This window comes from Rhinoderma darwinii, unplaced genomic scaffold (assembly GCF_050947455.1).
Source record: "Rhinoderma darwinii isolate aRhiDar2 unplaced genomic scaffold, aRhiDar2.hap1 Scaffold_875, whole genome shotgun sequence".
Taxonomy (NCBI): Eukaryota; Metazoa; Chordata; class Amphibia; order Anura; family Rhinodermatidae; genus Rhinoderma; species Rhinoderma darwinii.
Genome location: NW_027464445.1, coordinates 1 through 69,296, shown reverse-complemented (window position 1 = coordinate 69,296; position 69,296 = coordinate 1). Strand labels below are relative to the sequence as shown.

The 69,296-nt window shown below is 49.0% G+C and overlaps 24 non-coding genes and 4 pseudogenes across 24 annotated transcripts; all 28 read right to left on the bottom strand.

The window, feature by feature from the left end:
• Nucleotides 1-822: 822 nt before the first annotated feature.
• On the bottom strand, nucleotides 823-933 carry LOC142731864 (U2 spliceosomal RNA; annotated as a pseudogene).
• Nucleotides 934-2,277: 1,344 nt separating this feature from the next.
• LOC142731882 (U2 spliceosomal RNA) lies at nucleotides 2,278-2,468 on the bottom strand. The gene has a single exon (XR_012879262.1). It is a non-coding gene; the product is annotated as a U2 spliceosomal RNA (small nuclear RNA).
• A 1,344-nt stretch (nucleotides 2,469-3,812) lies between these two features.
• Nucleotides 3,813-4,003, bottom strand: LOC142731881 (U2 spliceosomal RNA). Its single transcript, XR_012879261.1, has one exon. It is a non-coding gene; the product is annotated as a U2 spliceosomal RNA (small nuclear RNA).
• Nucleotides 4,004-5,325: 1,322 nt separating this feature from the next.
• On the bottom strand, nucleotides 5,326-5,517 carry LOC142731912 (U2 spliceosomal RNA). Its single transcript, XR_012879288.1, has one exon. It is a non-coding gene; the product is annotated as a U2 spliceosomal RNA (small nuclear RNA).
• A 6,895-nt stretch (nucleotides 5,518-12,412) lies between these two features.
• LOC142731880 (U2 spliceosomal RNA) lies at nucleotides 12,413-12,603 on the bottom strand. The gene has a single exon (XR_012879260.1). It is a non-coding gene; the product is annotated as a U2 spliceosomal RNA (small nuclear RNA).
• Nucleotides 12,604-13,953: 1,350 nt separating this feature from the next.
• On the bottom strand, nucleotides 13,954-14,141 carry LOC142731910 (U2 spliceosomal RNA). The gene has a single exon (XR_012879286.1). It is a non-coding gene; the product is annotated as a U2 spliceosomal RNA (small nuclear RNA).
• A 5,536-nt stretch (nucleotides 14,142-19,677) lies between these two features.
• On the bottom strand, nucleotides 19,678-19,779 carry LOC142731920 (U2 spliceosomal RNA; annotated as a pseudogene).
• A 1,342-nt stretch (nucleotides 19,780-21,121) lies between these two features.
• On the bottom strand, nucleotides 21,122-21,312 carry LOC142731879 (U2 spliceosomal RNA). The gene has a single exon (XR_012879259.1). It is a non-coding gene; the product is annotated as a U2 spliceosomal RNA (small nuclear RNA).
• A 1,344-nt stretch (nucleotides 21,313-22,656) lies between these two features.
• On the bottom strand, nucleotides 22,657-22,848 carry LOC142731911 (U2 spliceosomal RNA). Its single transcript, XR_012879287.1, has one exon. It is a non-coding gene; the product is annotated as a U2 spliceosomal RNA (small nuclear RNA).
• A 6,896-nt stretch (nucleotides 22,849-29,744) lies between these two features.
• Nucleotides 29,745-29,935, bottom strand: LOC142731878 (U2 spliceosomal RNA). Its single transcript, XR_012879258.1, has one exon. It is a non-coding gene; the product is annotated as a U2 spliceosomal RNA (small nuclear RNA).
• A 1,342-nt stretch (nucleotides 29,936-31,277) lies between these two features.
• LOC142731876 (U2 spliceosomal RNA) lies at nucleotides 31,278-31,468 on the bottom strand. The gene has a single exon (XR_012879256.1). It is a non-coding gene; the product is annotated as a U2 spliceosomal RNA (small nuclear RNA).
• A 1,342-nt stretch (nucleotides 31,469-32,810) lies between these two features.
• Nucleotides 32,811-33,001, bottom strand: LOC142731875 (U2 spliceosomal RNA). The gene has a single exon (XR_012879255.1). It is a non-coding gene; the product is annotated as a U2 spliceosomal RNA (small nuclear RNA).
• A 1,324-nt stretch (nucleotides 33,002-34,325) lies between these two features.
• On the bottom strand, nucleotides 34,326-34,516 carry LOC142731873 (U2 spliceosomal RNA). Its single transcript, XR_012879254.1, has one exon. It is a non-coding gene; the product is annotated as a U2 spliceosomal RNA (small nuclear RNA).
• A 1,344-nt stretch (nucleotides 34,517-35,860) lies between these two features.
• LOC142731872 (U2 spliceosomal RNA) lies at nucleotides 35,861-36,051 on the bottom strand. Its single transcript, XR_012879253.1, has one exon. It is a non-coding gene; the product is annotated as a U2 spliceosomal RNA (small nuclear RNA).
• Nucleotides 36,052-37,399: 1,348 nt separating this feature from the next.
• Nucleotides 37,400-37,590, bottom strand: LOC142731871 (U2 spliceosomal RNA). The gene has a single exon (XR_012879252.1). It is a non-coding gene; the product is annotated as a U2 spliceosomal RNA (small nuclear RNA).
• Nucleotides 37,591-38,934: 1,344 nt separating this feature from the next.
• LOC142731909 (U2 spliceosomal RNA) lies at nucleotides 38,935-39,122 on the bottom strand. The gene has a single exon (XR_012879285.1). It is a non-coding gene; the product is annotated as a U2 spliceosomal RNA (small nuclear RNA).
• Nucleotides 39,123-50,294: 11,172 nt separating this feature from the next.
• Nucleotides 50,295-50,396, bottom strand: LOC142731917 (U2 spliceosomal RNA; annotated as a pseudogene).
• A 1,346-nt stretch (nucleotides 50,397-51,742) lies between these two features.
• LOC142731870 (U2 spliceosomal RNA) lies at nucleotides 51,743-51,933 on the bottom strand. The gene has a single exon (XR_012879251.1). It is a non-coding gene; the product is annotated as a U2 spliceosomal RNA (small nuclear RNA).
• Nucleotides 51,934-53,275: 1,342 nt separating this feature from the next.
• On the bottom strand, nucleotides 53,276-53,466 carry LOC142731869 (U2 spliceosomal RNA). Its single transcript, XR_012879250.1, has one exon. It is a non-coding gene; the product is annotated as a U2 spliceosomal RNA (small nuclear RNA).
• Nucleotides 53,467-54,807: 1,341 nt separating this feature from the next.
• LOC142731868 (U2 spliceosomal RNA) lies at nucleotides 54,808-54,998 on the bottom strand. Its single transcript, XR_012879249.1, has one exon. It is a non-coding gene; the product is annotated as a U2 spliceosomal RNA (small nuclear RNA).
• Nucleotides 54,999-56,342: 1,344 nt separating this feature from the next.
• LOC142731867 (U2 spliceosomal RNA) lies at nucleotides 56,343-56,533 on the bottom strand. Its single transcript, XR_012879248.1, has one exon. It is a non-coding gene; the product is annotated as a U2 spliceosomal RNA (small nuclear RNA).
• Nucleotides 56,534-57,877: 1,344 nt separating this feature from the next.
• LOC142731866 (U2 spliceosomal RNA) lies at nucleotides 57,878-58,068 on the bottom strand. The gene has a single exon (XR_012879247.1). It is a non-coding gene; the product is annotated as a U2 spliceosomal RNA (small nuclear RNA).
• A 1,342-nt stretch (nucleotides 58,069-59,410) lies between these two features.
• On the bottom strand, nucleotides 59,411-59,601 carry LOC142731913 (U2 spliceosomal RNA). Its single transcript, XR_012879289.1, has one exon. It is a non-coding gene; the product is annotated as a U2 spliceosomal RNA (small nuclear RNA).
• Nucleotides 59,602-60,955: 1,354 nt separating this feature from the next.
• On the bottom strand, nucleotides 60,956-61,146 carry LOC142731901 (U2 spliceosomal RNA). The gene has a single exon (XR_012879279.1). It is a non-coding gene; the product is annotated as a U2 spliceosomal RNA (small nuclear RNA).
• Nucleotides 61,147-62,490: 1,344 nt separating this feature from the next.
• Nucleotides 62,491-62,671, bottom strand: LOC142731916 (U2 spliceosomal RNA; annotated as a pseudogene).
• Nucleotides 62,672-64,875: 2,204 nt separating this feature from the next.
• Nucleotides 64,876-65,066, bottom strand: LOC142731889 (U2 spliceosomal RNA). The gene has a single exon (XR_012879268.1). It is a non-coding gene; the product is annotated as a U2 spliceosomal RNA (small nuclear RNA).
• A 1,348-nt stretch (nucleotides 65,067-66,414) lies between these two features.
• Nucleotides 66,415-66,605, bottom strand: LOC142731877 (U2 spliceosomal RNA). Its single transcript, XR_012879257.1, has one exon. It is a non-coding gene; the product is annotated as a U2 spliceosomal RNA (small nuclear RNA).
• Nucleotides 66,606-67,951: 1,346 nt separating this feature from the next.
• On the bottom strand, nucleotides 67,952-68,142 carry LOC142731862 (U2 spliceosomal RNA). The gene has a single exon (XR_012879246.1). It is a non-coding gene; the product is annotated as a U2 spliceosomal RNA (small nuclear RNA).
• Between the last annotated feature and the right edge of the window lie 1,154 nt (nucleotides 68,143-69,296).

Here is a 69,296-nt window from a genome sequence, read left to right as displayed (position 1 = left end):
TATGTGCCCCTCCTCTCCACACATATTACATACTTTCCCTTTCTGACATTCATTATACTTATGTCCCTCTTGCAGACATTTTGTACACATTACTTTCTCACAGGCTTCTCTCTCATGACCATACTCTTTACAATTCAAACAAAACATATCCATTCCAAGAAAAAATAAATTTCCACACGCACTTCCAATCTTGAACCGCGCTGGAGGAAACAATAGGTTTCTAGATTCACCAATTCTCACAAATTTACAAAGAAATTTCCACTTCCCAGTCCAAAATCCAAAAGGGTTAAACACTTTCCCCTTTCCCACCACCTCCTCACAAAACTTATTGAGAAATAACTTAATGTCCTCTTCATCCACGTAAGGCGAAAACATTTTTACAACCACCAACTTTTTGTTTGGCACAAAATGTGGTGTTACCTTCACACCCACAAGTCTTGGGTCCCTTTTACCTTCCTTCAAGCGTTCTAAAAAGACAGCATAAATTTCTTCTGTGGCGAAGGTAACGTCAAAGCACCCTCTCCTCGGATAGTCCATCACCGCCAAAATGCATGATCTCTCCAGCTGAAAGAAATCCAACAAAAGAACCTTTGTGATGAACTCCAGATCCTTCCTTTGTCGCTCAGATTCCTCCACGAAAAACCGGACAGCATTCCTGGTACGCATATATTCGGGAATTTCCTCCATCCTGCTCCAAACGAATTCCAGCAATCTCCAAAGAATACCTTCAGTACCGAAGTACCAGGCAGGTGATCGCTCCCCGTTGCCCTGGACTAATCCTCCTCCCCAATAGCAGCAGAGGGGTGAAGTCTCTCCTAAGAGAAACGATCCCCCCAGGCCAAGGAAAAGGGTACCAGGGCACCTCCTGACCAAGAAACAAGGCAATACCCTAAAGTACTACACTTGATCTTAGCCAAAAGGCCGAGAAGCGATAACCCGAGCGGCCCTTGCCTTGCCCGAGCCTGTCCCATACTGCTGTTCACCCCTTGCAGCGATTGATTCAGCCTACTCCTAGGCAATTCCATGGGGCCCTGCAGGCTCACACACATTTACAGCTACTAAGCGGGAGGGAGGTGAATAAAGGCCGGAGAGGAAGCTACACAGGATTTGCTTCTTTTGCTTGCACCACAATGCAGTGCTGAAAGAGGAGGAATCTACATAAAAACGCCTTCCTGGCAACGCCCAAATGCCCTCCTGCCATGCAGATAAACACTGGCAGCGGCAGCAAGTGCATGCCCACAGCCACCCCTTGTTCCTTCACACCTTGTATCAGCTGTAATCCAGTCCAGTCCAGTCCAGTGCTGCCTGCTGAGCAGCACTGACCAACACTGCCTGGGCCCAGGCTTTTATCTATCTCTGAGGCAGGCCCCATTATGATGTCAGAAAGCTGGCTCTGGAATCCTGAGGGCTCCACTATGACACGTGCAAAGTTCCGTCTGAACTTTATATAAGACGGTGCGGCTCAGTCAGTCACTCAGTGTTGCCTGAGAGGGCAACACTGCAACAGCCGGCCGCCAGGCTGTCTTTTTTTTGCACATTTATTTGCCTCCAGGAGGCCACAAGAGGGAGACAAGGGACTGCAAAATGGAAAATAGGCATCCACCAACTTTACAGACAACTTCTCTTTGCTCCTACAACCTCCATCCTTGCACAGTTTGTTATTCTTCCAGGTAACATAGTAACAAATCCAAATTGCTGCTCTCTTTGTAGGCAAGCAAGGGTTTGTTGCAACTGCAATTCTTACTTCTTCTTGGAAATGTAGGGACGACAGTACATTCCATCACATCCATCTAGTGTACACAGGTAGGTCCATTGTGGCGGGCGGGCTGCTTTAATGGCTGTTTGCTGTTCCCCCTACTCCACTCCACTATTTGACTGTGGTGCTGCATCAATCAATCAGTGGCTGGCTCAGGTGCAGCTCTTTAACCTACCTAAAAGGGAGGGCGGAGAGAAGACAAGGAAGGTGAATGAGCTGTTCCAATGTGAAATGCCGGAAACACAGAAACACAGAAGACACACACACACACACACACACACACACACACACACACACACACACACACACACACACACACACACACACACACAACAAGAGGTGGCAATGTATTAATTAATTGCATTTAATAAATGAGCTCATTATCACACATGACTGTACAAATGCATTGTCCAACAGGTGTTGAAATAATGGGATTAAAAGGGGAGATCCCATCAGAAAGACAAAAACAATAGCAAACACAAATAGCACTTTTGGAATCTGATTTTAGTCAACACATAAGGGAAGGGTGCACCGGTCCTGGAAATACTGCAATACCAGGTCAATGCGTGGAGTGGACAGAGCAAGCTCTATTTCCATCTCCCTGTTCTAAAAATCCATTTAATATATGGTCCCCAGATAGGGGACGTATCAGATATTAAACTGATAAGAACAGATACTACACTTGATCTTAGCCAAAAGGCCGAGAAGCGATAACCCGAGCGGCCCTTGCCTTGCCCGAGCCTGTCCCATACTGCTGTTCACCCCTTGCAGCGATTGATTCAGCCTACTCCTAGGCAATTCCATGGGGCCCTGCAGGCTCACACACATTTACAGCTACTAAGCGGGAGGGAGGTGAATAAAGGCCGGAGAGGAAGCTACACAGGATTTGCTTCTTTTGCTTGCACCACAATGCAGTGCTGAAAGAGGAGGAATCTACATAAAAACGCCTTCCTGGCAACGCCCAAATGCCCTCCTGCCATGCAGATAAACACTGGCAGCGGCAGCAAGTGCATGCCCACAGCCACCCCTTGTTCCTTCACACCTTGTATCAGCTGTAATCCAGTCCAGTCCAGTCCAGTGCTGCCTGCTGAGCAGCACTGACCAACACTGCCTGGGCCCAGGCTTTTATCTATCTCTGAGGCAGGCCCCATTATGATGTCAGAAAGCTGGCTCTGGAATCCTGAGGGCTCCACTATGACACGTGCAAAGTTCCGTCTGAACTTTATATAAGACGGTGCGGCTCAGTCAGTCACTCAGTGTTGCCTGAGAGGGCAACACTGCAACAGCCGGCCGCCAGGCTGTCTTTTTTTTGCACATTTATTTGCCTCCAGGAGGCCACAAGAGGGAGACAAGGGACTGCAAAATGGAAAATAGGCATCCACCAACTTTACAGACAACTTCTCTTTGCTCCTACAACCTCCATCCTTGCACAGTTTGTTATTCTTCCAGGTAACATAGTAACAAATCCAAATTGCTGCTCTCTTTGTAGGCAAGCAAGGGTTTGTTGCAACTGCAATTCTTACTTCTTCTTGGAAATGTAGGGACGACAGTACATTCCATCACATCCATCTAGTGTACACAGGTAGGTCCATTGTGGCGGGCGGGCTGCTTTAATGGCTGTTTGCTGTTCCCCCTACTCCACTCCACTATTTGACTGTGGTGCTGCATCAATCAATCAGTGGCTGGCTCAGGTGCAGCTCTTTAACCTACCTAAAAGGGAGGGCGGAGAGAAGACAAGGAAGGTGAATGAGCTGTTCCAATGTGAAATGCCGGAAACACAGAAACACAGAAGACACACACACACACACACACACACACACACACACACACACACACACACACACACACACACACACACACACACACAACAAGAGGTGGCAATGTATTAATTAATTGCATTTAATAAATGAGCTCATTATCACACATGACTGTACAAATGCATTGTCCAACAGGTGTTGAAATAATGGGATTAAAAGGGGAGATCCCATCAGAAAGACAAAAACAATAGCAAACACAAATAGCACTTTTGGAATCTGATTTTAGTCAACACATAAGGGAAGGGTGCACCGGTCCTGGAAATACTGCAATACCAGGTCAATGCGTGGAGTGGACAGAGCAAGCTCTATTTCCATCTCCCTGTTCTAAAAATCCATTTAATATATGGTCCCCAGATAGGGGACGTATCAGATATTAAACTGATAAGAACAGATACTACACTTGATCTTAGCCAAAAGGCCGAGAAGCGATAACCCGAGCGGCCCTTGCCTTGCCCGAGCCTGTCCCATACTGCTGTTCACCCCTTGCAGCGATTGATTCAGCCTACTCCTAGGCAATTCCATGGGGCCCTGCAGGCTCACACACATTTACAGCTACTAAGCGGGAGGGAGGTGAATAAAGGCCGGAGAGGAAGCTACACAGGATTTGCTTCTTTTGCTTGCACCACAATGCAGTGCTGAAAGAGGAGGAATCTACATAAAAACGCCTTCCTGGCAACGCCCAAATGCCCTCCTGCCATGCAGATAAACACTGGCAGCGGCAGCAAGTGCATGCCCACAGCCACCCCTTGTTCCTTCACACCTTGTATCAGCTGTAATCCAGTCCAGTCCAGTCCAGTGCTGCCTGCTGAGCAGCACTGACCAACACTGCCTGGGCCCAGGCTTTTATCTATCTCTGAGGCAGGCCCCATTATGATGTCAGAAAGCTGGCTCTGGAATCCTGAGGGCTCCACTATGACACGTGCAAAGTTCCGTCTGAACTTTATATAAGACGGTGCGGCTCAGTCAGTCACTCAGTGTTGCCTGAGAGGGCAACACTGCAACAGCCGGCCGCCAGGCTGTCTTTTTTTTGCACATTTATTTGCCTCCAGGAGGCCACAAGAGGGAGACAAGGGACTGCAAAATGGAAAATAGGCATCCACCAACTTTACAGACAACTTCTCTTTGCTCCTACAACCTCCATCCTTGCACAGTTTGTTATTCTTCCAGGTAACATAGTAACAAATCCAAATTGCTGCTCTCTTTGTAGGCAAGCAAGGGTTTGTTGCAACTGCAATTCTTACTTCTTCTTGGAAATGTAGGGACGACAGTACATTCCATCACATCCATCTAGTGTACACAGGTAGGTCCATTGTGGCGGGCGGGCTGCTTTAATGGCTGTTTGCTGTTCCCCCTACTCCACTCCACTATTTGACTGTGGTGCTGCATCAATCAATCAGTGGCTGGCTCAGGTGCAGCTCTTTAACCTACCTAAAAGGGAGGGCGGAGAGAAGACAAGGAAGGTGAATGAGCTGTTCCAATGTGAAATGCCGGAAACACAGAAACACAGAAGACACACACACACACACACACACACACACACACACACACACACACACACACACAACAAGAGGTGGCAATGTATTAATTAATTGCATTTAATAAATGAGCTCATTATCACACATGACTGTACAAATGCATTGTCCAACAGGTGTTGAAATAATGGGATTAAAAGGGGAGATCCCATCAGAAAGACAAAAACAATAGCAAACACAAATAGCACTTTTGGAATCTGATTTTAGTCAACACATAAGGGAAGGGTGCACCGGTCCTGGAAATACTGCAATACCAGGTCAATGCGTGGAGTGGACAGAGCAAGCTCTATTTCCATCTCCCTGTTCTAAAAATCCATTTAATATATGGTCCCCAGATAGGGGACGTATCAGATATTAAACTGATAAGAACAGATAAGGTTTCAACAAAGTTTTTTATTGGCAAAAATAATATATTTTACAGACTTTTTTTTAAAATTGAAACCACAAGATAAAATCAACAGCATAATACATGAATATTCATACATTTAAATGAATACAAAAGTAATAATAATAAGACCATTAATACAGATGTTATAATAAAAGTACAGAACAATAGCAGGATAAAATTTATACAGGGCATAAAAGACATAAAAGAATAAAACCATTTTTATTTACAATGTTATGGTATTCCACATTTGCAAACACCACATGGATGTTGCTTCTTTTACCCCTAGCTGCTTTTTGTCCCTAAGATAATAAATATACATTTCACTTAGGGCATATTTCACACAATTTTTAACGTCAATAAAATCATGTTTAAAAAGCAGAATGTTCCTAACCTTCCAAATGGCATTCTTAAAACAGTTTAAAATGATCCAACAGACCATTTGCTGTTTAAAACTTGGGCAGTTAAAAAGACCATAAAACACGTATTCAAATTTAAGATCTTTAAGACCGCAGGCCCATTTCAGCAATGGGCCTACCTTCCTCCAAACCTCCTGTGCATATGGGCAGTTCCAAAACAGGTGCATTATCGTCTCGTCGTCACCACACCTGTCTCTCGGGCACTTGGCTCTCGCCACCAGTCCTCGCCTATGCTGGAATTCACGAGTAGGGAGGCACTGGTGAACGATTGCCCAGGCAAGGTCCTTGTGCACATTTGCCATAAATTTCCCGAAAACGTTCCGCCACACCACCTTGGACCTTGCCTGTGAGAAATTTGAAACTGCCAGTGTATCCTCCTGCCGCCTACAGGAGAGTGACACTTTTTTCTGGTCCCCCAATATGTCAGGCTCCAATTCTTGGAGACCTAGGAGCCTGACAGTTTTTTCGAGCACCGCATATTGTTTTGGGGGACACAGAAGCACAGGAGAATTCAAAGGGACACGAAACCATCGTTTAAAAATCATGCCCGTAGCGTACTTTAAAAAGTAGCTAAAAATACCATCAGAATTATACATTTTAAAACAGAAGCAAAAGTATTTAATGTAAAAGAAGTTAAAAAGGTTAGGAACATCTCTCCCGCCATTGTCCTTACATCTGTACATAAAATCACGTTTTAGTTTTTCCATTTTGGAACCCCATAAAAACATAAAACAGATCCTGGTCACTTTTTTAATATATAAAATTGTTGGAGGGAAAACCATAGCTACATAAAGCATTATGGGTAATAAAACAGATTTAATTATTAAAACTTTTCCCTCCATGGTGAGATTTCTCAAATTCCACATTAAAACCTTTTTTTCCATTTTGGCAATTACTGAATCCCAATTGGGTCTCCCATCGTTTTCTTGATTAAAAACAATTCCTAAAATTTTTATCTGATCCTGCTGCATGTTAACTCCTGGTGTCACAGAGGAATCCCATACACCAGTATAAAAACAGTCACACTTATCAACGTTTAATTTAAAACCAGAGGCTTCACAAAAAAAGCCGGTGTTCCTCAATGCCCGTCTCATAGAAGCGGCGTCTGGGCATAGGACGGTGGCGTCATCCATATAGCCTAGGATTTTTACCTGGTTCCCCCTTCCTCCAGGTATGGGCACGCCTCTGATGACTTTATCATCTCTTATTAGGGTGAACAGAGGTTCTATGGCACAAATAAAAAGGAGCGGAGACAACGGGCACCCCTGTTTCACCCCTGATAAAAGAGGAACACCTTTAGTTAAAAATCCGTTGATAGAAATTTGGCTAAAACAGGATCGATATAAAAGCTTAATACGTGTTAAAATAATTTCAGGAACAGCCATCTTTTTAAGAACCATAAAAAGATATTCATGGGAGACCCGGTCAAAAGCCTTCTCGAAATCTAAGGATAAAATAGCAAGGCTTTGACCCCTTTCTTTAAAATACCAAATGATGTCACGTAAAATATTCAGGGACTCAGTAATTGACCTCCCAGGTACCCCACATACCTGGTTTGGATGGATTAATTTATGAATAAAAGGTTTAAAACGGATTGTTATTAGTTTAGCTAAAATTTTACAATCAACGTTTAAAAGAGTAATAGGGCGCCAGTTTTTTAACTGGTCCCTCTCACCTTTTTTAAAAATTAAGGACACAATCCCCCTCCTCCAGGAAGGGGGCAGCTCTTCAGTAATAAAAACTTCCTTATACAATAAAAACATGTCATTCTTTAAAATTTCCCAAAAAGCATGATAAAATTCGATGGGCAGACCATCTTCCCCAGGAGCTTTCCCATTAGAAAAACTTTTAAAAGCAAATAAAAGTTCCTCCAAGGTAATATTACGGGATAAAACTTCCTGGTCTAAAATATCTAGCTTGGCATCAAGGGAATTAAGAACATGTTCTAAAAAGGAAGGATCAATATTTTTCTTGTTAAAAAGAGATTGGTAGAAATTAAAAGCAGAATTTAAAATGCCGACCATAGTGGTTTCTCCTTCAAGGTTTAAAATGACATCTCGTTTATCCATTACCTTTTTGAAGAAGAACCGGGAACACTTCTCGCCATCCTCGAGGTGCTTTACATGTGAATTAAAAATTATTTGTTTCCCTTTCTCTTCTATGGCATATTTTATTTCAGCTTTAAGATTTAAGATATCATCATCAACATCCATACCAATCTCCTTCAATTTAAAAAGTACATGTAAACGTTTATTAAGAACATAAAACCATTGTTTTTTCTCTTTTGCTTTCTTCTTACCTGCTCGAATAAAAAAAGCTCTGATTTTGGGTTTAATGCCCTCCCACCAGTGTAGCATAGGCTGACTGGGCGCTCTATGGGACTGCCAACACTGGTAGGTCCGCACAAACTCCTCTTTAATGATGGGGTCCTCCAGGAGTGTGGTGTTTAGTCTCCAGGGACCCCTACAAGCTTTTTGCTCTCCCTCTAGCTCCAGGTGCACTGAAAGGAGCTTGTGATCAGATAAAATATTTGTTAAAAGCAAACATTTTTTGGGAATAAAACTATTAGAAGTGAAAATAAAATCAATTCTGGAGCTCACTCTTCCATTGGACCAGGTGGGGCCTGGGTCCGCAGGCAAGAGTTCCCTCCAGCAATCTTTCAATTTAAAATCACCAATAAAATTCTTGAGCAGGTAAGAAGTACGGTCAATTTTTCGATTAAAATCCCCACCCTGGCGGTGTTCTCCATCTCGCACACAGTTAAAATCACCACCCACCAGCAGGGGGGTAGACCCAACACAAAACAATGGTAAAATCTCTAATAGTTCTGCCCTCTCCTGTTTGGTAGGAGGGGCATAAACGTTTAAAACACGAATTAAAGTTCCATTAAAAAGCAAATGTATTAAAATAGCTCTGCCGGGCATGATTTCAGTCACTGTTTGGATGGAGATAAAACGACCTCGGCAGAGCAATCCAACCCCCGCAGAGCGACAGTCATTTCCACCAGACCAGACTGAGGGGCCTAGTTTCCAGTCCATCTTTAAATCTTGATATTCCAAGTCATTAGGGATTCCACATTCTTGAAGCAGGCAAAGGTCAAAGTCCACAGTCTCTAAAAATGAAAATAAAGCAGTCCTGCGGACAGGGCTCTTTAGGGACCTCACATTTAGTGAGGCGACTTTGATAGGAACCAACATAGTCTTAGTTGAGGTCAGGGTCCGAACCAGAAGAGTCGTACTCGGAGATCAGCTGCGAGTCTGGACCCCCTTTTTGAGGGGTCAATAAATCTTGGATGTTGGTAGGGTCAGAGCCAGATACGTGGGCGGCTCCAACCCCCACACTGCTCTCATCCGAACTCCGATAGGCAGCTTTCCTCCGAACTCCGGACTCCTCTTCCTCTCGCTGTCTCTTTGCAGAATGGCTCCTATCCATCTCCTCGAAGTCGCTCTCACCCATCTCTGGCCCCTGGCTGAAGATATCGCTGATGTCCTTCCTGGGCAGCTGCACAGGGGCCTGTGAGGTCCCATCGCTCTTGGCAACCTTTGCCTGCTTACGGGGAGCCTTCATCGCAAGCCCCTCCACAACCGCAGTGGAGGAACTTTGCTCCGACCCCCCCGTTGACCGGAAATGGTCAAAACGAGGCTCCAATCCAGCATATTTTAGGGTTTTCTTAATGGAGCCCTCGTCTGACACAGAGTGTCTCCGCTCCATGCCCACACTCTTGGGACAGGCGTCAGGTCCTACTGCAGAACCTACGGAGCCACGACGCCTGTCGCTAACCACTGCCTCAACAGGGTCCACTGCAGGCGGAGCAGAGGACCTGTTTGCAGAGGTGCCGGTCAACTTATGTCCAGCAGAGTCAGAATTCCTCCTGCTCTGCCTGGACCCGGTGGAATCCCTATGGCCGTCCCTCGAGGCTGACATCGGTGGGCCCCCCGATGGAGCTGTGAAGGACTTTGGCCTGGACCCCTCAGTCGTCAATGCTCGTTTTGGGGCATTACCAGCGGCGTCTGCACATGTTGCAAACTGCCGCTCTGGCCCTGGTCTGGGTGGCCCAGATTTCGCTCTGCGGGGGCAATCTTTAAAAGCATGCCCAGTCATGCCGCACAGATTGCACAACACCTCGGAACTGCATTTTGCCGCTACGTGTCCAACCTGGCCACACCTGTTACACTGCACCACATGGGGCCGGTCACAATGTTCTCTGGTGTGGCCATATCTCAAGCAGTTCCGGCAGGCTATTGGCATCTGGGGGTAAAATAGGAATCCTCGATTCTTCCCAATGGCAAAGTTCTGGGGTGGGTGATGTAAGCCTCCAATGCCATTGGGATCCTGGCGGAACTTCACCCAATATTTTCTTTTGCCATTCCAGAAGCTCTGGGTGTTCAAGATTTTATGTGAGAAGCGGACCTCCCTGCAGTAACGACTGAGGAAGGTTTCAATGTCACACTCTGAGACAAATGGACTGAACATGCACATCACGAGCGGGACTTCTTCCTCCCCGTAGAGGAATAAAAAGTTCAGTCCATTTAGCCGCTCCTCACTCTGGTCCGCATCAGACAATCTTTTGTGCATGTTGTCGCAACATGCCGCGGCCGTAAAGGATACGGTGTACCGACCGCGGCTTTCCTGGTCGTTGAGACACAGGATGTCCGCCCGCTTGAGCCCCAGGAAGTCCAGCAGAATCACCTCCACAATGAAGCGAAGGTTCTTCCGCTGGCGATGGCCTTCTTCCACCTCGATGCGGACGGACTGGCGCAACCGGGTGTCCCCGGATGCAAATCCAAATGTATATGGCATTTTCAGTGCCTGGGGGCTAAGCCTGTCCCTTATAGCAGCAAGGGCTCAGATTCCACAATTAAGTGGAACCCTCCCCCAAGGCCAAGGATTAGGGTACCCCAGACACCTACGAAGCCCGATAAACGCCCTCGGAACGCTCTTAGAAAAACGCCTCAAGGCCGGTTGACCTCTTGGGTAAGGCGCGATCGCAACTCGTTGTCCGGGGGCTAAGCCCACTCCCCAAATAGCAGCAAGGGGGTGAAGTCTCTCTGTGAAAAGAGACGATCCCCCAAGGCCAAGGAGCAGGGTACCCCGGACACCTCCCAACAAAACCAGATGCAGAAATACTACACCTGATCTTGCCAAAAGGCCGAGAAGCGATAACCCGAGCGGCCCTTGCCTTGCCCGAGCCTGTCCCATACTGCTGTTCACCCCTTGCAGCGATTGATTCAGCCTACTCCTAGGCAATTCCATGGGGCCCTGCAGGCTCACACACATTTACAGCTACTAAGCGGGAGGGAGGTGAATAAAGGCCGGAGAGGAAGCTACACAGGATTTGCTTCTTTTGCTTGCACCACAATGCAGTGCTGAAAGAGGAGGAATCTACATAAAAACGCCTTCCTGGCAACGCCCAAATGCCCTCCTGCCATGCAGATAAACACTGGCAGCGGCAGCAAGTGCATGCCCACAGCCACCCCTTGTTCCTTCACACCTTGTATCAGCTGTAATCCAGTCCAGTCCAGTCCAGTGCTGCCTGCTGAGCAGCACTGACCAACACTGCCTGGGCCCAGGCTTTTATCTATCTCTGAGGCAGGCCCCATTATGATGTCAGAAAGCTGGCTCTGGAATCCTGAGGGCTCCACTATGACACGTGCAAAGTTCCGTCTGAACTTTATATAAGACGGTGCGGCTCAGTCAGTCACTCAGTGTTGCCTGAGAGGGCAACACTGCAACAGCCGGCCGCCAGGCTGTCTTTTTTTTGCACATTTATTTGCCTCCAGGAGGCCACAAGAGGGAGACAAGGGACTGCAAAATGGAAAATAGGCATCCACCAACTTTACAGACAACTTCTCTTTGCTCCTACAACCTCCATCCTTGCACAGTTTGTTATTCTTCCAGGTAACATAGTAACAAATCCAAATTGCTGCTCTCTTTGTAGGCAAGCAAGGGTTTGTTGCAACTGCAATTCTTACTTCTTCTTGGAAATGTAGGGACGACAGTACATTCCATCACATCCATCTAGTGTACACAGGTAGGTCCATTGTGGCGGGCGGGCTGCTTTAATGGCTGTTTGCTGTTCCCCCTACTCCACTCCACTATTTGACTGTGGTGCTGCATCAATCAATCAGTGGCTGGCTCAGGTGCAGCTCTTTAACCTACCTAAAAGGGAGGGCGGAGAGAAGACAAGGAAGGTGAATGAGCTGTTCCAATGTGAAATGCCGGAAACACAGAAACACAGAAGACACACACACACACACACACACACACACACACACACACACACACACACACACACACACACACACACACACACAACAAGAGGTGGCAATGTATTAATTAATTGCATTTAATAAATGAGCTCATTATCACACATGACTGTACAAATGCATTGTCCAACAGGTGTTGAAATAATGGGATTAAAAGGGGAGATCCCATCAGAAAGACAAAAACAATAGCAAACACAAATAGCACTTTTGGAATCTGATTTTAGTCAACACATAAGGGAAGGGTGCACCGGTCCTGGAAATACTGCAATACCAGGTCAATGCGTGGAGTGGACAGAGCAAGCTCTATTTCCATCTCCCTGTTCTAAAAATCCATTTAATATATGGTCCCCAGATAGGGGACGTATCAGATATTAAACTGATAAGAACAGATACTACACTTGATCTTAGCCAAAAGGCCGAGAAGCGATAACCCGAGCGGCCCTTGCCTTGCCCGAGCCTGTCCCATACTGCTGTTCACCCCTTGCAGCGATTGATTCAGCCTACTCCTAGGCAATTCCATGGGGCCCTGCAGGCTCACACACATTTACAGCTACTAAGCGGGAGGGAGGTGAATAAAGGCCGGAGAGGAAGCTACACAGGATTTGCTTCTTTTGCTTGCACCACAATGCAGTGCTGAAAGAGGAGGAATCTACATAAAAACGCCTTCCTGGCAACGCCCAAATGCCCTCCTGCCATGCAGATAAACACTGGCAGCGGCAGCAAGTGCATGCCCACAGCCACCCCTTGTTCCTTCACACCTTGTATCAGCTGTAATCCAGTCCAGTCCAGTCCAGTGCTGCCTGCTGAGCAGCACTGACCAACACTGCCTGGGCCCAGGCTTTTATCTATCTCTGAGGCAGGCCCCATTATGATGTCAGAAAGCTGGCTCTGGAATCCTGAGGGCTCCACTATGACACGTGCAAAGTTCCGTCTGAACTTTATATAAGACGGTGCGGCTCAGTCAGTCACTCAGTGTTGCCTGAGAGGGCAACACTGCAACAGCCGGCCGCCAGGCTGTCTTTTTTTTGCACATTTATTTGCCTCCAGGAGGCCACAAGAGGGAGACAAGGGACTGCAAAATGGAAAATAGGCATCCACCAACTTTACAGACAACTTCTCTTTGCTCCTACAACCTCCATCCTTGCACAGTTTGTTATTCTTCCAGGTAACATAGTAACAAATCCAAATTGCTGCTCTCTTTGTAGGCAAGCAAGGGTTTGTTGCAACTGCAATTCTTACTTCTTCTTGGAAATGTAGGGACGACAGTACATTCCATCACATCCATCTAGTGTACACAGGTAGGTCCATTGTGGCGGGCGGGCTGCTTTAATGGCTGTTTGCTGTTCCCCCTACTCCACTCCACTATTTGACTGTGGTGCTGCATCAATCAATCAGTGGCTGGCTCAGGTGCAGCTCTTTAACCTACCTAAAAGGGAGGGCGGAGAGAAGACAAGGAAGGTGAATGAGCTGTTCCAATGTGAAATGCCGGAAACACAGAAACACAGAAGACACACACACACACACACACACACACACACACACACACACACACACACACACACACACACACACACACACACACACACACAACAAGAGGTGGCAATGTATTAATTAATTGCATTTAATAAATGAGCTCATTATCACACATGACTGTACAAATGCATTGTCCAACAGGTGTTGAAATAATGGGATTAAAAGGGGAGATCCCATCAGAAAGACAAAAACAATAGCAAACACAAATAGCACTTTTGGAATCTGATTTTAGTCAACACATAAGGGAAGGGTGCACCGGTCCTGGAAATACTGCAATACCAGGTCAATGCGTGGAGTGGACAGAGCAAGCTCTATTTCCATCTCCCTGTTCTAAAAATCCATTTAATATATGGTCCCCAGATAGGGGACGTATCAGATATTAAACTGATAAGAACAGATTTTTTGATTGAAAATTGCTTTATTGACAATCAATCGTCATCATACAAACATTACTGCGACGCAGCGCAAGCCATGAAGCAGCAAATAATAAATAATAACAGTCGTCAAACATAACATTACAGTATAATACACAGTACAGGCTAGCCTATGCTATACATTACACCACATGCTACACTAACATTCTTGCATTCACTAACGCCAAACAACAAAGCATTACAGACAAGTGATGGGATAGGGGAGTGGGTAGGAGGGGATAGGGGAGGGGGAAATCACAGGCCCGAAGCTTTATTGAAAGACAACACACAAGAAGGGAGAGTGGGGGGAAGGGGAGTATCAGTCCTCTTCCTCATCGACGTCCGGGCTGTCCCAGGTGGAATAGTCTCTGAGCAGGCTGTGGATCAGCCTGCGGCAGTCCTGGACGGACACACTCTCTCTCCGCAAAATCAGACGGTTCCTGGCAAACCATATAGCGTCCTTAAAGCAGTTCATAAGGCGCCAGGCTTCCTGGATTGCTCCATCCGTGGTATTCCCAGGAAATAGTCCATAAAGTACCGAGCGGTACGACAGTCTGTTCCTGGGTACTGAGTCCTTGAGTTCATGTTCCAAGGCTTTCAACAGACCCTGTGCAAAGGGGCACTGCCAGAAAATGTGCAAAGATGTTTCCTCCGTGAAGGGGCACCTGGGGCAGTACCGGGTCTTGCACAGGTTGCGGGCATGCATGAATGACCTAAGAGGCAGTCCTCCCTGGATGGCCATCCATGAAATGTCCTTGTGCCCGTTGGTCAACCTGCCAGATGACACGTTAGTCCAAACAGTCTCCAACGTGTCGGCATGAAGCCCTGGAACAGACTCCAGTGAGTCCTTTGCTCTGATGTGCTTGTGGATCGTCTTAGGTTTCCACAAGTCGGGCTTAAGACCCTCCAGTTGATGCTCCCTCACAAACCGGACGACATCTCCGTAGAACCAGGGAGCGTGCCAGTTGTAAGGGAAGGAGCTGTCCCACTTGTCCCAGCCAAAACCTCGCCAGAGGGGAAGGAGGAAGTAGCGGGACATGGCCTTGCCCGCAGAGCCGTTTGCTGTCCTCAGAGTCCTACGAACACAGTCACATACAAAAGCGATCCGCAGCAGAGTGGGAATGTCGGGTGTACCCTTCCCACCTTTGCGGGGCTCCTTGTACATAACAGTCCGCTTTACTCTGTCCATTTTCGAGCCCCAGATGAAGCGAAACACAGTCCTGGTAATGGCCCTCGAGATGGTGGCAAGAGGGGGCCATGCCTGTGCAGTGTATTGTAGCACAGGCAAGACTTCGTTACGCAGGACCATTGCTTTGCCCTCAATAGTGAGTTGTCTGAGGCTCCACAGTCCGATCCTTTGGTTGACTTTGGCCAAGCGTTCTTCCCACGACTTTAGGGCTGCACCTTCCTTACCGAACCAGACTCCCAGAATTTTGATGAAGTCCGGCTTGATAGTAAACGGGAAGGAGGCAGGAGAAGGCAGGTACCACTTTCCGAAGAGCATGGCTTCCGACTTCCCGCAGTTGACTTTTGCCCCTGAAGCGCGTCCGAACTCCTCGCAGGTCTGGACGAGTGCAGTCACCGAACTCTGGTCAGCGCAGAAGACGGTCACGTCGTCCATGTACAGCGAGCATTTGACCTCGAAGTGTCCTGGACCTGGTGCGGTGATCCCTCTGATCTCTCCATTCTGCCGGATAGCCTCTGCGAAGAGCTCTATAACACAAACAAAAAGGAGAGGTGAAAGAGGACAGCCTTGTCTAACCCCCGACGATACAGGAAAGGGGTCAGTCTTCCAGCCGTTCACCAGCACCGAGCTGTAAATGTCGCAATACATCAGGTTAACATACAAACAGAACAACCTGCCAAGCCGCAGCCTACGCAGAGCCTTACCCATGAATTCGTGAGAGACCCGGTCAAAAGCCTTCTCCTGATCCAGACTGACCAGGGCCGCGTGTGTACGGCGGCTTTGCATGTAATGCACCGTGTCCCTCACCAGGGCAAGACTGTCGGCCACCCTACGGCCAGGAATGCCGCAGGTTTGGTCCGATCCGATGATCTGTCCGATGACAACCTTCAGTCTGTTGGTCAATACTTTGGCGAGGATCTTGTAGTCCACGTTCAGGAGAGAGATGGGACGCCAGTTTTTCAGGTCACATCTCTCCCCCTTCCGCTTATACAAGATCGTGATCATGCCTTCTCTCAAGGACGGTGGCATTCTACCCTCCACCACCATCTCCTCATAGAGCTCCAGCAGGTCCGGACAGATCAAGTCCCCCAGCGCTACATAGAGCTCTGCTGGGAGACCATCACTGCCCGGGGTCCTGCCGGGTCTGAAGGATTTAGCGGCAGAGAGCAGTTCCTCCACCGTCAGGGGTACGTCCATAGCCTCCGTACCTGCAGGATCAAGATGATTAGTGATACCTGACAGGAATTTATCGGCGGCTTCGGGGTCAGTGGTTTTCCGGGAGTAGAGGCTTCGGTAGTAGTCTGTGACGACTCCCATCACCTCCTTCTTCCCAGAATGCATGTTTCCGGTCTCATCTCGGAGTTCCTTCAGGGGCGTGTGGCCGGCATGGAGTTTCCTGAAAAAGAACGAGTTACATTTCTCACCCTTCTCCAGGTTCTCCACCTTGGAACGAAAGACAATTCGCTTGGATTCCTCCTCAAAGTGCCTTTTCAGGCCCTTTTTGGCTTCCTCCAGCTCCTTCCTGACGTCCCAGCCGCATTGAAGGAGGTCTTGCAGGGATCGCAGCTGACGCTGCATCTCTCTGAAGTCTCTCTTCCTCTCACACGCCTGTTGACGACTTTTTGCCTGAAAGAAACAACGAAATTCAACTTTAACATATTCCCACCAGTCACAGGTTTTGTCAAAGAAAACTTTATCATTCCTCCAAACAATATAGGCGTCTCTAAGTTCCGCCAGTACCTCTTCTCTTTCCAGCAGGGCACAATTCAGCTTCCAGGAGCCAGGGCCGGGAGGAAAACCGTGGCCGATGGCACCCTGGAAGAGAATGGCCCTGTGGTCAGAGAAGAAGCAGGGGACCATGGAGTGCCCATGCTGCTTGACTGCCCGGGAGGTGAACACAAAGTCAATCCGAGAACGAAGTGAGCCATCGGGTCGGCTCCATGAATAGTTCACAGAGCCGATCCCCATGGAGCCCACAACGTCCTGCAAGGATGCTTCGGTTACCATCTCGATAAGCAGTTTGGAACTGACATCCAGCTTGATTGAAGTGCCGGAACTTCGTCCATCCTCTTCGATGGGGCAGTTGAAGTCCCCGGCCATCACCACTGCCCTAGTGGTGGCGAGCTGGGTCCGCAGGGTCTGGAATAGTTCCAGGCGCTCAGCCTTCATAGGGGGAGCGTATACGTTGATGAGCCTAATCGGCTCTCCTGCCCAGGAACCGTCTACGACCAACAAGCGGCCGCAGGCGAGCTCCTGGACAGAGTCAACAGTAAATACGCTTCCCCTAATCAGGATGGCAACCCCTGCAGACTTACAGTCGCCCCCACCAGACCAGTAGGACGGGCCTTGGGTCCACTGCCTGGCCAGATGATGGTATGACCTGGAAGAGGGGAGAGTACATTCCTGCAGCATAAATACATCACTCGACTGCTTGGAAAGAAAAGTTAGCACCATCTGACATCTAGTCCTATCTCTAACACTCCTCACATTGAGGCTAAAGATGTTAAGTTTAGCAGCCATGGGGGAGAATAAAGAAGGTTAGTGCAAACGATACACCTTAGTTACCAGTCCGGTCGGGCGGATCCTCCTCGCCTGGCGGGTCCGAAAGATCCAGCAGGCCCTCTGACAGAAATTGTTCCAGGATTGTAGCCACCTGGATGTCTGTTGTGAAGTCGATGACCTCAGGTTCAGACACGAGTTCCTCCACCATCTGCTCCATTTCCTCCTGCTGCGCAAGGGAATCTTCGCAGATTTCCACGACTTGTCGCTTTGAGGACTCAGCAGCTGGGCTGTCCCTCACCTTTCTCTTCCTCTGGATGGCACCTGAGGAGACAAGAGGGGGAAAATCCTCCAGGGAGAGGACTCCAGCAGCTGGAGGGGAAGATGTTAGTGCTGCTGGAGCTGGGGAGAAGGGAGGCTGGGTTGGGAGAGGTGCAGGTGACAGGACCACTGAGATGGGTGGGTAGGAGAAGGTGAGAGCCTCAGTGGGGGTGACAGGGGTTGGGGACGGGGGGGTGGGGAGGGCCGGGCGAGGGAGGGTGGGAAGGGTAGGGCGAGGGAGGGCCGGGAGAGGGGGGGGAGGGACTGTCGTCTTCTTACCATCCTTCTTTTTCCCGGTCTTCTGTGCCGCTGGAGCTCTGGCTGGGGCGGGGTTCCCTCTGGCTGGAGCTTTCGCTGCTACAGTTGCCCAGGATCGATCCCTCTTCGGGCAGTCCTTGTAAGAGTGGGCTGCTTGTCCGCAGAGGTTGCACATTGTCCGTTTCGGGCAGTCTTTGGTCTCGTGTCCTGTTACCCGGCAGTTCTTGCAGGCGTCCTCCTTGCAGTCCTTCACCGAATGACCCTTCTTGCTGCATCTCCTGCAGATCTGCGGCATGTCCGGGTAATAGATGAGGCCGTAGGAGTTGCCCAGCGAGAATGACTGGGGCAGGTGCTGGAGGCCGTCTTCCGCGCTCGAATCCTTGTTCAGTCGGACGATTACCGACCACTTGCCAGTCCAGAAGCCGAGTCCGTTCAGGATGTGGGTGGGTTCCCTCACCACTGTGCAGAACCGCTTCAGGAGCGTGGTGATGTCTTTGCCGGGGGTGTGTGGGTTCCGCATTGAGACCGTCACCCGCCTTTCCTCTCTTTGGACAGGGCAGTTGCCCACAAAGCGAGAGAAAGGGGATTCAGGCCTCGCCGCTTTCACCATCTCCCAGTACCTTCTGCAGATGTTGATCGAAGCGAAGGTCACGAAGAACATCCCGGTCATGAAGGCCTGGATACTGATGGTCTCCGGCTTAGCGAAGCCCTGATCCAGGAGCATCTTCTGGCAGAACACTTCTTCCGTCATGTCCGGCACTCTCCCGTCCACCTCCTTGAGCTTCAGGGCCACCGTCTGCTTCATCCAGGGCTCCAGGGTTGGAGCAGCCTGGTTCGGCTTCCTGGTGGCCTGTTGGCTTGAGGAGGCTTCAGGAGGAGATGTCCTGGCCTGGGCCGGCTCACCTGGTCCATCAGCCTTCTCCTTCTGGGTGGCAGGGTTGCTGGTTGAGGCCATGGCTTCTTCCAGCTGTTCCTGTCGCTTGGGGAGGATCTTCGATAGCTCTTTCCCGAAGGGGGCGGAGCTATGCAAATCTTCTCCTTGCTGGCCGAGGTTCTTCCACGAAATTTCTTCCGCAGCGGTTCCTCGTCGAGCTTCTTCTTCTGCGGCCGAGCTTCTTCGAAGATCCCCTTCAGCAGCGGCTCTTCTCCGAAGTTCTCCTTCTTCTTCCCGGCAGCGATCTCCCGGAGCTTCTTCCTCGATGGCGGCTTCTCCCTTCTGGATCGTCGTCTTCGCTGGTTCTTCTCCGCAGTTCGTCGCCGGCTTCGTCTGGAACGCTCTTGGATCGCTAAGCTAGTGTTTATAGCCCCCAGTGGTTCTCCGAGCTATCTATCCTTACAAGGACTGATAAGAACAGATACTACACTTGATCTTAGCCAAAAGGCCGAGAAGCGATAACCCGAGCGGCCCTTGCCTTGCCCGAGCCTGTCCCATACTGCTGTTCACCCCTTGCAGCGATTGATTCAGCCTACTCCTAGGCAATTCCATGGGGCCCTGCAGGCTCACACACATTTACAGCTACTAAGCGGGAGGGAGGTGAATAAAGGCCGGAGAGGAAGCTACACAGGATTTGCTTCTTTTGCTTGCACCACAATGCAGTGCTGAAAGAGGAGGAATCTACATAAAAACGCCTTCCTGGCAACGCCCAAATGCCCTCCTGCCATGCAGATAAACACTGGCAGCGGCAGCAAGTGCATGCCCACAGCCACCCCTTGTTCCTTCACACCTTGTATCAGCTGTAATCCAGTCCAGTCCAGTCCAGTGCTGCCTGCTGAGCAGCACTGACCAACACTGCCTGGGCCCAGGCTTTTATCTATCTCTGAGGCAGGCCCCATTATGATGTCAGAAAGCTGGCTCTGGAATCCTGAGGGCTCCACTATGACACGTGCAAAGTTCCGTCTGAACTTTATATAAGACGGTGCGGCTCAGTCAGTCACTCAGTGTTGCCTGAGAGGGCAACACTGCAACAGCCGGCCGCCAGGCTGTCTTTTTTTTGCACATTTATTTGCCTCCAGGAGGCCACAAGAGGGAGACAAGGGACTGCAAAATGGAAAATAGGCATCCACCAACTTTACAGACAACTTCTCTTTGCTCCTACAACCTCCATCCTTGCACAGTTTGTTATTCTTCCAGGTAACATAGTAACAAATCCAAATTGCTGCTCTCTTTGTAGGCAAGCAAGGGTTTGTTGCAACTGCAATTCTTACTTCTTCTTGGAAATGTAGGGACGACAGTACATTCCATCACATCCATCTAGTGTACACAGGTAGGTCCATTGTGGCGGGCGGGCTGCTTTAATGGCTGTTTGCTGTTCCCCCTACTCCACTCCACTATTTGACTGTGGTGCTGCATCAATCAATCAGTGGCTGGCTCAGGTGCAGCTCTTTAACCTACCTAAAAGGGAGGGCGGAGAGAAGACAAGGAAGGTGAATGAGCTGTTCCAATGTGAAATGCCGGAAACACAGAAACACAGAAGACACACACACACACACACACACACACACACACACACACACACACACACACACACACACACACACACACACACAACAAGAGGTGGCAATGTATTAATTAATTGCATTTAATAAATGAGCTCATTATCACACATGACTGTACAAATGCATTGTCCAACAGGTGTTGAAATAATGGGATTAAAAGGGGAGATCCCATCAGAAAGACAAAAACAATAGCAAACACAAATAGCACTTTTGGAATCTGATTTTAGTCAACACATAAGGGAAGGGTGCACCGGTCCTGGAAATACTGCAATACCAGGTCAATGCGTGGAGTGGACAGAGCAAGCTCTATTTCCATCTCCCTGTTCTAAAAATCCATTTAATATATGGTCCCCAGATAGGGGACGTATCAGATATTAAACTGATAAGAACAGATACTACACTTGATCTTAGCCAAAAGGCCGAGAAGCGATAACCCGAGCGGCCCTTGCCTTGCCCGAGCCTGTCCCATACTGCTGTTCACCCCTTGCAGCGATTGATTCAGCCTACTCCTAGGCAATTCCATGGGGCCCTGCAGGCTCACACACATTTACAGCTACTAAGCGGGAGGGAGGTGAATAAAGGCCGGAGAGGAAGCTACACAGGATTTGCTTCTTTTGCTTGCACCACAATGCAGTGCTGAAAGAGGAGGAATCTACATAAAAACGCCTTCCTGGCAACGCCCAAATGCCCTCCTGCCATGCAGATAAACACTGGCAGCGGCAGCAAGTGCATGCCCACAGCCACCCCTTGTTCCTTCACACCTTGTATCAGCTGTAATCCAGTCCAGTCCAGTCCAGTGCTGCCTGCTGAGCAGCACTGACCAACACTGCCTGGGCCCAGGCTTTTATCTATCTCTGAGGCAGGCCCCATTATGATGTCAGAAAGCTGGCTCTGGAATCCTGAGGGCTCCACTATGACACGTGCAAAGTTCCGTCTGAACTTTATATAAGACGGTGCGGCTCAGTCAGTCACTCAGTGTTGCCTGAGAGGGCAACACTGCAACAGCCGGCCGCCAGGCTGTCTTTTTTTTGCACATTTATTTGCCTCCAGGAGGCCACAAGAGGGAGACAAGGGACTGCAAAATGGAAAATAGGCATCCACCAACTTTACAGACAACTTCTCTTTGCTCCTACAACCTCCATCCTTGCACAGTTTGTTATTCTTCCAGGTAACATAGTAACAAATCCAAATTGCTGCTCTCTTTGTAGGCAAGCAAGGGTTTGTTGCAACTGCAATTCTTACTTCTTCTTGGAAATGTAGGGACGACAGTACATTCCATCACATCCATCTAGTGTACACAGGTAGGTCCATTGTGGCGGGCGGGCTGCTTTAATGGCTGTTTGCTGTTCCCCCTACTCCACTCCACTATTTGACTGTGGTGCTGCATCAATCAATCAGTGGCTGGCTCAGGTGCAGCTCTTTAACCTACCTAAAAGGGAGGGCGGAGAGAAGACAAGGAAGGTGAATGAGCTGTTCCAATGTGAAATGCCGGAAACACAGAAACACAGAAGACACACACACACACACACACACACACACACACACACACACACACACACACACACACACACACACACACACACACAACAAGAGGTGGCAATGTATTAATTAATTGCATTTAATAAATGAGCTCATTATCACACATGACTGTACAAATGCATTGTCCAACAGGTGTTGAAATAATGGGATTAAAAGGGGAGATCCCATCAGAAAGACAAAAACAATAGCAAACACAAATAGCACTTTTGGAATCTGATTTTAGTCAACACATAAGGGAAGGGTGCACCGGTCCTGGAAATACTGCAATACCAGGTCAATGCGTGGAGTGGACAGAGCAAGCTCTATTTCCATCTCCCTGTTCTAAAAATCCATTTAATATATGGTCCCCAGATAGGGGACGTATCAGATATTAAACTGATAAGAACAGATAAGGTTTCAACAAAGTTTTTTATTGGCAAAAATAATATATTTTACAGACTTTTTTTTAAAATTGAAACCACAAGATAAAATCAACAGCATAATACATGAATATTCATACATTTAAATGAATACAAAAGTAATAATAATAAGACCATTAATACAGATGTTATAATAAAAGTACAGAACAATAGCAGGATAAAATTTATACAGGGCATAAAAGACATAAAAGAATAAAACCATTTTTATTTACAATGTTATGGTATTCCACATTTGCAAACACCACATGGATGTTGCTTCTTTTACCCCTAGCTGCTTTTTGTCCCTAAGATAATAAATATACATTTCACTTAGGGCATATTTCACACAATTTTTAACGTCAATAAAATCATGTTTAAAAAGCAGAATGTTCCTAACCTTCCAAATGGCATTCTTAAAACAGTTTAAAATGATCCAACAGACCATTTGCTGTTTAAAACTTGGGCAGTTAAAAAGACCATAAAACACGTATTCAAATTTAAGATCTTTAAGACCGCAGGCCCATTTCAGCAATGGGCCTACCTTCCTCCAAACCTCCTGTGCATATGGGCAGTTCCAAAACAGGTGCATTATCGTCTCGTCGTCACCACACCTGTCTCTCGGGCACTTGGCTCTCGCCACCAGTCCTCGCCTATGCTGGAATTCACGAGTAGGGAGGCACTGGTGAACGATTGCCCAGGCAAGGTCCTTGTGCACATTTGCCATAAATTTCCCGAAAACGTTCCGCCACACCACCTTGGACCTTGCCTGTGAGAAATTTGAAACTGCCAGTGTATCCTCCTGCCGCCTACAGGAGAGTGACACTTTTTTCTGGTCCCCCAATATGTCAGGCTCCAATTCTTGGAGACCTAGGAGCCTGACAGTTTTTTCGAGCACCGCATATTGTTTTGGGGGACACAGAAGCACAGGAGAATTCAAAGGGACACGAAACCATCGTTTAAAAATCATGCCCGTAGCGTACTTTAAAAAGTAGCTAAAAATACCATCAGAATTATATATTTTAAAACAGAAGCAAAAGTATTTAATGTAAAAGAAGTTAAAAAGGTTAGGAACATCTCTCCCGCCATTGTCCTTACATCTGTACATAAAATCACGTTTTAGTTTTTCCATTTTGGAACCCCATAAAAACATAAAACAGATCCTGGTCACTTTTTTAATATATAAAATTGTTGGAGGGAAAACCATAGCTACATAAAGCATTATGGGTAATAAAACAGATTTAATTATTAAAACTTTTCCCTCCATGGTGAGATTTCTCAAATTCCACATTAAAACCTTTTTTTCCATTTTGGCAATTACTGAATCCCAATTGGGTCTCCCATCGTTTTCTTGATTAAAAACAATTCCTAAAATTTTTATCTGATCCTGCTGCATGTTAACTCCTGGTGTCACAGAGGAATCCCATACACCAGTATAAAAACAGTCACACTTATCAACGTTTAATTTAAAACCAGAGGCTTCACAAAAAAAGCCGGTGTTCCTCAATGCCCGTCTCATAGAAGCGGCGTCTGGGCATAGGACGGTGGCGTCATCCATATAGCCTAGGATTTTTACCTGGTTCCCCCTTCCTCCAGGTATGGGCACGCCTCTGATGACTTTATCATCTCTTATTAGGGTGAACAGAGGTTCTATGGCACAAATAAAAAGGAGCGGAGACAACGGGCACCCCTGTTTCACCCCTGATAAAAGAGGAACACCTTTAGTTAAAAATCCGTTGATAGAAATTTGGCTAAAACAGGATCGATATAAAAGCTTAATACGTGTTAAAATAATTTCAGGAACAGCCATCTTTTTAAGAACCATAAAAAGATATTCATGGGAGACCCGGTCAAAAGCCTTCTCGAAATCTAAGGATAAAATAGCAAGGCTTTGACCCCTTTCTTTAAAATACCAAATGATGTCACGTAAAATATTCAGGGACTCAGTAATTGACCTCCCAGGTACCCCACATACCTGGTTTGGATGGATTAATTTATGAATAAAAGGTTTAAAACGGATTGTTATTAGTTTAGCTAAAATTTTACAATCAACGTTTAAAAGAGTAATAGGGCGCCAGTTTTTTAACTGGTCCCTCTCACCTTTTTTAAAAATTAAGGACACAATCCCCCTCCTCCAGGAAGGGGGCAGCTCTTCAGTAATAAAAACTTCCTTATACAATAAAAACATGTCATTCTTTAAAATTTCCCAAAAAGCATGATAAAATTCGATGGGCAGACCATCTTCCCCAGGAGCTTTCCCATTAGAAAAACTTTTAAAAGCAAATAAAAGTTCCTCCAAGGTAATATTACGGGATAAAACTTCCTGGTCTAAAATATCTAGCTTGGCATCAAGGGAATTAAGAACATGTTCTAAAAAGGAAGGATCAATATTTTTCTTGTTAAAAAGAGATTGGTAGAAATTAAAAGCAGAATTTAAAATGCCGACCATAGTGGTTTCTCCTTCAAGGTTTAAAATGACATCTCGTTTATCCATTACCTTTTTGAAGAAGAACCGGGAACACTTCTCGCCATCCTCGAGGTGCTTTACATGTGAATTAAAAATTATTTGTTTCCCTTTCTCTTCTATGGCATATTTTATTTCAGCTTTAAGATTTAAGATATCATCATCAACATCCATACCAATCTCCTTCAATTTAAAAAGTACATGTAAACGTTTATTAAGAACATAAAACCATTGTTTTTTCTCTTTTGCTTTCTTCTTACCTGCTCGAATAAAAAAAGCTCTGATTTTGGGTTTAATGCCCTCCCACCAGTGTAGCATAGGCTGACTGGGCGCTCTATGGGACTGCCAACACTGGTAGGTCCGCACAAACTCCTCTTTAATGATGGGGTCCTCCAGGAGTGTGGTGTTTAGTCTCCAGGGACCCCTACAAGCTTTTTGCTCTCCCTCTAGCTCCAGGTGCACTGAAAGGAGCTTGTGATCAGATAAAATATTTGTTAAAAGCAAACATTTTTTGGGAATAAAACTATTAGAAGTGAAAATAAAATCAATTCTGGAGCTCACTCTTCCATTGGACCAGGTGGGGCCTGGGTCCGCAGGCAAGAGTTCCCTCCAGCAATCTTTCAATTTAAAATCACCAATAAAATTCTTGAGCAGGTAAGAAGTACGGTCAATTTTTCGATTAAAATCCCCACCCTGCCGGTGTTCTCCATCTCGCACACAGTTAAAATCACCACCCACCAGCAGGGGGGTAGACCCAACACAAAACAATGGTAAAATCTCTAATAGTTCTGCCCTCTCCTGTTTGGTAGGAGGGGCATAAACGTTTAAAACACGAATTAAAATTCCATTAAAAAGCAAATGTATTAAAATAGCTCTGCCGGGCATGATTTCAGTCACTGTTTGGATGGAGATAAAACGACCTCGGCAGAGCAATCCAACCCCCGCAGAGCGACAGTCATTTCCACCAGACCAGACTGAGGGGCCTAGTTTCCAGTCCATCTTTAAATCTTGATATTCCAAGTCATTAGGGATTCCACATTCTTGAAGCAGGCAAAGGTCAAAGTCCACAGTCTCTAAAAATGAAAATAAAGCAGTCCTGCGGACAGGGCTCTTTAGGGACCTCACATTTAGTGAGGCGACTTTGATAGGAACCAACATAGTCTTAGTTGAGGTCAGGGTCCGAACCAGAAGAGTCGTACTCGGAGATCAGCTGCGAGTCTGGACCCCCTTTTTGAGGGGTCAATAAATCTTGGATGTTGGTAGGGTCAGAGCCAGATACGTGGGCGGCTCCAACCCCCACACTGCTCTCATCCGAACTCCGATAGGCAGCTTTCCTCCGAACTCCGGACTCCTCTTCCTCTCGCTGTCTCTTTGCAGAATGGCTCCTATCCATCTCCTCGAAGTCGCTCTCACCCATCTCTGGCCCCTGGCTGAAGATATCGCTGATGTCCTTCCTGGGCAGCTGCACAGGGGCCTGTGAGGTCCCATCACTCTTGGCAACCTTTGCCTGCTTACGGGGAGCCTTCATCGCAAGCCCCTCCACAACCGCAGTGGAGGAACTTTGCTCCGACCCCCCCGTTGACCGGAAATGGTCAAAACGAGGCTCCAATCCAGCATATTTTAGGGTTTTCTTAATGGAGCCCTCGTCTGACACAGAGTGTCTCCGCTCCATGCCCACACTCTTGGGACAGGCGTCAGGTCCTACTGCAGAACCTACGGAGCCACGACGCCTGTCGCTAACCACTGCCTCAACAGGGTCCACTGCAGGCGGAGCAGAGGACCTGTTTGCAGAGGTGCCGGTCAACTTATGTCCAGCAGAGTCAGAATTCCTCCTGCTCTGCCTGGACCCGGTGGAATCCCTATGGCCGTCCCTCGAGGCTGACATCGGTGGGCCCCCCGATGGAGCTGTGAAGGACTTTGGCCTGGACCCCTCAGTCGTCAATGCTCGTTTTGGGGCATTACCAGCGGCGTCTGCACATGTTGCAAACTGCCGCTCTGGCCCTGGTCTGGGTGGCCCAGATTTCGCTCTGCGGGGGCAATCTTTAAAAGCATGCCCAGTCATGCCGCACAGATTGCACAACACCTCGGAACTGCATTTTGCCGCTACGTGTCCAACCTGGCCACACCTGTTACACTGCACCACATGGGGCCGGTCACAATGTTCTCTGGTGTGGCCATATCTCAAGCAGTTCCGGCAGGCTATTGGCATCTGGGGGTAAAATAGGAATCCTCGATTCTTCCCAATGGCAAAGTTCTGGGGTGGGTGATGTAAGCCTCCAATGCCATTGGGATCCTGGCGGAACTTCACCCAATATTTTCTTTTGCCATTCCAGAAGCTCTGGGTGTTCAAGATTTTATGTGAGAAGCGGACCTCCCTGCAGTAACGACTGAGGAAGGTTTCAATGTCACACTCTGAGACAAATGGACTGAACATGCACATCACGAGCGGGACTTCTTCCTCCCCGTAGAGGAATAAAAAGTTCAGTCCATTTAGCCGCTCCTCACTCTGGTCCGCATCAGACAATCTTTTGTGCATGTTGTCGCAACATGCCGCGGCCGTAAAGGATACGGTGTACCGACCGCGGCTTTCCTGGTCGTTGAGACACAGGATGTCCGCCCGCTTGAGCCCCAGGAAGTCCAGCAGAATCACCTCCACAATGAAGCGAAGGTTCTTCCGCTGGCGATGGCCTTCTTCCACCTCGATGCGGACGGACTGGCGCAACCGGGTGTCCCCGGATGCAAATCCAAATGTATATGGCATTTTCAGTGCCTGGGGGCTAAGCCTGTCCCTTATAGCAGCAAGGGCTCAGATTCCACAATTAAGTGGAACCCTCCCCCAAGGCCAAGGATTAGGGTACCCCAGACACCTACGAAGCCCGATAAACGCCCTCGGAACGCTCTTAGAAAAACGCCTCAAGGCCGGTTGACCTCTTGGGTAAGGCGCGATCGCAACTCGTTGTCCGGGGGCTAAGCCCACTCCCCAAATAGCAGCAAGGGGGTGAAGTCTCTCTGTGAAAAGAGACGATCCCCCAAGGCCAAGGAGCAGGGTACCCCGGACACCTCCCAACAAAACCAGATGCAGAAATACTACACCTGATCTTGCCAAAAGGCCGAGAAGCGATAACCCGAGCGGCCCTTGCCTTGCCCGAGCCTGTCCCATACTGCTGTTCACCCCTTGCAGCGATTGATTCAGCCTACTCCTAGGCAATTCCATGGGGCCCTGCAGGCTCACACACATTTACAGCTACTAAGCGGGAGGGAGGTGAATAAAGGCCGGAGAGGAAGCTACACAGGATTTGCTTCTTTTGCTTGCACCACAATGCAGTGCTGAAAGAGGAGGAATCTACATAAAAACGCCTTCCTGGCAACGCCCAAATGCCCTCCTGCCATGCAGATAAACACTGGCAGCGGCAGCAAGTGCATGCCCACAGCCACCCCTTGTTCCTTCACACCTTGTATCAGCTGTAATCCAGTCCAGTCCAGTCCAGTGCTGCCTGCTGAGCAGCACTGACCAACACTGCCTGGGCCCAGGCTTTTATCTATCTCTGAGGCAGGCCCCATTATGATGTCAGAAAGCTGGCTCTGGAATCCTGAGGGCTCCACTATGACACGTGCAAAGTTCCGTCTGAACTTTATATAAGACGGTGCGGCTCAGTCAGTCACTCAGTGTTGCCTGAGAGGGCAACACTGCAACAGCCGGCCGCCAGGCTGTCTTTTTTTTGCACATTTATTTGCCTCCAGGAGGCCACAAGAGGGAGACAAGGGACTGCAAAATGGAAAATAGGCATCCACCAACTTTACAGACAACTTCTCTTTGCTCCTACAACCTCCATCCTTGCACAGTTTGTTATTCTTCCAGGTAACATAGTAACAAATCCAAATTGCTGCTCTCTTTGTAGGCAAGCAAGGGTTTGTTGCAACTGCAATTCTTACTTCTTCTTGGAAATGTAGGGACGACAGTACATTCCATCACATCCATCTAGTGTACACAGGTAGGTCCATTGTGGCGGGCGGGCTGCTTTAATGGCTGTTTGCTGTTCCCCCTACTCCACTCCACTATTTGACTGTGGTGCTGCATCAATCAATCAGTGGCTGGCTCAGGTGCAGCTCTTTAACCTACCTAAAAGGGAGGGCGGAGAGAAGACAAGGAAGGTGAATGAGCTGTTCCAATGTGAAATGCCGGAAACACAGAAACACAGAAGACACACACACACACACACACACACACACACACACACACACACACACACACACACACACACACACACACACACACACAAGAGGTGGCAATGTATTAATTAATTGCATTTAATAAATGAGCTCATTATCACACATGACTGTACAAATGCATTGTCCAACAGGTGTTGAAATAATGGGATTAAAAGGGGAGATCCCATCAGAAAGACAAAAACAATAGCAAACACAAATAGCACTTTTGGAATCTGATTTTAGTCAACACATAAGGGAAGGGTGCACCGGTCCTGGAAATACTGCAATACCAGGTCAATGCGTGGAGTGGACAGAGCAAGCTCTATTTCCATCTCCCTGTTCTAAAAATCCATTTAATATATGGTCCCCAGATAGGGGACGTATCAGATATTAAACTGATAAGAACAGATACTACACTTGATCTTAGCCAAAAGGCCGAGAAGCGATAACCCGAGCGGCCCTTGCCTTGCCCGAGCCTGTCCCATACTGCTGTTCACCCCTTGCAGCGATTGATTCAGCCTACTCCTAGGCAATTCCATGGGGCCCTGCAGGCTCACACACATTTACAGCTACTAAGCGGGAGGGAGGTGAATAAAGGCCGGAGAGGAAGCTACACAGGATTTGCTTCTTTTGCTTGCACCACAATGCAGTGCTGAAAGAGGAGGAATCTACATAAAAACGCCTTCCTGGCAACGCCCAAATGCCCTCCTGCCATGCAGATAAACACTGGCAGCGGCAGCAAGTGCATGCCCACAGCCACCCCTTGTTCCTTCACACCTTGTATCAGCTGTAATCCAGTCCAGTCCAGTCCAGTGCTGCCTGCTGAGCAGCACTGACCAACACTGCCTGGGCCCAGGCGCTTTTATCTATCTCTGAGGCAGGCCCCATTATGATGTCAGAAAGCTGGCTCTGGAATCCTGAGGGCTCCACTATGACACGTGCAAAGTTCCGTCTGAACTTTATATAAGACGGTGCGGCTCAGTCAGTCACTCAGTGTTGCCTGAGAGGGCAACACTGCAACAGCCGGCCGCCAGGCTGTCTTTTTTTTGCACATTTATTTGCCTCCAGGAGGCCACAAGAGGGAGACAAGGGACTGCAAAATGGAAAATAGGCATCCACCAACTTTACAGACAACTTCTCTTTGCTCCTACAACCTCCATCCTTGCACAGTTTGTTATTCTTCCAGGTAACATAGTAACAAATCCAAATTGCTGCTCTCTTTGTAGGCAAGCAAGGGTTTGTTGCAACTGCAATTCTTACTTCTTCTTGGAAATGTAGGGACGACAGTACATTCCATCACATCCATCTAGTGTACACAGGTAGGTCCATTGTGGCGGGCGGGCTGCTTTAATGGCTGTTTGCTGTTCCCCCTACTCCACTCCACTATTTGACTGTGGTGCTGCATCAATCAATCAGTGGCTGGCTCAGGTGCAGCTCTTTAACCTACCTAAAAGGGAGGGCGGAGAGAAGACAAGGAAGGTGAATGAGCTGTTCCAATGTGAAATGCCGGAAACACAGAAACACAGAAGACACACACACACACACACACACACACACACACACACACACACACACACACACACACACACACACACACACAACAAGAGGTGGCAATGTATTAATTAATTGCATTTAATAAATGAGCTCATTATCACACATGACTGTACAAATGCATTGTCCAACAGGTGTTGAAATAATGGGATTAAAAGGGGAGATCCCATCAGAAAGACAAAAACAATAGCAAACACAAATAGCACTTTTGGAATCTGATTTTAGTCAACACATAAGGGAAGGGTGCACCGGTCCTGGAAATACTGCAATACCAGGTCAATGCGTGGAGTGGACAGAGCAAGCTCTATTTCCATCTCCCTGTTCTAAAAATCCATTTAATATATGGTCCCCAGATAGGGGACGTATCAGATATTAAACTGATAAGAACAGATACTACACTTGATCTTAGCCAAAAGGCCGAGAAGCGATAACCCGAGCGGCCCTTGCCTTGCCCGAGCCTGTCCCATACTGCTGTTCACCCCTTGCAGCGATTGATTCAGCCTACTCCTAGGCAATTCCATGGGGCCCTGCAGGCTCACACACATTTACAGCTACTAAGCGGGAGGGAGGTGAATAAAGGCCGGAGAGGAAGCTACACAGGATTTGCTTCTTTTGCTTGCACCACAATGCAGTGCTGAAAGAGGAGGAATCTACATAAAAACGCCTTCCTGGCAACGCCCAAATGCCCTCCTGCCATGCAGATAAACACTGGCAGCGGCAGCAAGTGCATGCCCACAGCCACCCCTTGTTCCTTCACACCTTGTATCAGCTGTAATCCAGTCCAGTCCAGTCCAGTGCTGCCTGCTGAGCAGCACTGACCAACACTGCCTGGGCCCAGGCTTTTATCTATCTCTGAGGCAGGCCCCATTATGATGTCAGAAAGCTGGCTCTGGAATCCTGAGGGCTCCACTATGACACGTGCAAAGTTCCGTCTGAACTTTATATAAGACGGTGCGGCTCAGTCAGTCACTCAGTGTTGCCTGAGAGGGCAACACTGCAACAGCCGGCCGCCAGGCTGTCTTTTTTTTGCACATTTATTTGCCTCCAGGAGGCCACAAGAGGGAGACAAGGGACTGCAAAATGGAAAATAGGCATCCACCAACTTTACAGACAACTTCTCTTTGCTCCTACAACCTCCATCCTTGCACAGTTTGTTATTCTTCCAGGTAACATAGTAACAAATCCAAATTGCTGCTCTCTTTGTAGGCAAGCAAGGGTTTGTTGCAACTGCAATTCTTACTTCTTCTTGGAAATGTAGGGACGACAGTACATTCCATCACATCCATCTAGTGTACACAGGTAGGTCCATTGTGGCGGGCGGGCTGCTTTAATGGCTGTTTGCTGTTCCCCCTACTCCACTCCACTATTTGACTGTGGTGCTGCATCAATCAATCAGTGGCTGGCTCAGGTGCAGCTCTTTAACCTACCTAAAAGGGAGGGCGGAGAGAAGACAAGGAAGGTGAATGAGCTGTTCCAATGTGAAATGCCGGAAACACAGAAACACAGAAGACACACACACACACACACACACACACACACACACACACACACACACACACACACACACACACACACACACACAACAAGAGGTGGCAATGTATTAATTAATTGCATTTAATAAATGAGCTCATTATCACACATGACTGTACAAATGCATTGTCCAACAGGTGTTGAAATAATGGGATTAAAAGGGGAGATCCCATCAGAAAGACAAAAACAATAGCAAACACAAATAGCACTTTTGGAATCTGATTTTAGTCAACACATAAGGGAAGGGTGCACCGGTCCTGGAAATACTGCAATACCAGGTCAATGCGTGGAGTGGACAGAGCAAGCTCTATTTCCATCTCCCTGTTCTAAAAATCCATTTAATATATGGTCCCCAGATAGGGGACGTATCAGATATTAAACTGATAAGAACAGATACTACACTTGATCTTAGCCAAAAGGCCGAGAAGCGATAACCCGAGCGGCCCTTGCCTTGCCCGAGCCTGTCCCATACTGCTGTTCACCCCTTGCAGCGATTGATTCAGCCTACTCCTAGGCAATTCCATGGGGCCCTGCAGGCTCACACACATTTACAGCTACTAAGCGGGAGGGAGGTGAATAAAGGCCGGAGAGGAAGCTACACAGGATTTGCTTCTTTTGCTTGCACCACAATGCAGTGCTGAAAGAGGAGGAATCTACATAAAAACGCCTTCCTGGCAACGCCCAAATGCCCTCCTGCCATGCAGATAAACACTGGCAGCGGCAGCAAGTGCATGCCCACAGCCACCCCTTGTTCCTTCACACCTTGTATCAGCTGTAATCCAGTCCAGTCCAGTCCAGTGCTGCCTGCTGAGCAGCACTGACCAACACTGCCTGGGCCCAGGCTTTTATCTATCTCTGAGGCAGGCCCCATTATGATGTCAGAAAGCTGGCTCTGGAATCCTGAGGGCTCCACTATGACACGTGCAAAGTTCCGTCTGAACTTTATATAAGACGGTGCGGCTCAGTCAGTCACTCAGTGTTGCCTGAGAGGGCAACACTGCAACAGCCGGCCGCCAGGCTGTCTTTTTTTTGCACATTTATTTGCCTCCAGGAGGCCACAAGAGGGAGACAAGGGACTGCAAAATGGAAAATAGGCATCCACCAACTTTACAGACAACTTCTCTTTGCTCCTACAACCTCCATCCTTGCACAGTTTGTTATTCTTCCAGGTAACATAGTAACAAATCCAAATTGCTGCTCTCTTTGTAGGCAAGCAAGGGTTTGTTGCAACTGCAATTCTTACTTCTTCTTGGAAATGTAGGGACGACAGTACATTCCATCACATCCATCTAGTGTACACAGGTAGGTCCATTGTGGCGGGCGGGCTGCTTTAATGGCTGTTTGCTGTTCCCCCTACTCCACTCCACTATTTGACTGTGGTGCTGCATCAATCAATCAGTGGCTGGCTCAGGTGCAGCTCTTTAACCTACCTAAAAGGGAGGGCGGAGAGAAGACAAGGAAGGTGAATGAGCTGTTCCAATGTGAAATGCCGGAAACACAGAAACACAGAAGACACACACACACACACACACACACACACACACACACACACACACACACACACACAACAAGAGGTGGCAATGTATTAATTAATTGCATTTAATAAATGAGCTCATTATCACACATGACTGTACAAATGCATTGTCCAACAGGTGTTGAAATAATGGGATTAAAAGGGGAGATCCCATCAGAAAGACAAAAACAATAGCAAACACAAATAGCACTTTTGGAATCTGATTTTAGTCAACACATAAGGGAAGGGTGCACCGGTCCTGGAAATACTGCAATACCAGGTCAATGCGTGGAGTGGACAGAGCAAGCTCTATTTCCATCTCCCTGTTCTAAAAATCCATTTAATATATGGTCCCCAGATAGGGGACGTATCAGATATTAAACTGATAAGAACAGATACTACACTTGATCTTAGCCAAAAGGCCGAGAAGCGATAACCCGAGCGGCCCTTGCCTTGCCCGAGCCTGTCCCATACTGCTGTTCACCCCTTGCAGCGATTGATTCAGCCTACTCCTAGGCAATTCCATGGGGCCCTGCAGGCTCACACACATTTACAGCTACTAAGCGGGAGGGAGGTGAATAAAGGCCGGAGAGGAAGCTACACAGGATTTGCTTCTTTTGCTTGCACCACAATGCAGTGCTGAAAGAGGAGGAATCTACATAAAAACGCCTTCCTGGCAACGCCCAAATGCCCTCCTGCCATGCAGATAAACACTGGCAGCGGCAGCAAGTGCATGCCCACAGCCACCCCTTGTTCCTTCACACCTTGTATCAGCTGTAATCCAGTCCAGTCCAGTCCAGTGCTGCCTGCTGAGCAGCACTGACCAACACTGCCTGGGCCCAGGCTTTTATCTATCTCTGAGGCAGGCCCCATTATGATGTCAGAAAGCTGGCTCTGGAATCCTGAGGGCTCCACTATGACACGTGCAAAGTTCCGTCTGAACTTTATATAAGACGGTGCGGCTCAGTCAGTCACTCAGTGTTGCCTGAGAGGGCAACACTGCAACAGCCGGCCGCCAGGCTGTCTTTTTTTTGCACATTTATTTGCCTCCAGGAGGCCACAAGAGGGAGACAAGGGACTGCAAAATGGAAAATAGGCATCCACCAACTTTACAGACAACTTCTCTTTGCTCCTACAACCTCCATCCTTGCACAGTTTGTTATTCTTCCAGGTAACATAGTAACAAATCCAAATTGCTGCTCTCTTTGTAGGCAAGCAAGGGTTTGTTGCAACTGCAATTCTTACTTCTTCTTGGAAATGTAGGGACGACAGTACATTCCATCACATCCATCTAGTGTACACAGGTAGGTCCATTGTGGCGGGCGGGCTGCTTTAATGGCTGTTTGCTGTTCCCCCTACTCCACTCCACTATTTGACTGTGGTGCTGCATCAATCAATCAGTGGCTGGCTCAGGTGCAGCTCTTTAACCTACCTAAAAGGGAGGGCGGAGAGAAGACAAGGAAGGTGAATGAGCTGTTCCAATGTGAAATGCCGGAAACACAGAAACACAGAAGACACACACACACACACACACACACACACACACACACACACACACACACACACACACACACACACACACACACACAACAAGAGGTGGCAATGTATTAATTAATTGCATTTAATAAATGAGCTCATTATCACACATGACTGTACAAATGCATTGTCCAACAGGTGTTGAAATAATGGGATTAAAAGGGGAGATCCCATCAGAAAGACAAAAACAATAGCAAACACAAATAGCACTTTTGGAATCTGATTTTAGTCAACACATAAGGGAAGGGTGCACCGGTCCTGGAAATACTGCAATACCAGGTCAATGCGTGGAGTGGACAGAGCAAGCTCTATTTCCATCTCCCTGTTCTAAAAATCCATTTAATATATGGTCCCCAGATAGGGGACGTATCAGATATTAAACTGATAAGAACAGATACTACACTTGATCTTAGCCAAAAGGCCGAGAAGCGATAACCCGAGCGGCCCTTGCCTTGCCCGAGCCTGTCCCATACTGCTGTTCACCCCTTGCAGCGATTGATTCAGCCTACTCCTAGGCAATTCCATGGGGCCCTGCAGGCTCACACACATTTACAGCTACTAAGCGGGAGGGAGGTGAATAAAGGCCGGAGAGGAAGCTACACAGGATTTGCTTCTTTTGCTTGCACCACAATGCAGTGCTGAAAGAGGAGGAATCTACATAAAAACGCCTTCCTGGCAACGCCCAAATGCCCTCCTGCCATGCAGATAAACACTGGCAGCGGCAGCAAGTGCATGCCCACAGCCACCCCTTGTTCCTTCACACCTTGTATCAGCTGTAATCCAGTCCAGTCCAGTCCAGTGCTGCCTGCTGAGCAGCACTGACCAACACTGCCTGGGCCCAGGCTTTTATCTATCTCTGAGGCAGGCCCCATTATGATGTCAGAAAGCTGGCTCTGGAATCCTGAGGGCTCCACTATGACACGTGCAAAGTTCCGTCTGAACTTTATATAAGACGGTGCGGCTCAGTCAGTCACTCAGTGTTGCCTGAGAGGGCAACACTGCAACAGCCGGCCGCCAGGCTGTCTTTTTTTTGCACATTTATTTGCCTCCAGGAGGCCACAAGAGGGAGACAAGGGACTGCAAAATGGAAAATAGGCATCCACCAACTTTACAGACAACTTCTCTTTGCTCCTACAACCTCCATCCTTGCACAGTTTGTTATTCTTCCAGGTAACATAGTAACAAATCCAAATTGCTGCTCTCTTTGTAGGCAAGCAAGGGTTTGTTGCAACTGCAATTCTTACTTCTTCTTGGAAATGTAGGGACGACAGTACATTCCATCACATCCATCTAGTGTACACAGGTAGGTCCATTGTGGCGGGCGGGCTGCTTTAATGGCTGTTTGCTGTTCCCCCTACTCCACTCCACTATTTGACTGTGGTGCTGCATCAATCAATCAGTGGCTGGCTCAGGTGCAGCTCTTTAACCTACCTAAAAGGGAGGGCGGAGAGAAGACAAGGAAGGTGAATGAGCTGTTCCAATGTGAAATGCCGGAAACACAGAAACACAGAAGACACACACACACACACACACACACACACACACACACACACACACACACACACACACACACACACACACACACACACACAACAAGAGGTGGCAATGTATTAATTAATTGCATTTAATAAATGAGCTCATTATCACACATGACTGTACAAATGCATTGTCCAACAGGTGTTGAAATAATGGGATTAAAAGGGGAGATCCCATCAGAAAGACAAAAACAATAGCAAACACAAATAGCACTTTTGGAATCTGATTTTAGTCAACACATAAGGGAAGGGTGCACCGGTCCTGGAAATACTGCAATACCAGGTCAATGCGTGGAGTGGACAGAGCAAGCTCTATTTCCATCTCCCTGTTCTAAAAATCCATTTAATATATGGTCCCCAGATAGGGGACGTATCAGATATTAAACTGATAAGAACAGATACTACACTTGATCTTAGCCAAAAGGCCGAGAAGCGATAACCCGAGCGGCCCTTGCCTTGCCCGAGCCTGTCCCATACTGCTGTTCACCCCTTGCAGCGATTGATTCAGCCTACTCCTAGGCAATTCCATGGGGCCCTGCAGGCTCACACACATTTACAGCTACTAAGCGGGAGGGAGGTGAATAAAGGCCGGAGAGGAAGCTACACAGGATTTGCTTCTTTTGCTTGCACCACAATGCAGTGCTGAAAGAGGAGGAATCTACATAAAAACGCCTTCCTGGCAACGCCCAAATGCCCTCCTGCCATGCAGATAAACACTGGCAGCGGCAGCAAGTGCATGCCCACAGCCACCCCTTGTTCCTTCACACCTTGTATCAGCTGTAATCCAGTCCAGTCCAGTCCAGTGCTGCCTGCTGAGCAGCACTGACCAACACTGCCTGGGCCCAGGCTTTTATCTATCTCTGAGGCAGGCCCCATTATGATGTCAGAAAGCTGGCTCTGGAATCCTGAGGGCTCCACTATGACACGTGCAAAGTTCCGTCTGAACTTTATATAAGACGGTGCGGCTCAGTCAGTCACTCAGTGTTGCCTGAGAGGGCAACACTGCAACAGCCGGCCGCCAGGCTGTCTTTTTTTTGCACATTTATTTGCCTCCAGGAGGCCACAAGAGGGAGACAAGGGACTGCAAAATGGAAAATAGGCATCCACCAACTTTACAGACAACTTCTCTTTGCTCCTACAACCTCCATCCTTGCACAGTTTGTTATTCTTCCAGGTAACATAGTAACAAATCCAAATTGCTGCTCTCTTTGTAGGCAAGCAAGGGTTTGTTGCAACTGCAATTCTTACTTCTTCTTGGAAATGTAGGGACGACAGTACATTCCATCACATCCATCTAGTGTACACAGGTAGGTCCATTGTGGCGGGCGGGCTGCTTTAATGGCTGTTTGCTGTTCCCCCTACTCCACTCCACTATTTGACTGTGGTGCTGCATCAATCAATCAGTGGCTGGCTCAGGTGCAGCTCTTTAACCTACCTAAAAGGGAGGGCGGAGAGAAGACAAGGAAGGTGAATGAGCTGTTCCAATGTGAAATGCCGGAAACACAGAAACACAGAAGACACACACACACACACACACACACACACACACACACACACACACACACACACACACACACACACACACACACACAACAAGAGGTGGCAATGTATTAATTAATTGCATTTAATAAATGAGCTCATTATCACACATGACTGTACAAATGCATTGTCCAACAGGTGTTGAAATAATGGGATTAAAAGGGGAGATCCCATCAGAAAGACAAAAACAATAGCAAACACAAATAGCACTTTTGGAATCTGATTTTAGTCAACACATAAGGGAAGGGTGCACCGGTCCTGGAAATACTGCAATACCAGGTCAATGCGTGGAGTGGACAGAGCAAGCTCTATTTCCATCTCCCTGTTCTAAAAATCCATTTAATATATGGTCCCCAGATAGGGGACGTATCAGATATTAAACTGATAAGAACAGATTTTTTGATTGAAAATTGCTTTATTGACAATCAATCGTCATCATACAAACATTACTGCGACGCAGCGCAAGCCATGAAGCAGTAAATAATAAATAATAACAGTCGTCAAACATAACATGACAGTATAATACACAGTACAGGCTAGCCTATGCTATACATTACATCACATGCTACACTAACATTCTTGCATTCACTAAAGCCAAACAACAAAGCATTACAGACAAGTGATGGGATAGGGGAGTGGGTAGGAGGGGATAGGGAAGGGGGAAATCACAGGCCCGAAGCTTTATTGAAAGACAACACACAAGAAGGGAGAGTGGGGGGAAGGGGAGTATCAGTCCTCTTCCTCATCGACGTCCGGGCTGTCCCAGGTGGAATAGTCTCTGAGCAGGCTGTGGATCAGCCTGCGGCAGTCCTGGACGGACACACTCTCTCTCCGCAAAATCAGACGGTTCCTGGCGAACCATATAGCGTCCTTAAAGCAGTTCATAAGGCGCCAGGCTTCCTGGATTGCTCCATCCGTGGTATTCCCAGGAAATAGTCCATAAAGTACCGAGCGGTACGACAGTCTGTTCCTGGGTACTGAGTCCTTGAGTTCATGTTCCAAGGCTTTCAACAGACCCTGTGCAAAGGGGCACTGCCAGAAAATGTGCAAAGATGTTTCCTCCGTGAAGGGGCACCTGGGGCAGTACCGGGTCTTGCACAGGTTGCGGGCATGCATGAATGACCTAAGAGGCAGTCCTCCCTGGATGGCCATCCATGAAATGTCCTTGTGCCCGTTGGTCAACCTGCCAGATGACACGTTAGTCCAAACAGTCTCCAACGTGTCGGCATGAAGCCCTGGAACAGACTCCAGTGAGTCCTTTGCTCTGATGTGCTTGTGGATCGTCTTAGGTTTCCACAAGTCGGGCTTAAGACCCTCCAGTTGATGCTCCCTCACAAACCGGACGACATCTCCGTAGAACCAGGGAGCGTGCCAGTTGTAAGGGAAGGAGCTGTCCCACTTGTCCCAGCCAAAACCTCGCCAGAGGGGAAGGAGGAAGTAGCGGGACATGGCCTTGCCCGCAGAGCCGTTTGCTGTCCTCAGAGTCCTACGAACACAGTCACATACAAAAGCGATCCGCAGCAGAGTGGGAATGTCGGGTATACCCTTCCCACCTTTGCGGGGCTCCTTGTACATAACAGTCCGCTTTACTCTGTCCATTTTCGAGCCCCAGATGAAGCGAAACACAGTCCTGGTAATGGCCCTCGAGACGGTGGCAAGAGGGGGCCATGCCTGTGCAGTGTATTGTAGCACAGGCAAGACTTCGTTACGCAGGACCATTGCTTTGCCCTCAATAGTGAGTTGTCTGAGGCTCCACAGTCCGATCCTTTGGTTGACTTTGGCCAAGCGTTCTTCCCACGACTTTAGGGCTGCACCTTCCTTACCGAACCAGACTCCCAGAATTTTGATGAAGTCCGGCTTGATAGTAAACGGGAAGGAGGCAGGAGAAGGCAGGTACCACTTTCCGAAGAGCATGGCTTCCGACTTCCCGCAGTTGACTTTTGCCCCTGAAGCGCGTCCGAACTCCTCGCAGGTCTGGACGAGTGCAGTCACCGAACTCTGGTCAGCGCAGAAGACGGTCACGTCGTCCATGTACAGCGAGCATTTGACCTCGAAGTGTCCTGGACCTGGTGCGGTGATCCCTCTGATCTCTCCATTCTGCCGGATAGCCTCTGCGAAGAGCTCTATAACACAAACAAAAAGGAGAGGTGAAAGAGGACAGCCTTGTCTAACCCCCGACGATACAGGAAAGGGGTCAGTCTTCCAGCCGTTCACCAGCACCGAGCTGTAAATGTCGCAATACATCAGGTTAACATACAAACAGAACAACCTGCCGAGCCGCAGCCTACGCAGAGCCTTACCCATGAATTCGTGAGAGACCCGGTCAAAAGCCTTCTCCTGATCCAGACTGACCAGGGCCGCGTGTGTACGGCGGCTTTGCATGTAATGCACCGTGTCCCTCACCAGGGCAAGACTGTCGGCCACCCTACGGCCAGGAATGCCGCAGGTTTGGTCCGATCCGATGATCTGTCCGATGACAACCTTCAGTCTGTTGGCCAATACTTTGGCGAGGATCTTGTAGTCCACGTTCAGGAGAGAGATGGGACGCCAGTTTTTCAGGTCACATCTCTCCCCCTTCCGCTTATACAAGATCGTGATCATGCCTTCTCTCAAGGACGGTGGCATTCTACCCTCCACCACCATCTCCTCATAGAGCTCCAGCAGGTCCGGACTGATCAAGTCCCCCAGCGCTACATAGAGCTCTGCTGGGAGACCATCACTGCCCGGGGTCCTGCCGGGTCTGAAGGATTTAGCGGCAGAGAGCAGTTCCTCCACCGTCAGGGGTACATCCATAGCCTCCGTACCTGCAGGATCAAGATGATTAGTGATACCTGACAGGAATTTATCGGCGGCTTCGGGGTCAGTGGTTTTCCGGGAGTAGAGGCTTCGGTAGTAGTCTGTGACGACTCCCATCACCTCCTTCTTCCCAGAATGCATGTTTCCGGTCTCATCTCGAAGTTCCTTCAGGGGCGTGTGGCCGGCATGGAGTTTCCTGAAAAAGAACGAGTTACATTTCTCACCCTTCTCCAGGTTCTCCACCTTGGAACGAAAGACAATTCGCTTGGATTCCTCCTCAAAGTGCCTTTTCAGGCCCTTTTTGGCTTCCTCCAGCTCCTTCCTGACGTCCCAGCCGCATTGAAGGAGGTCTTGCAGGGATCGCAGCTGACGCTGCATCTCTCTGAAGTCTCTCTTCCTCTCACACGCCTGTTGACGACTTTTTGCCTGAAAGAAACAACGAAATTCAACTTTAACATATTCCCACCAGTCACAGGTTTTGTCAAAGAAAACTTTATCATTCCTCCAAACAATATAGGCGTCTCTAAGTTCCGCCAGTACCTCCTCTCTTTCCAGCAGGGCACAATTCAGCTTCCAGGAGCCAGGGCCGGGAGGAAAACCGTGGCCGATGGCACCCTGGAAGAGAATGGCCCTGTGGTCAGAGAAGAAGCAGGGGACCATGGAGTGCCCATGCTGCTTGACTGCCCGGGAGGTGAACACAAAGTCAATCCGAGAACGAAGTGAGCCATCGGGTCGGCTCCATGAATAGTTCACAGAGCCAATCCCCATGGAGCCCGCAACGTCCTGCAAGGATGCTTCGGTTACCATCTCGATAAGCAGTTTGGAACTGACATCCAGTTTGATTGAAGTGCCGGAACTTCGTCCATCCTCTTCGATGGGGCAGTTGAAGTCCCCGGCCATCACCACTGCCCTAGTGGTGGCGAGCTGGGTCCGCAGGGTCTGGAATAGTTCCAGGCGCTCAGCCTTCATAGGGGGAGCGTACACGTTGATGAGCCTAATCGGCTCTCCTGCCCAGGAACCGTCTACGACCAACAAGCGGCCGCAGGCGAGCTCCTGGACAGAGTCAACAGTAAATACGCTTCCCCTAATCAGGATGGCAACCCCTGCAGACTTACAGTCGCCCCCACCAGACCAGTAGGACGGGCCATGGGTCCACTGCCTGGCCAGATGATGGTATGACCTGGAAGAGGGGAGAGTACATTCCTGCAGCATAAATACATCACTCGACTGCTTGGAAAGAAAAGTTAGCACCATCTGACATCTAGTCCTATCTCTAACACTCCTCACATTGAGGCTAAAGATGTTAAGTTTAGCAGCCATGGGGGAGAATAAAGAAGGTCAGTGCAAACGATACACCTTAGTTACCAGTCCGGTCGGGCGGATCCTCCTCTCCTGGCGGGTCCGAAAGATCCAGCAGGCCCTCTGACAAAAATTGTTCCAGGATTGTAGCCACCTGGATGTCTGTTGTGAAGTCGATGACCTCAGGTTCAGACACGAGTTCCTCCACCATCTGCTCCATTTCCTCCTGCTGCGCAAGGGAATCTTCGCAGATTTCCACGACTTGTCGCTTTGAGGACTCAGCAGCTGGGCTGTCCCTCACCTTTCTCTTCCTCTGGATGGCACCTGAGGAGACAAGAGGGGGAAAATCCTCCAGGGAGAGGACTCCAGCAGCTGGAGGGGAAGATGTTAGTGCTGCTGGAGCTGGGGAGAAGGGAGGCTGGGTTGGGAGAGGTGCAGGTGACAGGACCACTGAGATGGGTGGGTAGGAGAAGGTGAGAGCCTCAGTGGGGGTGACAGGGGTTGGGGACGGGGGGGTGGGGAGGGCCGGGCGAGGGAGGGTGGGAAGGGTAGGGCGAGGGAGGGCCGGGAGACGGGGGGGAGGGACTGTCGTCTTCTTACCATCCTTCTTATTCCCGGTCTTCTGCGCCGCTGGAGCTCTGGCTGGGGCGGGGTTCCCTCTGGCCGGAGCTTTCGCCGCTACAGTTGCCCAGGATCGATCCCTCTTCGGGCAGTCCTTGTAGGAGTGGGCTGCTTGTCCGCAGAGGTTGCACATTGTCCGTTTCGGGCAGTCTTTGGTCTCGTGTCCTGTTACCCGGCAGTTCTTGCAGGCGTCCTCCTTGCAGTCCTTCACCGAATGACCCTTCTTGCTGCATCTCCTGCAGATCTGCGGCATGTCCGGGTAGTAGATGAGGCCGTAGGAGTTGCCCAGCGAGAATGACTGGGGCAGGTGTTGGAGGCCATCTTCCGCGCTGGAATCCTTGTTCAGTCGGACGATTACCGACCACTTGCCAGTCCAGAAGCCGAGTCCGTTCAGGATGTGGGTGGGTTCCCTCACCACTGTGCAGAACCGCTTCAGGAGCGTGGTGATGTCTTTGCCGGGGGTGTGTGGGTTCCGCATTGAGACCGTCACCCGCCTTTCCTCTCTTTGGACAGGGCAGTTGCCCACAAAGCGAGAGAAAGGGGATTCAGGCCTCGCCGCTTTCACCATCTCCCAGTACCTTCTGCAGATGTTGATCGAAGCGAAGGTCACGAAGAACATCCCGGTCATGAAGGCCTGGATGCTGATGGTCTCCGGCTTAGCGAAGCCCTGATCCAGGAGCATCTTCTGGCAGAACACTTCTTCCGTCATGTCCGGCACTCTCCCGTCCACCTCCTTGAGCTTCAGGGCCACCGTCTGCTTCATCCAGGGCTCCAGGGTTGGAGCAGCCTGGTTCGGCTTCCTGGTGGCCTGTTGGCCTGAGGAGGCTTCAGGAGGAGATGTCCTGGCCTGGGCCGGCTCACCTGGTCCATCAGCCTTCTCCTTCTGGGTGGCAGGGTTGCTGGTTGAGGCCATGGCTTCTTCCAGCTGTTCCTGTCGCTTGGGGAGGATCTTCGATAGCTCTTTCCCGAAGGGGGCGGAGCTATGCAAATCTTCTCCTTGCTGGCCGAGGTTCTTCCACGAAATTTCTTCCGCAGCGGTTCCTCGTCGAGCTTCTTCTTCTGCGGCCGAGCTTCTTCGAAGATCCCCTTCAGCAGCGGCTCTTCTCCGAAGTTCTCCTTCTTCTTCCCGGCAGCGATCTCCCGGAGCTTCTTCCTCGATGGCGGCTTCTCCCTTCTGGATCGTCGTCTTCGCTGGTTCTTCTCCGCAGTTCGTCGCCGGCTTCGTCTGGAACGCTCTTGGATCGCTAAGCTAGTGTTTATAGCCCCCAGTGGTTCTCCGAGCTATCTATCCTTACAAGGACTGATAAGAACAGATTTTTTGATTGAAAATTGCTTTATTGACAATCAATCGTCATCATACAAACATTACTGCGACGCAGCGCAAGCCATGAAGCAGCAAATAATAAATAATAACAGTCGTCAAACATAACATGACAGTATAATACACAGTACAGGCTAGCCTATGCTATACATTACACCACATGCTACACTAACATTCTTGCATTCACTAACGCCAAACAACAAAGCATTACAGACAAGTGATGGGATAGGGGAGTGGGTAGGAGGGGATAGGGAAGGGGGAAATCACAGGCCCGAAGCTTTATTGAAAGACAACACACAAGAAGGGAGAGTGGGGGGGAAGGGGAGTATCAGTCCTCTTCCTCATCGACGTCCGGGCTGTCCCAGGTGGAATAGTCTCTGAGCAGGCTGTGGATCAGCCTGCGGCAGTCCTGGACGGACACACTCTCTCTCCGCAAAATCAGACGGTTCCTGGCAAACCATATAGCGTCCTTAAAGCAGTTCATAAGGCGCCAGGCTTCCTGGATTGCTCCATCCGTGGTATTCCCAGGAAATAGTCCATAAAGTACCGAGCGGTACGACAGTCTGTTCCTGGGTACTGAGTCCTTGAGTTCGTGTTCCAAGGCTTTCAACAGACCCTGTGCAAAGGGGCACTGCCAGAAAATGTGCAAAGATGTTTCCTCCGTGAAGGGGCACCTGGGGCAGTACCGGGTCTTGCACAGGTTGCGGGCATGCATGAATGACCTAAGAGGCAGTCCTCCCTGGATGGCCATCCATGAAATGTCCTTGTGCCCGTTGGTCAACCTGCCAGATGACACGTTAGTCCAAACAGTCTCCAACGTGTCGGCATGAAGCCCTGGAACAGACTCCAGTGAGTCCTTTGCTCTGATGTGCTTGTGGATCGTCTTAGGTTTCCACAAGTCGGGCTTAAGACCCTCCAGTTGATGCTCCCTCACAAACCGGACGACATCTCCGTAGAACCAGGGAGCGTGCCAGTTGTAAGGGAAGGAGCTGTCCCACTTGTCCCAGCCAAAACCTCGCCAGAGGGGAAGGAGGAAGTAGCGGGACATGGCCTTGCCCGCAGAGCCGTTTGCTGTCCTCAGAGTCCTACGAACACAGTCACATACAAAAGCGATCCGCAGCAGAGTGGGAATGTCGGGTATACCCTTCCCACCTTTGCGGGGCTCCTTGTACATAACAGTCCGCTTTACTCTGTCCATTTTCGAGCCCCAGATGAAGCGAAACACAGTCCTGGTAATGGCCCTCGAGACGGTGGCAAGAGGGGGCCATGCCTGTGCAGTGTATTGTAGCACAGGCAAGACTTCGTTACGCAGGACCATTGCTTTGCCCTCAATAGTGAGTTGTCTGAGGCTCCACAGTCCGATCCTTTGGTTGACTTTGGCCAAGCGTTCTTCCCACGACTTTAGGGCTGCACCTTCCTTACCGAACCAGACTCCCAGAATTTTGATGAAGTCCGGCTTGATAGTAAACGGGAAGGAGGCAGGAGAAGGCAGGTACCACTTTCCGAAGAGCATGGCTTCCGACTTCCCGCAGTTGACTTTTGCCCCTGAAGCGCGTCCGAACTCCTCACAGGTCTGGACGAGTGCAGTCACCGAACTCTGGTCAGCGCAGAAGACGGTCACGTCGTCCATGTACAGCGAGCATTTGACCTCGAAGTGTCCTGGACCTGGTGCGGTGATCCCTCTGATCTCTCCATTCTGCCGGATAGCCTCTGCGAAGAGCTCTATAACACAAACAAAAAGGAGAGGTGAAAGAGGACAGCCTTGTCTAACCCCCGACGATACAGGAAAGGGGTCAGTCTTCCAGCCGTTCACCAGCACCGAGCTGTAAATGTCGCAATACATCAGGTTAACATACAAACAGAACAACCTGCCAAGCCGCAGCCTACGCAGAGCCTTACCCATGAATTCGTGAGAGACCCGGTCAAAAGCCTTCTCCTGATCCAGACTGACCAGGGCCGCGTGTGTACGGCGGCTTTGCATGTAATGCACCGTGTCCCTCACCAGGGCAAGACTGTCGGCCACCCTACGGCCAGGAATGCCGCAGGTTTGGTCCGATCCGATGATCTGTCCGATGACAACCTTCAGTCTGTTGGTCAATACTTTGGCGAGGATCTTGTAGTCCACGTTCAGGAGAGAGATGGGACGCCAGTTTTTCAGGTCACATCTCTCCCCCTTCCGCTTATACAAGATCGTGATCATGCCTTCTCTCAAGGACGGTGGCATTCTACCCTCCACCACCATCTCCTCATAGAGCTCCAGCAGGTCCGGACAGATCAAGTCCCCCAGCGCTACATAGAGCTCTGCTGGGAGACCATCACTGCCCGGGGTCCTACCGGGTCTGAAGGATTTAGCGGCAGAGAGCAGTTCCTCCACCGTCAGGGGTACATCCATAGCCTCCGTACCTGCAGGATCAAGATGATTAGTGATACCTGACAGGAATTTATCGGCGGCTTCGGGGTCAGTGGTTTTCCGGGAGTAGAGGCTTCGGTAGTAGTCTGTGACGACTCCCATCACCTCCTTCTTCCCAGAATGCATGTTTCCGGTCTCATCTCGAAGTTCCTTCAGGGGCGTGTGGCCGGCATGGAGTTTCCTGAAAAAGAACGAGTTACATTTCTCACCCTTCTCCAGGTTCTCCACCTTGGAACGAAAGACAATTCGCTTGGATTCCTCCTCAAAGTGCCTTTTCAGGCCCTTTTTGGCTTCCTCCAGCTCCTTCCTGACGTCCCAGCCGCATTGAAGGAGGTCTTGCAGGGATCGCAGCTGACGCTGCATCTCTCTGAAGTCTCTCTTCCTCTCACACGCCTGTTGACGACTTTTTGCCTGAAAGAAACAACGAAATTCAACTTTAACATATTCCCACCAGTCACAGGTTTTGTCAAAGAAAACTTTATCATTCCTCCAAACAATATAGGCGTCTCTAAGTTCCGCCAGTACCTCCTCTCTTTCCAGCAGGGCACAATTCAGCTTCCAGGAGCCAGGGCCGGGAGGAAAACCGTGGCCGATGGCACCCTGGAAGAGAATGGCCCTGTGGTCAGAGAAGAAGCAGGGGACCATGGAGTGCCCATGCTGCTTGACTGCCCGGGAGGTGAACACAAAGTCAATCCGAGAACGAAGTGAGCCATCGGGTCGGCTCCATGAATAGTTCACAGAGCCAATCCCCATGGAGCCCGCAACGTCCTGCAAGGATGCTTCGGTTACCATCTCGATAAGCAGTTTGGAACTGACATCCAGTTTGATTGAAGTGCCGGAACTTCGTCCATCCTCTTCGATGGGGCAGTTGAAGTCCCCGGCCATCACCACTGCCCTAGTGGTGGCGAGCTGGGTCCGCAGGGTCTGGAATAGTTCCAGGCGCTCAGCCTTCATAGGGGGAGCGTACACGTTGATGAGCCTAATCGGCTCTCCTGCCCAGGAACCGTCTACGACCAACAAGCGGCCGCAGGCGAGCTCCTGGACAGAGTCAACAGTAAATACGCTTCCCCTAATCAGGATGGCAACCCCTGCAGACTTACAGTCGCCCCCACCAGACCAGTAGGACGGGCCATGGGTCCACTGCCTGGCCAGATGATGGTATGACCTGGAAGAGGGGAGAGTACATTCCTGCAGCATAAATACATCACTCGACTGCTTGGAAAGAAAAGTTAGCACCATCTGACATCTAGTCCTATCTCTAACACTCCTCACATTGAGGCTAAAGATGTTAAGTTTAGCAGCCATGGGGGAGAATAAAGAAGGTCAGTGCAAACGATACACCTTAGTTACCAGTCCGGTCGGGCGGATCCTCCTCTCCTGGCGGGTCCGAAAGATCCAGCAGGCCCTCTGACAAAAATTGTTCCAGGATTGTAGCCACCTGGATGTCTGTTGTGAAGTCGATGACCTCAGGTTCAGACACGAGTTCCTCCACCATCTGCTCCATTTCCTCCTGCTGCGCAAGGGAATCTTCGCAGATTTCCACGACTTGTCGCTTTGAGGACTCAGCAGCTGGGCTGTCCCTCACCTTTCTCTTCCTCTGGATGGCACCTGAGGAGACAAGAGGGGGAAAATCCTCCAGGGAGAGGACTCCAGCAGCTGGAGGGGAAGATGTTAGTGCTGCTGGAGCTGGGGAGAAGGGAGGCTGGGTTGGGAGAGGTGCAGGTGACAGGACCACTGAGATGGGTGGGTAGGAGAAGGTGAGAGCCTCAGTGGGGGTGACAGGGGTTGGGGACGGGGGGGTGGGGAGGGCCGGGCGAGGGAGGGTGGGAAGGGTAGGGCGAGGGAGGGCCGGGAGACGGGGGGGAGGGACTGTCGTCTTCTTACCATCCTTCTTATTCCCGGTCTTCTGCGCCGCTGGAGCTCTGGCTGGGGCGGGGTTCCCTCTGGCCGGAGCTTTCGCCGCTACAGTTGCCCAGGATCGATCCCTCTTCGGGCAGTCCTTGTAGGAGTGGGCTGCTTGTCCGCAGAGGTTGCACATTGTCCGTTTCGGGCAGTCTTTGGTCTCGTGTCCTGTTACCCGGCAGTTCTTGCAGGCGTCCTCCTTGCAGTCCTTCACCGAATGACCCTTCTTGCTGCATCTCCTGCAGATCTGCGGCATGTCCGGGTAGTAGATGAGGCCGTAGGAGTTGCCCAGCGAGAATGACTGGGGCAGGTGTTGGAGGCCATCTTCCGCGCTGGAATCCTTGTTCAGTCGGACGATTACCGACCACTTGCCAGTCCAGAAGCCGAGTCCGTTCAGGATGTGGGTGGGTTCCCTCACCACTGTGCAGAACCGCTTCAGGAGCGTGGTGATGTCTTTGCCGGGGGTGTGTGGGTTCCGCATTGAGACCGTCACCCGCCTTTCCTCTCTTTGGACAGGGCAGTTGCCCACAAAGCGAGAGAAAGGGGATTCAGGCCTCGCCGCTTTCACCATCTCCCAGTACCTTCTGCAGATGTTGATCGAAGCGAAGGTCACGAAGAACATCCCGGTCATGAAGGCCTGGATGCTGATGGTCTCCGGCTTAGCGAAGCCCTGATCCAGGAGCATCTTCTGGCAGAACACTTCTTCCGTCATGTCCGGCACTCTCCCGTCCACCTCCTTGAGCTTCAGGGCCACCGTCTGCTTCATCCAGGGCTCCAGGGTTGGAGCAGCCTGGTTCGGCTTCCTGGTGGCCTGTTGGCCTGAGGAGGCTTCAGGAGGAGATGTCCTGGCCTGGGCCGGCTCACCTGGTCCATCAGCCTTCTCCTTCTGGGTGGCAGGGTTGCTGGTTGAGGCCATGGCTTCTTCCAGCTGTTCCTGTCGCTTGGGGAGGATCTTCGATAGCTCTTTCCCGAAGGGGGCGGAGCTATGCAAATCTTCTCCTTGCTGGCCGAGGTTCTTCCACGAAATTTCTTCCGCAGCGGTTCCTCGTCGAGCTTCTTCTTCTGCGGCCGAGCTTCTTCGAAGATCCCCTTCAGCAGCGGCTCTTCTCCGAAGTTCTCCTTCTTCTTCCCGGCAGCGATCTCCCGGAGCTTCTTCCTCGATGGCGGCTTCTCCCTTCTGGATCGTCGTCTTCGCTGGTTCTTCTCCGCAGTTCGTCGCCGGCTTCGTCTGGAACGCTCTTGGATCGCTAAGCTAGTGTTTATAGCCCCCAGTGGTTCTCCGAGCTATCTATCCTTACAAGGACTGATAAGAACAGATACTACACTTGATCTTAGCCAAAAGGCCGAGAAGCGATAACCCGAGCGGCCCTTGCCTTGCCCGAGCCTGTCCCATACTGCTGTTCACCCCTTGCAGCGATTGATTCAGCCTACTCCTAGGCAATTCCATGGGGCCCTGCAGGCTCACACACATTTACAGCTACTAAGCGGGAGGGAGGTGAATAAAGGCCGGAGAGGAAGCTACACAGGATTTGCTTCTTTTGCTTGCACCACAATGCAGTGCTGAAAGAGGAGGAATCTACATAAAAACGCCTTCCTGGCAACGCCCAAATGCCCTCCTGCCATGCAGATAAACACTGGCAGCGGCAGCAAGTGCATGCCCACAGCCACCCCTTGTTCCTTCACACCTTGTATCAGCTGTAATCCAGTCCAGTCCAGTCCAGTGCTGCCTGCTGAGCAGCACTGACCAACACTGCCTGGGCCCAGGCTTTTATCTATCTCTGAGGCAGGCCCCATTATGATGTCAGAAAGCTGGCTCTGGAATCCTGAGGGCTCCACTATGACACGTGCAAAGTTCCGTCTGAACTTTATATAAGACGGTGCGGCTCAGTCAGTCACTCAGTGTTGCCTGAGAGGGCAACACTGCAACAGCCGGCCGCCAGGCTGTCTTTTTTTTGCACATTTATTTGCCTCCAGGAGGCCACAAGAGGGAGACAAGGGACTGCAAAATGGAAAATAGGCATCCACCAACTTTACAGACAACTTCTCTTTGCTCCTACAACCTCCATCCTTGCACAGTTTGTTATTCTTCCAGGTAACATAGTAACAAATCCAAATTGCTGCTCTCTTTGTAGGCAAGCAAGGGTTTGTTGCAACTGCAATTCTTACTTCTTCTTGGAAATGTAGGGACGACAGTACATTCCATCACATCCATCTAGTGTACACAGGTAGGTCCATTGTGGCGGGCGGGCTGCTTTAATGGCTGTTTGCTGTTCCCCCTACTCCACTCCACTATTTGACTGTGGTGCTGCATCAATCAATCAGTGGCTGGCTCAGGTGCAGCTCTTTAACCTACCTAAAAGGGAGGGCGGAGAGAAGACAAGGAAGGTGAATGAGCTGTTCCAATGTGAAATGCCGGAAACACAGAAACACAGAAGACACACACACACACACACACACACACACACACACACACACACACACACACACACACACACACACACACACACACACAACAAGAGGTGGCAATGTATTAATTAATTGCATTTAATAAATGAGCTCATTATCACACATGACTGTACAAATGCATTGTCCAACAGGTGTTGAAATAATGGGATTAAAAGGGGAGATCCCATCAGAAAGACAAAAACAATAGCAAACACAAATAGCACTTTTGGAATCTGATTTTAGTCAACACATAAGGGAAGGGTGCACCGGTCCTGGAAATACTGCAATACCAGGTCAATGCGTGGAGTGGACAGAGCAAGCTCTATTTCCATCTCCCTGTTCTAAAAATCCATTTAATATATGGTCCCCAGATAGGGGACGTATCAGATATTAAACTGATAAGAACAGATACTACACTTGATCTTAGCCAAAAGGCCGAGAAGCGATAACCCGAGCGGCCCTTGCCTTGCCCGAGCCTGTCCCATACTGCTGTTCACCCCTTGCAGCGATTGATTCAGCCTACTCCTAGGCAATTCCATGGGGCCCTGCAGGCTCACACACATTTACAGCTACTAAGCGGGAGGGAGGTGAATAAAGGCCGGAGAGGAAGCTACACAGGATTTGCTTCTTTTGCTTGCACCACAATGCAGTGCTGAAAGAGGAGGAATCTACATAAAAACGCCTTCCTGGCAACGCCCAAATGCCCTCCTGCCATGCAGATAAACACTGGCAGCGGCAGCAAGTGCATGCCCACAGCCACCCCTTGTTCCTTCACACCTTGTATCAGCTGTAATCCAGTCCAGTCCAGTCCAGTGCTGCCTGCTGAGCAGCACTGACCAACACTGCCTGGGCCCAGGCTTTTATCTATCTCTGAGGCAGGCCCCATTATGATGTCAGAAAGCTGGCTCTGGAATCCTGAGGGCTCCACTATGACACGTGCAAAGTTCCGTCTGAACTTTATATAAGACGGTGCGGCTCAGTCAGTCACTCAGTGTTGCCTGAGAGGGCAACACTGCAACAGCCGGCCGCCAGGCTGTCTTTTTTTTGCACATTTATTTGCCTCCAGGAGGCCACAAGAGGGAGACAAGGGACTGCAAAATGGAAAATAGGCATCCACCAACTTTACAGACAACTTCTCTTTGCTCCTACAACCTCCATCCTTGCACAGTTTGTTATTCTTCCAGGTAACATAGTAACAAATCCAAATTGCTGCTCTCTTTGTAGGCAAGCAAGGGTTTGTTGCAACTGCAATTCTTACTTCTTCTTGGAAATGTAGGGACGACAGTACATTCCATCACATCCATCTAGTGTACACAGGTAGGTCCATTGTGGCGGGCGGGCTGCTTTAATGGCTGTTTGCTGTTCCCCCTACTCCACTCCACTATTTGACTGTGGTGCTGCATCAATCAATCAGTGGCTGGCTCAGGTGCAGCTCTTTAACCTACCTAAAAGGGAGGGCGGAGAGAAGACAAGGAAGGTGAATGAGCTGTTCCAATGTGAAATGCCGGAAACACAGAAACACAGAAGACACACACACACACACACACACACACACACACACACACACACACACACACACACACACACACACACACACACAACAAGAGGTGGCAATGTATTAATTAATTGCATTTAATAAATGAGCTCATTATCACACATGACTGTACAAATGCATTGTCCAACAGGTGTTGAAATAATGGGATTAAAAGGGGAGATCCCATCAGAAAGACAAAAACAATAGCAAACACAAATAGCACTTTTGGAATCTGATTTTAGTCAACACATAAGGGAAGGGTGCACCGGTCCTGGAAATACTGCAATACCAGGTCAATGCGTGGAGTGGACAGAGCAAGCTCTATTTCCATCTCCCTGTTCTAAAAATCCATTTAATATATGGTCCCCAGATAGGGGACGTATCAGATATTAAACTGATAAGAACAGATACTACACTTGATCTTAGCCAAAAGGCCGAGAAGCGATAACCCGAGCGGCCCTTGCCTTGCCCGAGCCTGTCCCATACTGCTGTTCACCCCTTGCAGCGATTGATTCAGCCTACTCCTAGGCAATTCCATGGGGCCCTGCAGGCTCACACACATTTACAGCTACTAAGCGGGAGGGAGGTGAATAAAGGCCGGAGAGGAAGCTACACAGGATTTGCTTCTTTTGCTTGCACCACAATGCAGTGCTGAAAGAGGAGGAATCTACATAAAAACGCCTTCCTGGCAACGCCCAAATGCCCTCCTGCCATGCAGATAAACACTGGCAGCGGCAGCAAGTGCATGCCCACAGCCACCCCTTGTTCCTTCACACCTTGTATCAGCTGTAATCCAGTCCAGTCCAGTCCAGTGCTGCCTGCTGAGCAGCACTGACCAACACTGCCTGGGCCCAGGCTTTTATCTATCTCTGAGGCAGGCCCCATTATGATGTCAGAAAGCTGGCTCTGGAATCCTGAGGGCTCCACTATGACACGTGCAAAGTTCCGTCTGAACTTTATATAAGACGGTGCGGCTCAGTCAGTCACTCAGTGTTGCCTGAGAGGGCAACACTGCAACAGCCGGCCGCCAGGCTGTCTTTTTTTTGCACATTTATTTGCCTCCAGGAGGCCACAAGAGGGAGACAAGGGACTGCAAAATGGAAAATAGGCATCCACCAACTTTACAGACAACTTCTCTTTGCTCCTACAACCTCCATCCTTGCACAGTTTGTTATTCTTCCAGGTAACATAGTAACAAATCCAAATTGCTGCTCTCTTTGTAGGCAAGCAAGGGTTTGTTGCAACTGCAATTCTTACTTCTTCTTGGAAATGTAGGGACGACAGTACATTCCATCACATCCATCTAGTATACACAGGTAGGTCCATTGTGGCGGGCGGGCTGCTTTAATGGCTGTTTGCTGTTCCCCCTACTCCACTCCACTATTTGACTGTGGTGCTGCATCAATCAATCAGTGGCTGGCTCAGGTGCAGCTCTTTAACCTACCTAAAAGGGAGGGCGGAGAGAAGACAAGGAAGGTGAATGAGCTGTTCCAATGTGAAATGCCGGAAACACAGAAACACAGAAGACACACACACACACACACACACACACACACACACACACACACACACACACACACACACACACACACACACACACAAGAGGTGGCAATGTATTAATTAATTGCATTTAATAAATGAGCTCATTATCACACATGACTGTACAAATGCATTGTCCAACAGGTGTTGAAATAATGGGATTAAAAGGGGAGATCCCATCAGAAAGACAAAAACAATAGCAAACACAAATAGCACTTTTGGAATCTGATTTTAGTCAACACATAAGGGAAGGGTGCACCGGTCCTGGAAATACTGCAATACCAGGTCAATGCGTGGAGTGGACAGAGCAAGCTCTATTTCCATCTCCCTGTTCTAAAAATCCATTTAATATATGGTCCCCAGATAGGGGACGTATCAGATATTAAACTGATAAGAACAGATACTACACTTGATCTTAGCCAAAAGGCCGAGAAGCGATAACCCGAGCGGCCCTTGCCTTGCCCGAGCCTGTCCCATACTGCTGTTCACCCCTTGCAGCGATTGATTCAGCCTACTCCTAGGCAATTCCATGGGGCCCTGCAGGCTCACACACATTTACAGCTACTAAGCGGGAGGGAGGTGAATAAAGGCCGGAGAGGAAGCTACACAGGATTTGCTTCTTTTGCTTGCACCACAATGCAGTGCTGAAAGAGGAGGAATCTACATAAAAACGCCTTCCTGGCAACGCCCAAATGCCCTCCTGCCATGCAGATAAACACTGGCAGCGGCAGCAAGTGCATGCCCACAGCCACCCCTTGTTCCTTCACACCTTGTATCAGCTGTAATCCAGTCCAGTCCAGTCCAGTGCTGCCTGCTGAGCAGCACTGACCAACACTGCCTGGGCCCAGGCTTTTATCTATCTCTGAGGCAGGCCCCATTATGATGTCAGAAAGCTGGCTCTGGAATCCTGAGGGCTCCACTATGACACGTGCAAAGTTCCGTCTGAACTTTATATAAGACGGTGCGGCTCAGTCAGTCACTCAGTGTTGCCTGAGAGGGCAACACTGCAACAGCCGGCCGCCAGGCTGTCTTTTTTTTGCACATTTATTTGCCTCCAGGAGGCCACAAGAGGGAGACAAGGGACTGCAAAATGGAAAATAGGCATCCACCAACTTTACAGACAACTTCTCTTTGCTCCTACAACCTCCATCCTTGCACAGTTTGTTATTCTTCCAGGTAACATAGTAACAAATCCAAATTGCTGCTCTCTTTGTAGGCAAGCAAGGGTTTGTTGCAACTGCAATTCTTACTTCTTCTTGGAAATGTAGGGACGACAGTACATTCCATCACATCCATCTAGTGTACACAGGTAGGTCCATTGTGGCGGGCGGGCTGCTTTAATGGCTGTTTGCTGTTCCCCCTACTCCACTCCACTATTTGACTGTGGTGCTGCATCAATCAATCAGTGGCTGGCTCAGGTGCAGCTCTTTAACCTACCTAAAAGGGAGGGCGGAGAGAAGACAAGGAAGGTGAATGAGCTGTTCCAATGTGAAATGCCGGAAACACAGAAACACAGAAGACACACACACACACACACACACACACACACACACACACACACACACACACACACACACACACACACACACACACAACAAGAGGTGGCAATGTATTAATTAATTGCATTTAATAAATGAGCTCATTATCACACATGACTGTACAAATGCATTGTCCAACAGGTGTTGAAATAATGGGATTAAAAGGGGAGATCCCATCAGAAAGACAAAAACAATAGCAAACACAAATAGCACTTTTGGAATCTGATTTTAGTCAACACATAAGGGAAGGGTGCACCGGTCCTGGAAATACTGCAATACCAGGTCAATGCGTGGAGTGGACAGAGCAAGCTCTATTTCCATCTCCCTGTTCTAAAAATCCATTTAATATATGGTCCCCAGATAGGGGACGTATCAGATATTAAACTGATAAGAACAGATACTACACTTGATCTTAGCCAAAAGGCCGAGAAGCGATAACCCGAGCGGCCCTTGCCTTGCCCGAGCCTGTCCCATACTGCTGTTCACCCCTTGCAGCGATTGATTCAGCCTACTCCTAGGCAATTCCATGGGGCCCTGCAGGCTCACACACATTTACAGCTACTAAGCGGGAGGGAGGTGAATAAAGGCCGGAGAGGAAGCTACACAGGATTTGCTTCTTTTGCTTGCACCACAATGCAGTGCTGAAAGAGGAGGAATCTACATAAAAACGCCTTCCTGGCAACGCCCAAATGCCCTCCTGCCATGCAGATAAACACTGGCAGCGGCAGCAAGTGCATGCCCACAGCCACCCCTTGTTCCTTCACACCTTGTATCAGCTGTAATCCAGTCCAGTCCAGTCCAGTGCTGCCTGCTGAGCAGCACTGACCAACACTGCCTGGGCCCAGGCTTTTATCTATCTCTGAGGCAGGCCCCATTATGATGTCAGAAAGCTGGCTCTGGAATCCTGAGGGCTCCACTATGACACGTGCAAAGTTCCGTCTGAACTTTATATAAGACGGTGCGGCTCAGTCAGTCACTCAGTGTTGCCTGAGAGGGCAACACTGCAACAGCCGGCCGCCAGGCTGTCTTTTTTTTGCACATTTATTTGCCTCCAGGAGGCCACAAGAGGGAGACAAGGGACTGCAAAATGGAAAATAGGCATCCACCAACTTTACAGACAACTTCTCTTTGCTCCTACAACCTCCATCCTTGCACAGTTTGTTATTCTTCCAGGTAACATAGTAACAAATCCAAATTGCTGCTCTCTTTGTAGGCAAGCAAGGGTTTGTTGCAACTGCAATTCTTACTTCTTCTTGGAAATGTAGGGACGACAGTACATTCCATCACATCCATCTAGTGTACACAGGTAGGTCCATTGTGGCGGGCGGGCTGCTTTAATGGCTGTTTGCTGTTCCCCCTACTCCACTCCACTATTTGACTGTGGTGCTGCATCAATCAATCAGTGGCTGGCTCAGGTGCAGCTCTTTAACCTACCTAAAAGGGAGGGCGGAGAGAAGACAAGGAAGGTGAATGAGCTGTTCCAATGTGAAATGCCGGAAACACAGAAACACAGAAGACACACACACACACACACACACACACACACACACACACACACACACACACACACACACACACACACACACACACAACAAGAGGTGGCAATGTATTAATTAATTGCATTTAATAAATGAGCTCATTATCACACATGACTGTACAAATGCATTGTCCAACAGGTGTTGAAATAATGGGATTAAAAGGGGAGATCCCATCAGAAAGACAAAAACAATAGCAAACACAAATAGCACTTTTGGAATCTGATTTTAGTCAACACATAAGGGAAGGGTGCACCGGTCCTGGAAATACTGCAATACCAGGTCAATGCGTGGAGTGGACAGAGCAAGCTCTATTTCCATCTCCCTGTTCTAAAAATCCATTTAATATATGGTCCCCAGATAGGGGACGTATCAGATATTAAACTGATAAGAACAGATACTACACTTGATCTTAGCCAAAAGGCCGAGAAGCGATAACCCGAGCGGCCCTTGCCTTGCCCGAGCCTGTCCCATACTGCTGTTCACCCCTTGCAGCGATTGATTCAGCCTACTCCTAGGCAATTCCATGGGGCCCTGCAGGCTCACACACATTTACAGCTACTAAGCGGGAGGGAGGTGAATAAAGGCCGGAGAGGAAGCTACACAGGATTTGCTTCTTTTGCTTGCACCACAATGCAGTGCTGAAAGAGGAGGAATCTACATAAAAACGCCTTCCTGGCAACGCCCAAATGCCCTCCTGCCATGCAGATAAACACTGGCAGCGGCAGCAAGTGCATGCCCACAGCCACCCCTTGTTCCTTCACACCTTGTATCAGCTGTAATCCAGTCCAGTCCAGTCCAGTGCTGCCTGCTGAGCAGCACTGACCAACACTGCCTGGGCCCAGGCTTTTATCTATCTCTGAGGCAGGCCCCATTATGATGTCAGAAAGCTGGCTCTGGAATCCTGAGGGCTCCACTATGACACGTGCAAAGTTCCGTCTGAACTTTATATAAGACGGTGCGGCTCAGTCAGTCACTCAGTGTTGCCTGAGAGGGCAACACTGCAACAGCCGGCCGCCAGGCTGTCTTTTTTTTGCACATTTATTTGCCTCCAGGAGGCCACAAGAGGGAGACAAGGGACTGCAAAATGGAAAATAGGCATCCACCAACTTTACAGACAACTTCTCTTTGCTCCTACAACCTCCATCCTTGCACAGTTTGTTATTCTTCCAGGTAACATAGTAACAAATCCAAATTGCTGCTCTCTTTGTAGGCAAGCAAGGGTTTGTTGCAACTGCAATTCTTACTTCTTCTTGGAAATGTAGGGACGACAGTACATTCCATCACATCCATCTAGTGTACACAGGTAGGTCCATTGTGGCGGGCGGGCTGCTTTAATGGCTGTTTGCTGTTCCCCCTACTCCACTCCACTATTTGACTGTGGTGCTGCATCAATCAATCAGTGGCTGGCTCAGGTGCAGCTCTTTAACCTACCTAAAAGGGAGGGCGGAGAGAAGACAAGGAAGGTGAATGAGCTGTTCCAATGTGAAATGCCGGAAACACAGAAACACAGAAGACACACACACACACACACACACACACACACACACACACACACACACACACACACACACACACACACACACACAACAAGAGGTGGCAATGTATTAATTAATTGCATTTAATAAATGAGCTCATTATCACACATGACTGTACAAATGCATTGTCCAACAGGTGTTGAAATAATGGGATTAAAAGGGGAGATCCCATCAGAAAGACAAAAACAATAGCAAACACAAATAGCACTTTTGGAATCTGATTTTAGTCAACACATAAGGGAAGGGTGCACCGGTCCTGGAAATACTGCAATACCAGGTCAATGCGTGGAGTGGACAGAGCAAGCTCTATTTCCATCTCCCTGTTCTAAAAATCCATTTAATATATGGTCCCCAGATAGGGGACGTATCAGATATTAAACTGATAAGAACAGATACTACACTTGATCTTAGCCAAAAGGCCGAGAAGCGATAACCCGAGCGGCCCTTGCCTTGCCCGAGCCTGTCCCATACTGCTGTTCACCCCTTGCAGCGATTGATTCAGCCTACTCCTAGGCAATTCCATGGGGCCCTGCAGGCTCACACACATTTACAGCTACTAAGCGGGAGGGAGGTGAATAAAGGCCGGAGAGGAAGCTACACAGGATTTGCTTCTTTTGCTTGCACCACAATGCAGTGCTGAAAGAGGAGGAATCTACATAAAAACGCCTTCCTGGCAACGCCCAAATGCCCTCCTGCCATGCAGATAAACACTGGCAGCGGCAGCAAGTGCATGCCCACAGCCACCCCTTGTTCCTTCACACCTTGTATCAGCTGTAATCCAGTCCAGTCCAGTCCAGTGCTGCCTGCTGAGCAGCACTGACCAACACTGCCTGGGCCCAGGCTTTTATCTATCTCTGAGGCAGGCCCCATTATGATGTCAGAAAGCTGGCTCTGGAATCCTGAGGGCTCCACTATGACACGTGCAAAGTTCCGTCTGAACTTTATATAAGACGGTGCGGCTCAGTCAGTCACTCAGTGTTGCCTGAGAGGGCAACACTGCAACAGCCGGCCGCCAGGCTGTCTTTTTTTTGCACATTTATTTGCCTCCAGGAGGCCACAAGAGGGAGACAAGGGACTGCAAAATGGAAAATAGGCATCCACCAACTTTACAGACAACTTCTCTTTGCTCCTACAACCTCCATCCTTGCACAGTTTGTTATTCTTCCAGGTAACATAGTAACAAATCCAAATTGCTGCTCTCTTTGTAGGCAAGCAAGGGTTTGTTGCAACTGCAATTCTTACTTCTTCTTGGAAATGTAGGGACGACAGTACATTCCATCACATCCATCTAGTGTACACAGGTAGGTCCATTGTGGCGGGCGGGCTGCTTTAATGGCTGTTTGCTGTTCCCCCTACTCCACTCCACTATTTGACTGTGGTGCTGCATCAATCAATCAGTGGCTGGCTCAGGTGCAGCTCTTTAACCTACCTAAAAGGGAGGGCGGAGAGAAGACAAGGAAGGTGAATGAGCTGTTCCAATGTGAAATGCCGGAAACACAGAAACACAGAAGACACACACACACACACACACACACACACACACACACACACACACACACACACACACACACACACACACACACACACACACACACAACAAGAGGTGGCAATGTATTAATTAATTGCATTTAATAAATGAGCTCATTATCACACATGACTGTACAAATGCATTGTCCAACAGGTGTTGAAATAATGGGATTAAAAGGGGAGATCCCATCAGAAAGACAAAAACAATAGCAAACACAAATAGCACTTTTGGAATCTGATTTTAGTCAACACATAAGGGAAGGGTGCACCGGTCCTGGAAATACTGCAATACCAGGTCAATGCGTGGAGTGGACAGAGCAAGCTCTATTTCCATCTCCCTGTTCTAAAAATCCATTTAATATATGGTCCCCAGATAGGGGACGTATCAGATATTAAACTGATAAGAACAGATACTACACTTGATCTTAGCCAAAAGGCCGAGAAGCGATAACCCGAGCGGCCCTTGCCTTGCCCGAGCCTGTCCCATACTGCTGTTCACCCCTTGCAGCGATTGATTCAGCCTACTCCTAGGCAATTCCATGGGGCCCTGCAGGCTCACACACATTTACAGCTACTAAGCGGGAGGGAGGTGAATAAAGGCCGGAGAGGAAGCTACACAGGATTTGCTTCTTTTGCTTGCACCACAATGCAGTGCTGAAAGAGGAGGAATCTACATAAAAACGCCTTCCTGGCAACGCCCAAATGCCCTCCTGCCATGCAGATAAACACTGGCAGCGGCAGCAAGTGCATGCCCACAGCCACCCCTTGTTCCTTCACACCTTGTATCAGCTGTAATCCAGTCCAGTCCAGTCCAGTGCTGCCTGCTGAGCAGCACTGACCAACACTGCCTGGGCCCAGGCTTTTATCTATCTCTGAGGCAGGCCCCATTATGATGTCAGAAAGCTGGCTCTGGAATCCTGAGGGCTCCACTATGACACGTGCAAAGTTCCGTCTGAACTTTATATAAGACGGTGCGGCTCAGTCAGTCACTCAGTGTTGCCTGAGAGGGCAACACTGCAACAGCCGGCCGCCAGGCTGTCTTTTTTTTGCACATTTATTTGCCTCCAGGAGGCCACAAGAGGGAGACAAGGGACTGCAAAATGGAAAATAGGCATCCACCAACTTTACAGACAACTTCTCTTTGCTCCTACAACCTCCATCCTTGCACAGTTTGTTATTCTTCCAGGTAACATAGTAACAAATCCAAATTGCTGCTCTCTTTGTAGGCAAGCAAGGGTTTGTTGCAACTGCAATTCTTACTTCTTCTTGGAAATGTAGGGACGACAGTACATTCCATCACATCCATCTAGTGTACACAGGTAGGTCCATTGTGGCGGGCGGGCTGCTTTAATGGCTGTTTGCTGTTCCCCCTACTCCACTCCACTATTTGACTGTGGTGCTGCATCAATCAATCAGTGGCTGGCTCAGGTGCAGCTCTTTAACCTACCTAAAAGGGAGGGCGGAGAGAAGACAAGGAAGGTGAATGAGCTGTTCCAATGTGAAATGCCGGAAACACAGAAACACAGAAGACACACACACACACACACACACACACACACACACACACACACACACACACACACACACACACACACACACACACAACAAGAGGTGGCAATGTATTAATTAATTGCATTTAATAAATGAGCTCATTATCACACATGACTGTACAAATGCATTGTCCAACAGGTGTTGAAATAATGGGATTAAAAGGGGAGATCCCATCAGAAAGACAAAAACAATAGCAAACACAAATAGCACTTTTGGAATCTGATTTTAGTCAACACATAAGGGAAGGGTGCACCGGTCCTGGAAATACTGCAATACCAGGTCAATGCGTGGAGTGGACAGAGCAAGCTCTATTTCCATCTCCCTGTTCTAAAAATCCATTTAATATATGGTCCCCAGATAGGGGACGTATCAGATATTAAACTGATAAGAACAGATTTTTTTTTTTTTTATTGAAAGCCCGAGTCGTGCTTTCTATCACCCAAGTGCATAAAAAGTGCAGAGGTGCCACACAAAAAGTGCACAAGGATGCGGTCTATCGCAGCCCTTCTCTTAAAAGAGAGAGGCCCCGCATAACCATTCCCTGACCCTCCAAACCTTAGGCCTAGAGGATCAAGGATCGATGGTCCCCCCTCGCCGAAGCTTAGGGAGACCCAAACACACTCCTAGGCTTCTACCTGGGCTGCCACCCCAGTGTCCACCTAGGAGCCTGCATCCTAGTTGCACCTCCCCTCCGAAGAAGGGAGGCCGGGTTGCAGGGGAAAAAGGAACCAGAAGGCCACACATTTTCCCCCTAGACCTCAGGAGGGTCCCAAAAGGGCACCGCATCCCAAAATCCTTGTGACAAACGTGACAAACACACAGTGAAAAACAAAATTAAATAAGTGGATGTGCGCTGTGATACAGCCTGGACATCCGCCAGGTATATAAAAATTCCTCATCTCCCAGCCAGAAGGCCGGGAGAAAAAAGGTGTGTGCTTAGAAGTGTGAAAGAAGAGTGCGTGCAAGTGTGCCTTCACTCAGTGGGATCCCACCCCCAGTGAGTTAGGGCACCCCAGGGTCACCAGCCCTGGGGCACATAGCAACTCGGGCTTTCAAACTACCCGACCTCCTGACCTCGATCCGGCGGTCGCCTGGTCACCTACAAATGGTACCTTTAAACCAAATGCGTACACCAGAGCGATGACCGTTGTGGTTCCCTGCCCTCACCTCGGCGTTCTGTCATCCCCCTACGATGGCCCACGTACCACCGGCAGGGATGATTACTAACCTCAGATTGAGCATGTACTACACTTGATCTTAGCCAAAAGGCCGAGAAGCGATAACCCGAGCGGCCCTTGCCTTGCCCGAGCCTGTCCCATACTGCTGTTCACCCCTTGCAGCGATTGATTCAGCCTACTCCTAGGCAATTCCATGGGGCCCTGCAGGCTCACACACATTTACAGCTACTAAGCGGGAGGGAGGTGAATAAAGGCCGGAGAGGAAGCTACACAGGATTTGCTTCTTTTGCTTGCACCACAATGCAGTGCTGAAAGAGGAGGAATCTACATAAAAACGCCTTCCTGGCAACGCCCAAATGCCCTCCTGCCATGCAGATAAACACTGGCAGCGGCAGCAAGTGCATGCCCACAGCCACCCCTTGTTCCTTCACACCTTGTATCAGCTGTAATCCAGTCCAGTCCAGTCCAGTGCTGCCTGCTGAGCAGCACTGACCAACACTGCCTGGGCCCAGGCTTTTATCTATCTCTGAGGCAGGCCCCATTATGATGTCAGAAAGCTGGCTCTGGAATCCTGAGGGCTCCACTATGACACGTGCAAAGTTCCGTCTGAACTTTATATAAGACGGTGCGGCTCAGTCAGTCACTCAGTGTTGCCTGAGAGGGCAACACTGCAACAGCCGGCCGCCAGGCTGTCTTTTTTTTGCACATTTATTTGCCTCCAGGAGGCCACAAGAGGGAGACAAGGGACTGCAAAATGGAAAATAGGCATCCACCAACTTTACAGACAACTTCTCTTTGCTCCTACAACCTCCATCCTTGCACAGTTTGTTATTCTTCCAGGTAACATAGTAACAAATCCAAATTGCTGCTCTCTTTGTAGGCAAGCAAGGGTTTGTTGCAACTGCAATTCTTACTTCTTCTTGGAAATGTAGGGACGACAGTACATTCCATCACATCCATCTAGTGTACACAGGTAGGTCCATTGTGGCGGGCGGGCTGCTTTAATGGCTGTTTGCTGTTCCCCCTACTCCACTCCACTATTTGACTGTGGTGCTGCATCAATCAATCAGTGGCTGGCTCAGGTGCAGCTCTTTAACCTACCTAAAAGGGAGGGCGGAGAGAAGACAAGGAAGGTGAATGAGCTGTTCCAATGTGAAATGCCGGAAACACAGAAACACAGAAGACACACACACACACACACACACACACACACACACACACACACACACACACACACACACACACACACACACACACACAACAAGAGGTGGCAATGTATTAATTAATTGCATTTAATAAATGAGCTCATTATCACACATGACTGTACAAATGCATTGTCCAACAGGTGTTGAAATAATGGGATTAAAAGGGGAGATCCCATCAGAAAGACAAAAACAATAGCAAACACAAATAGCACTTTTGGAATCTGATTTTAGTCAACACATAAGGGAAGGGTGCACCGGTCCTGGAAATACTGCAATACCAGGTCAATGCGTGGAGTGGACAGAGCAAGCTCTATTTCCATCTCCCTGTTCTAAAAATCCATTTAATATATGGTCCCCAGATAGGGGACGTATCAGATATTAAACTGATAAGAACAGATACTACACTTGATCTTAGCCAAAAGGCCGAGAAGCGATAACCCGAGCGGCCCTTGCCTTGCCCGAGCCTGTCCCATACTGCTGTTCACCCCTTGCAGCGATTGATTCAGCCTACTCCTAGGCAATTCCATGGGGCCCTGCAGGCTCACACACATTTACAGCTACTAAGCGGGAGGGAGGTGAATAAAGGCCGGAGAGGAAGCTACACAGGATTTGCTTCTTTTGCTTGCACCACAATGCAGTGCTGAAAGAGGAGGAATCTACATAAAAACGCCTTCCTGGCAACGCCCAAATGCCCTCCTGCCATGCAGATAAACACTGGCAGCGGCAGCAAGTGCATGCCCACAGCCACCCCTTGTTCCTTCACACCTTGTATCAGCTGTAATCCAGTCCAGTCCAGTCCAGTGCTGCCTGCTGAGCAGCACTGACCAACACTGCCTGGGCCCAGGCTTTTATCTATCTCTGAGGCAGGCCCCATTATGATGTCAGAAAGCTGGCTCTGGAATCCTGAGGGCTCCACTATGACACGTGCAAAGTTCCGTCTGAACTTTATATAAGACGGTGCGGCTCAGTCAGTCACTCAGTGTTGCCTGAGAGGGCAACACTGCAACAGCCGGCCGCCAGGCTGTCTTTTTTTTGCACATTTATTTGCCTCCAGGAGGCCACAAGAGGGAGACAAGGGACTGCAAAATGGAAAATAGGCATCCACCAACTTTACAGACAACTTCTCTTTGCTCCTACAACCTCCATCCTTGCACAGTTTGTTATTCTTCCAGGTAACATAGTAACAAATCCAAATTGCTGCTCTCTTTGTAGGCAAGCAAGGGTTTGTTGCAACTGCAATTCTTACTTCTTCTTGGAAATGTAGGGACGACAGTACATTCCATCACATCCATCTAGTGTACACAGGTAGGTCCATTGTGGCGGGCGGGCTGCTTTAATGGCTGTTTGCTGTTCCCCCTACTCCACTCCACTATTTGACTGTGGTGCTGCATCAATCAATCAGTGGCTGGCTCAGGTGCAGCTCTTTAACCTACCTAAAAGGGAGGGCGGAGAGAAGACAAGGAAGGTGAATGAGCTGTTCCAATGTGAAATGCCGGAAACACAGAAACACAGAAGACACACACACACACACACACACACACACACACACACACACACACACACACACACACACACACACACACACACACACACAACAAGAGGTGGCAATGTATTAATTAATTGCATTTAATAAATGAGCTCATTATCACACATGACTGTACAAATGCATTGTCCAACAGGTGTTGAAATAATGGGATTAAAAGGGGAGATCCCATCAGAAAGACAAAAACAATAGCAAACACAAATAGCACTTTTGGAATCTGATTTTAGTCAACACATAAGGGAAGGGTGCACCGGTCCTGGAAATACTGCAATACCAGGTCAATGCGTGGAGTGGACAGAGCAAGCTCTATTTCCATCTCCCTGTTCTAAAAATCCATTTAATATATGGTCCCCAGATAGGGGACGTATCAGATATTAAACTGATAAGAACAGATACTACACTTGATCTTAGCCAAAAGGCCGAGAAGCGATAACCCGAGCGGCCCTTGCCTTGCCCGAGCCTGTCCCATACTGCTGTTCACCCCTTGCAGCGATTGATTCAGCCTACTCCTAGGCAATTCCATGGGGCCCTGCAGGCTCACACACATTTACAGCTACTAAGCGGGAGGGAGGTGAATAAAGGCCGGAGAGGAAGCTACACAGGATTTGCTTCTTTTGCTTGCACCACAATGCAGTGCTGAAAGAGGAGGAATCTACATAAAAACGCCTTCCTGGCAACGCCCAAATGCCCTCCTGCCATGCAGATAAACACTGGCAGCGGCAGCAAGTGCATGCCCACAGCCACCCCTTGTTCCTTCACACCTTGTATCAGCTGTAATCCAGTCCAGTCCAGTCCAGTGCTGCCTGCTGAGCAGCACTGACCAACACTGCCTGGGCCCAGGCTTTTATCTATCTCTGAGGCAGGCCCCATTATGATGTCAGAAAGCTGGCTCTGGAATCCTGAGGGCTCCACTATGACACGTGCAAAGTTCCGTCTGAACTTTATATAAGACGGTGCGGCTCAGTCAGTCACTCAGTGTTGCCTGAGAGGGCAACACTGCAACAGCCGGCCGCCAGGCTGTCTTTTTTTTGCACATTTATTTGCCTCCAGGAGGCCACAAGAGGGAGACAAGGGACTGCAAAATGGAAAATAGGCATCCACCAACTTTACAGACAACTTCTCTTTGCTCCTACAACCTCCATCCTTGCACAGTTTGTTATTCTTCCAGGTAACATAGTAACAAATCCAAATTGCTGCTCTCTTTGTAGGCAAGCAAGGGTTTGTTGCAACTGCAATTCTTACTTCTTCTTGGAAATGTAGGGACGACAGTACATTCCATCACATCCATCTAGTGTACACAGGTAGGTCCATTGTGGCGGGCGGGCTGCTTTAATGGCTGTTTGCTGTTCCCCCTACTCCACTCCACTATTTGACTGTGGTGCTGCATCAATCAATCAGTGGCTGGCTCAGGTGCAGCTCTTTAACCTACCTAAAAGGGAGGGCGGAGAGAAGACAAGGAAGGTGAATGAGCTGTTCCAATGTGAAATGCCGGAAACACAGAAACACAGAAGACACACACACACACACACACACACACACACACACACACACACACACACACACACACACACACACACACACACACACAACAAGAGGTGGCAATGTATTAATTAATTGCATTTAATAAATGAGCTCATTATCACACATGACTGTACAAATGCATTGTCCAACAGGTGTTGAAATAATGGGATTAAAAGGGGAGATCCCATCAGAAAGACAAAAACAATAGCAAACACAAATAGCACTTTTGGAATCTGATTTTAGTCAACACATAAGGGAAGGGTGCACCGGTCCTGGAAATACTGCAATACCAGGTCAATGCGTGGAGTGGACAGAGCAAGCTCTATTTCCATCTCCCTGTTCTAAAAATCCATTTAATATATGGTCCCCAGATAGGGGACGTATCAGATATTAAACTGATAAGAACAGATACTACACTTGATCTTAGCCAAAAGGCCGAGAAGCGATAACCCGAGCGGCCCTTGCCTTGCCCGAGCCTGTCCCATACTGCTGTTCACCCCTTGCAGCGATTGATTCAGCCTACTCCTAGGCAATTCCATGGGGCCCTGCAGGCTCACACACATTTACAGCTACTAAGCGGGAGGGAGGTGAATAAAGGCCGGAGAGGAAGCTACACAGGATTTGCTTCTTTTGCTTGCACCACAATGCAGTGCTGAAAGAGGAGGAATCTACATAAAAACGCCTTCCTGGCAACGCCCAAATGCCCTCCTGCCATGCAGATAAACACTGGCAGCGGCAGCAAGTGCATGCCCACAGCCACCCCTTGTTCCTTCACACCTTGTATCAGCTGTAATCCAGTCCAGTCCAGTCCAGTGCTGCCTGCTGAGCAGCACTGACCAACACTGCCTGGGCCCAGGCTTTTATCTATCTCTGAGGCAGGCCCCATTATGATGTCAGAAAGCTGGCTCTGGAATCCTGAGGGCTCCACTATGACACGTGCAAAGTTCCGTCTGAACTTTATATAAGACGGTGCGGCTCAGTCAGTCACTCAGTGTTGCCTGAGAGGGCAACACTGCAACAGCCGGCCGCCAGGCTGTCTTTTTTTTGCACATTTATTTGCCTCCAGGAGGCCACAAGAGGGAGACAAGGGACTGCAAAATGGAAAATAGGCATCCACCAACTTTACAGACAACTTCTCTTTGCTCCTACAACCTCCATCCTTGCACAGTTTGTTATTCTTCCAGGTAACATAGTAACAAATCCAAATTGCTGCTCTCTTTGTAGGCAAGCAAGGGTTTGTTGCAACTGCAATTCTTACTTCTTCTTGGAAATGTAGGGACGACAGTACATTCCATCACATCCATCTAGTGTACACAGGTAGGTCCATTGTGGCGGGCGGGCTGCTTTAATGGCTGTTTGCTGTTCCCCCTACTCCACTCCACTATTTGACTGTGGTGCTGCATCAATCAATCAGTGGCTGGCTCAGGTGCAGCTCTTTAACCTACCTAAAAGGGAGGGCGGAGAGAAGACAAGGAAGGTGAATGAGCTGTTCCAATGTGAAATGCCGGAAACACAGAAACACAGAAGACACACACACACACACACACACACACACACACACACACACACACACACACACACACACACACACACACACACAC